The 72,089-nt window shown below is 38.1% G+C and overlaps 3 protein-coding genes across 7 annotated transcripts in view; 1 reads left to right on the plus strand and 2 right to left on the minus strand.

Moving 5' to 3' along the window:
- SMCO1 (single-pass membrane protein with coiled-coil domains 1) overlaps positions 1 to 3,486 on the minus strand; it is a 14,774-nt gene extending 11,288 nt beyond the window's left edge. Inside the window, exon 1 of the mRNA XM_001374056.3 lies at positions 3,344 to 3,486. Coding sequence (XP_001374093.2) covers positions 3,344 to 3,399 — 56 coding nt within the window. The 5' untranslated portion in view covers positions 3,400 to 3,486. The remainder of the gene's footprint in view (positions 1 to 3,343) is intronic.
- A 25,964-nt stretch (positions 3,487 to 29,450) lies between these two features.
- WDR53 (WD repeat domain 53) lies at positions 29,451 to 42,015 on the minus strand. 4 transcript variants are annotated; one of them, XM_001364164.4, is made up of 3 exons: positions 41,878 to 42,015; positions 34,993 to 35,488; positions 29,451 to 30,072 (listed from the first exon to the last, which is right to left on the minus strand). In XM_001364164.4, exons 2-3 carry the CDS (start codon positions 35,470 to 35,472, stop codon positions 29,479 to 29,481), a joined length of 1,074 nt encoding a protein of 357 aa, XP_001364201.1. In that variant the 5' UTR covers positions 35,473 to 35,488; positions 41,878 to 42,015; the 3' UTR covers positions 29,451 to 29,478. The 4 variants fall into 4 exon arrangements, with proteins under 4 accessions (XP_001364201.1, XP_003341252.1, XP_007493930.1 ...); XM_003341204.4 differs by having other exon boundaries at positions 41,804 to 41,941; XM_007493868.3 differs by lacking the exon at positions 41,878 to 42,015 and adding an exon at positions 41,605 to 41,836.
- A 173-nt stretch (positions 42,016 to 42,188) lies between these two features.
- FBXO45 (F-box protein 45) lies at positions 42,189 to 56,069 on the plus strand. 2 transcript variants are annotated; one of them, XM_056797181.1, is made up of 3 exons: positions 42,189 to 42,624; positions 49,175 to 49,626; positions 53,454 to 56,069. In XM_056797181.1, exons 1-3 carry the CDS (start codon positions 42,313 to 42,315, stop codon positions 53,455 to 53,457), a joined length of 768 nt encoding a protein of 255 aa, XP_056653159.1. In that variant the 5' UTR covers positions 42,189 to 42,312; the 3' UTR covers positions 53,458 to 56,069. The 2 variants fall into 2 exon arrangements, with proteins under 2 accessions (XP_056653159.1, XP_001374111.2); XM_001374074.5 differs by having other exon boundaries at positions 49,175 to 49,531.
- The last annotated feature ends 16,020 nt before the right edge of the window (positions 56,070 to 72,089 follow it).

Below are 72,089 nucleotides of genomic sequence, written 5' to 3' on the forward strand. Positions count from 1 at the left end.
AGATATACACAAAAGAGCCACTGCATAGTGCCAATAGAGCATAAGGTCAAAGAGACCAACCAATCCTGGAGAAATTGACGTCACTTTGAGCCTAGACAAAGAGGACTTGAACGCGTTTGGGGTTCGAGGTTGCGGCTGTTTAACATGTGTTAAAAGCAGGTCTTCCTTGTTCCACATTCTACCAAGTACCTCAAACTTGGCTCCCGGAACCTTGGCTTCTATAATCTGGTCCCCTTTTCTGCCTCTCATAGTGTGGTAACTTTCTGTAGTCCTGGCACTGACTGGGTAAATGCATCATTACTTAGATCATTTTGATTGGGCCCTGATTGAAGGACCTGTTATAGATTTATTTTTCTTCTACTTGGAATTTTTACACATAAGACTTTGATAGTCTATATTTTCATCCAGAAATTTTTCTTTTCTTTTGGATTTTCTGGTGTCTTTTTAATATCTCTTGCCAATTGATTCATATACCTCATACCTCAGCCATGCATCCCTAACTGATTCTGAACCTTTCAATCACCCACAACACGGGGGAATGTAAAAAATATCATTATTCAAATTGCAAAGTTTAAATTCTTTTTGAGGAGAATTTTAGGTAAAGAAGATGCTACTTCCCTGAATTCAGAAACTGAACTGTTGGAGAAGCCATCATGAAGAAGCCTCCAGACCACAAGTTGCACAAAATTGAACTTTGGGTGTGGTTGATTGAACATTTATTTGTATGTATACTTTTATGCCAAAGGGGACTGCCCCCTAACGGCTTTTTGTCAATGTGTTCAGAAATTATTGGTTTTATTCTTTTTTCTCTTATCCTCACACTATTGTAATCTTTTAAGTTTATTATGTTTTTATGATCCTTTTGGGGAAAAATTAATTTTTCCACAAATGATCACACGGGGGGATGTAAAAAATAGACTCGAATACAGGACTACAATCCCCATGAGCCTTTGCTCCACTTCCCCAGAATGCCTTGTAATCTCACCTGGGCCGAGATCGAGAAGATATTTAAGCAAAGGCTTTTGAAGGGCTCGGCCCTTTTGGACTTCCGTTTTTGGAGCAGAGGCGTCTCTTCCATGATGTGAGGTTATTTTGTCTAGGCCTCTGGCCTAGGCACATGTTTCTTACTTGTATATTCTTAATCTTTAACCTTTAATAAACCTCTAAAAAATATATATTCCTTGCAGAGAGAAACTAATTTCTACCTGCCTCAGTCTCCCCTTTCCCCTAAATTTTAATCTTTACAGTTTCACTGTCGTAAATCTATAAACTTAATATTTTGTGCTTATCTGGCACAGATGTTATGTTAGTGTAGTCAAAATAGATTAAGAAGGAAAAACTTAGAAGCTACTAGAATGAAAGGAAAACTAGCTAGCAATTACATAGGACTTTCAAGGTTTACAAAACACTTTACAAACATGAACTAATTCTTTCTTTTTTAAAAAAATTCTTAATGTTAATATTAGACTCAATTCTATGTATTGGTTTTAAGGCAGAAGAGTAATAAAGGCTAGGCAATAGGGATTAAGTGACTTGCCCAGGGTCACACAGCTAGGAAGTGTCTGAGGCCAGATTTGAAACCAGGACCTTCTATCTCTAGAGCTGGATCTCAGTCCACTGAGCCACTCAGCAGTCCTCAACTTATTTTATCTTCACAACTCTAGGAAGTAGATGCTATTATTATTAACATTATTTACAGATGAGGAAACTGAGACAAAGGATAAGTGACTTGCTTAGGGTCACATAGCTAGTAAGTACTGTCTGAGGCTGAATTAAACTCAAATCTTCCTGACCACAAATCTGGGACTCCGTCAAGTGTGCCACCTACCTTTCTCTGCCTTAAAGCTATAAAGTTATAGTGTTATTATATGTGAAATAATGTGGATTTTTATAGGATTTTTCATCATCTTTCCTCATCAGCTGAGAAAGGCTGCAGCAGAATTCGAGCTGCCCTTAAATCTTAAGAAACAGTTGCAGCAAGTTCAGTGAATAGAACTAGATCATAATACCCAGTAACAGCAGTGTTATAAGAAAAATTAACTGTGAAAGACAGCAATTCTGATTAAGCCAATGAGGAGACAATTCAAAGGACCTTTGAAGAGAAATGCTATCTACCTCCAGAGCAAGAATTGATGGACTCTGAGTGCAGATTGAAGCAGATTTATTTTACTCTCTTTTATTGCTTTGTTTTCTTTTGGTTTGAATGAGTTCACATGTATAACTGAAATCAAATTGTTTGCTATCTCAAGGAGAGGGGAAGAGATGAAAGAGAGAGAATTTAGAACTCAAAATTTTAACAAATGGTTACACATTTTTACATGTAATTGGGAAATATTTAGTGAAATAAATAAAATTAAACTTAAAAAAGCTAATGATGACAACATTAGGATGAGCTCTATAGATCTTAGCCAAGTTGGATAGCTCCTTTGAGCCAGGATGGAGAGCCAATGGTAGATGGCTGTTCATAAGGATCTATGCCCCTGAAGCCAATTCTGGGGCAAAAGTCTCTCAGGAATAGCTGGGTTGCACAGTGGATAGAGTCCTGGATTTGGAGTCAGGAAGATCCGAGTTCAATTTAGCCTCAGACATTTATTAGTTATGTGACCCTGAGCAAGTCACTTATCCTCGGTTTCAGTTTCCTCATCTGTAAATGATGGGGAAAAGTTATGTATGAGTGTATTCTTATAACAGTGAACAATATGGAAGTATGTTTTGCATGAAGAGAAAAATAAAGTTAAAAAAGACTATGGGGACAATAATTGCACCTACCTCCCACAGTTGCTGTGAAGATAAAATGAGTTTGGGACAGGTAGGTGACTCAGTGGACTGAGAGCCAGGCCTAGAGCCAGGAGGTCCTGGGTTCAAATATGGCCCCATACAGGGGAGGATTGATCTTTTTTTTTTTATGATGACCTTAATAAACATCAGCAAAATAAATGAATTACAAAAAGAGGCATGTACATGAAATGCCAAGTTGAAAAAATGTGTACATTAAATTTGCTAAGAGATTGACAAGAAAAAGAAGCAGGTACAGCACAGAATAGGCTATTCATGATTCTGTGCCTGAAGCCCCTGTCTTGCCCTTTATAAAGGAACTGGATTACACATACACATGCACATACTTTCTTTGATGACAGGACAAGTAGATTTTTTTTTCTCTGAATACCTGATGAGGCTAGAAGATTTATATGTTCTAGCCTGCTTGCCACTTTAACAAGAACAGACCCCATACTCCCAGCACAATTTCACTGCCTCTCTACCTTTGTGCCGTCACCGTCCGCCTTCCCAGAAAAGTTCAGCCTGCTCCCCCCCCCCCCCACAACCCCCACTAGTCGTAAGTGACCTTTTCATTGCTTCTTTCAGGGGCTGGAGGGATGAGGCCTCACTGGTCATCTTCATGAAAGGAAAAAAGATGATAAATAAGAAGAAACTGATGTAGATTTCAGTCCAGTCTTCCTATCCGGGAATAGTGAGCAACAGCATGAATATAGGATATAAATTCACCCTGAGGTCACTCGGCCCTGAAAGCTTTTAATAGCCAGGACACCTAAATATAGTTTCAAAGAACAGACATGCAAACTTAGATGGCCAGGAACAAGCCACAATATTTGCCCTGATTAGTGTAATCTGTCTTAATAGACTAATATACTGTTCAGAACTGGGTATAGTTGTAGCAGCGTGTTTGTCTGCATATACATGTACACACGCAAAATTCTGTAGTGCCTCTCATAAAAGGAGAGGTGAACCTGGGGCAAAGAAATTATTCTGAAATTTTAACATCTTTATGAGTTGTATACTACAAAGCATTTGGTTATTTATTTATTTATTTATTTATTTATTTATTTATTTAAAATCCTCACCTTCTGTCTTAGAATCAATACTATGTATTGTTTCCAAGGCAGAAAAGTGGTAAGGGCTAGGCAATGGGGTTAAGTGACTTGCCCAGAATCACACAGCTGGGAAGTGATTGAGGCTAGACTTGAACCCAGGACCTCCTATCTGTGGGCCTGGCCCCCAGCATTAGGTTTTTTAAAATCATGTTTTGTTTTTTCCCTCAATTACATGTAAGAACAATTTTTAATGTTCTTTTTATTTTATTTTTTATTGCCATACAAAACACACTTGCATATTGGTCATTGTTGTATGAGCAAATTCATATATAACCAACACTCCAAAATAAAACCAAAAATACACCGATGTGAAAGATGATTTCCAACAGTTTTTTTCTCTGGAGATGGATAGCATTCCCCAGCGTAAGTCTTTCAGGATTATACCAGATCTTAACATTCTTTTAAAAATATTTTTGAATTCCAAATTTTCTCCCTCCTTTCTCCCTTCTGAGACAGCAAGCAATCTGATATAGGTTACACATGTCATGTAAAACATATTTTCATATTAGTCATTTTATGTAAGAAAATTCAAACAAGACAAACAAATAAGAAAGTGAAAATAGTATGCTTCTGTCTGCATTCAGATTTCGATCAGTTCTTTCTCTGCAGGCAGATGGAATTTTTCATAATATATTTCTTTGGGATTGTGTTAGATCATTGAATTGCTGAGAATAATTAAGTCATTCACAGTTGATCATCATACAATATTGTTGTTAATTATATACAATGTGCTCCTGGTTCTGCTCACTTCACTCTATATCAGTTTATGTAAGTCTTTACGGTTTTTTTCTGGAATCATCCTGCTCATTATTTCTTATGGGACAATTATATTCCATTAAAATAATATACCACAACTAGTTCAGCCATCCCCAAATTGAAGGACATCTTCTCAGTTTCCAGTTCTTTGCCTTCACAAAAAGCTGCTATAAGTATTTTTGAATGAATAATCCTTTCCCCATTTTTTGAGTCTTTTAGGGATACAGATTTAGTGGTGTTTCTGAATCAAAGGATAGATATACAGTCTTATAGCCTTTTGAGAACAGTTCCAAATTATTCTCCAGAAAGGTTAATTCAGTTCACAATTCCACCAACAATGTATTAGTGTCCCAATTTTCCCATATCCCTTCCAACTTTTATCATTTTCCTTTTCTGTCATATTAGTCAATCTGTTAAATATGAGGTGCTACCTCAGAATTATTTTTATTTGCATTTCTCTAATCAATAGTGATAGTATTTTTTCATATGATTATCTATAGCTTTGATTTTTTTATCTAAAAACTGCCTGTTCATATTCTTTGACCATTAATCAAGTGGGGAATGATTTGTGTTCTTATAAATTTGACTTAGTTCTCTCTATATTTGAGAAATGAGGCCTTTATTAGAAAGATTTGCTATAAAATCTACCCCACCCCAGTTTTCTGCTTTCCTTCTAATCTTGTTTGTATTGTTTTTGTTTGTATAAAGCCTTTTAAATTTAATATAATCAATTATCCATTTTATATCTTATAATATTCCCTATCTCTTATATGGTCATAAATTCTTCCCTTATTCATAGATCTAACAGGTAGACTTTTCCATGCTCCCCTAATTTGCTTATGGTATTACCCTTTATGTCTAAATCATGTATCAATTTTGACCTTATCTTGGTATATACTGTGAATGTTGATCTATACTTAGTTTCTGTCTATTTTTTTCCAGTTTTCTTAGCAGTTTTTGTCAAATAGTGCTATATTACCCATTTCTTCTTCTTGTCATCATCATTATAGCTAGCATTTATATAACTTTTTAAAGTTTGCAAAATGCTTTCTCTCATTTGATCTTTACAACATTGTGAGATAGGGAATAACATTACTCCCATTTTACAGATGCAGAAACTGAGGCACAGCAAGGTTAAGTGACTTAGCCAGAGTGACACAGCTAGTAAGTGTCTGAGGAGGAATTTGATTTTAGATCTTCCTGACTTCATATCCAATGCTCCGTCCACAGTGCCAGTATCTGCAATATAGATGTGTGGCCTGGGGCAAGCCATAAAGTTGCTTTTGTTTCAGTTTCCTCTTCTGTAAAATGAGGATTAGAATGGCATCTACTTTTTTTGTAAAGATATTTTATTTCATCAATTATATGTAATAATAATTTTCCACAAAAGTTTTGTGAAAGTTATAAGATCCAGATTGTCTACTTCCCTCCCTTCCCAGAGCTGGGAAATAATTTGATCTGGGTTATACATGTATTATCATACAAAACATATCTCTATATTATTTGTTTTTGTAAGAGGATACTGCTAGAAAACCAAAATTCCAAAATAAAAACCCAAATAAACTAAAGTGAAAAATGGCATGCTTTGATCTGTATTCTGATTCCAACTGTTTTTTTCTGAGGTGGATAGCATTCTTTGTCATCAGTTCCTGAGAATTGTCCTGGATTATGGAAAAATTAAAATTAATGCATAATACTTAAAAATATTATATTTTAAGAGACTTATTAATGATCATTAGAAATAAAGGAATACAAAGGTAACAAAATTAAAAACCATGTGCCCATGGCTAATCTACTTGTTCAAAAACCTGTTTACCACCACAGTTGCAACCCAGGAAGCAAAGAGGGTGAGACCAGGAACCCCACTGAATTTATCCCTCGGTCTACAGGAAGTATGTAACAACAGGAAGTCAGTGGGCTCCTGGAAAATGCAGTTTTTAGGACAACAGATTTCCAATTACACAATTATTATATTGCAGTTGACCATTCCACAATATTGCTGTTACTGTATATAATGCTCTCCTCCCAGGATTATTTTGAAGACAAAATGAGATAATATACACCAATTGCTTTTCAACCCTTAAAGTTTTATTTAAATTCTACTCTTATTATGTTGACCCCTGATGTCTTTTATAGTAATTCTAGCAAGTCATTGTTGTTAACATGTTACATCTTGCTTATGTTCATTATCAGTCTTGCCCTGGTCCTCTGAGATATTTTTAATTTTAATTCTCCTAAGGTTGTGACATTCCATAATTTTCAGCCATATAAGATTATTGGAAGGATAATGGTTGTTGTGGAAGAAATGAGTTTTTGCTGCAGAAAGCATTTGGGGATCATTGAAAACATTAGGAAATTTCTCAAATATAATTTAGTCCTAGTTCCTCCTACTCAATTCTGGGTGCAGCTTGTTTTCCATCTGCAGTTCTTGCCTTACATTCCTCCCTTTTATGTACTCTCTGTTCTAACTAAACTAGACTCCTGGATTTTCCCTGATCTCATCCTGTACCATTCTGTCTCTTATGCTTAGAATATATTTTATTCATACTTCTGCCCACTGATATACCCATGATATGATATACCCATTTAACACAAACCCCATGTATGTCAAGTGCTTTTAAAACCATATATTATTTCTTATTATTGTTATTCTTTACCTTCAAGGGCCAATTCAGGGGCCAACATCTCCATGAAGCTTTCTGTGAGTCTCACATTGCACTTTGTATTTCTCATTTGCTCCTCTTATATTCTTATATTCAACTTCCTTTTGTACATGCCATATTTCCTGTAATAGACATAAGCTTTCCGAAGCCAGAGAATATGTTGTTTTCCATCTCTAACAATGCCTGGCAAAGAGTAAAAATACCTAAAACTATAGGACTTAGTGTGAGGCCTAGGACATAGAAAGTGATTAATAAATGATTAATAAATAAATAAATAACTTTGTTGAATTGAATTGAACTAAGATGCACATGTCAGTGGATCAATCCAACAGGTAAACTGTCTAGCTGGTTGCCATGATCTGGATAGCACCCATTTATCTTTTTCTCTCTACACAGAAGGCCTCTAGTTCAGACCCTCACCTCTCTCACCTGGATTACTGCAAGAGCTTTCTTACTGCTTCCAGTCTTTTTTCCCCTCTCCAATTCTTCCTCCACAGAGTTGGCAAATTGACCGTTCTAAAGTTTGGCCCTGTCACTCTCCTGCTCAAGAAACTTTAGTGGTTTCCTCTTTCCTTCCTTCTTTCCTTCCTTCCTTCCTTCTTTCTTTCTTTCTTTCTTTCTTTCTTTCTTTCTTTCTTTCTTTCTTTCTTTCTTTCTTTCTTTCTTTCTTTCTTTCTTTCTTTCTTTCTTTCTTTCTTTCTTTCTTTCTTTCTTTCTTTCTTTCTTTCTTTCTTTCTTTCTTTCTTTCTTTCTCTCTCTCTCTCTCTCTCTCTCTCTCTTTCTTTCTTTCTTCCTTCCTTTTTCTTTCTTCCTTCCTTCCTTCCTTCCTTCCTTCCTTCCTTCCTTCCTTCCTTCCTTCCTTCCTTCCTTCCTTCCTTCCTTCCCTTGGTCTTCTGGGTAATCCTGGGTATTGGTTCTATGGCAGAAAAGTGTGTTTGGGCTAGGTAAAATGGGGGTTGTGACTTGCTTCAGGGTCACAGAGCTCAGAGATATTTGAGACTAGATTTGAACAAAGGACCTCAGTCTATAGACCTGCCTCTCAATCCACTGAGTTATTCAGCTGCCCCACTTCTCTATTGTTTTTAGGAAAACATACTTTTAGTCACTTAAAGCCCATCAAAATATGGCTCTAATCTGTATTTTCAATTATTTGCTGTCCTCTTTCCATATCTATGACATTCTATCTCTCACCTCTCTTTGCATAAGTTTTCCTCTACCCCTGGAATGCTCTCTTTCTTCATATCTACCTCATGAAATCACTCATCCTTTTCAAGGATCAGCTAAAGAGCCAAACAAGCCTTTTAAAAATTCCTCATTTATTAGTGATCCCTTTCCCAGACTATTTTGTCTTTACTTATCTGTTTTCATGTTGTATTCTCCTAGGAAGTATAATGTCCTTTAGCATAGGGAATATTTTCATCTTCATCTTTGCATCCTCATTGCCAAACATAGTGCCCCCTCACACATAGATATTTAATAAAATGCTTGTTGGATGAAATAGAATTTAAAATACCCAGTATGGTTGTTGGACTAATCTCTTTTCTAGAACAAGGTTTTGAGGAGGATGATTTTCAAGTGTCTTTCAGATTTCTGTGAAATGACTGAATGAGTGTATGATAGATATAATTTAAAATAACTAAAGCAATTAAAAACCTCTGGGGATACCTATTATTTGAGGGATGGCTAAATAAATTGTGATATATGCCTGTGATTAAATATTATTGTGCTAAAAAATTAGGAAGGTATAGATTCAGAGACACCTGTGAAGACTTGTATGAATTGATGCTGACTGAAGTGGATAGAACCAGGACAAAAGTTTATACAGTGACAATAACATAAAGAACAATCTTGAAAGACTTCAGAACTTTGATAATGTAATGACAAACTATGATTCCAGAGGAAGAATGATGAAATATGTTACTCATCTTTTGATAGAGAACTGAAGGATTCAGGATACTGAATGAGCCTTTTTTGCGGGGGGGGGGGGGGATGATGGTTTTGTTTCATTCTACTTCTTTGTAGCAGGAATTTTGTTTTTCACTTTCTTTTTCTCAAACAGGGGTTGAGGGAAAGGAGAAAAGGCATGTTTTTGTTGATTAAAAAATTAAGAAGTAAAACACAAATACATAAAACAAAATAAAATAAATGAGGAAACAAAAGTACAAGTTTCTGAACATATCATCAAGCTATGCATACCAATTATATAACCAATTGGGACCAGACTTCCTCAGTTCGACACTGAACCCTGAATACAGGAGAAGACAGATTTTTATGCGTTAAAAGAAAACAATTAACAAGATATCAACTAGGTAAAACTGCTTTTTAATTAGAGAAAATATTAGGAGCTTTCCAAGTTGGGAAGGGGAGAGAGCAGGTACAATTACCTGAAATTAGAAAAAGGTGTCACGCTCCCCCTCAATGGTCTAGTCAAAGTAACTGATTGATCACTAAGGGGCCAGTTTTCAGATAAGACATATGAGTTGCTTGAGATGTGTAATTGTAAGTAGACTTTCTGCATCAATCTTTGGATCTGACTGGGTTTCTGGTTAGCATAAGCTAGTTCTATAGTTAAGGGTCTCTAAGCAACAATTGTAGTGGTCTAGTTTCCTAGCCACACAGGTCTAGGTTCAAACAATGCAATAAAGTTTTCTCATAATTCCCATGATTGAATAAAGTTTTCTCAACAGACAGAAATTGTACTAGACCCATAACTGAATAGAAAGGGAACTGAACTAGATCTAGAATTGAGGCAAAAGATGGAGTCAGTGGAGTTCTCTGTTTCCACAATTCTCTTAATTGGGAAGTTAGGAAAATGTGCTGTAAATTTTAAAGCAGTATGTAAATGTGGGCTAATTGATATAATTCAGTATCATGTCATTTCACGTACAATGTCATTTTTCAGTAGGTGTAGGCCTTGCTGTCAGTAGGAAGTCATTCTTTTGCCTGGAACTTTAACAAAATACTAGACAACAACGTTGGTGACCATGTATTTCCCTACACATATATTAAGTCTAATCAATATAGTCTTGGCATTTTTCATATTCGAATCTCTAGTTATGCCCAGCCAGTACATGAAAAAGATACCGCAGGTCAAAAAAAATTTGTAGTTTTCTTAATAGGCAGTATACTAGGGTCTTTTGATATTGAGGCTGGGGTACATACATTAATTTTACTTCCTTATCCAGGCAGCTAGAGCCAGTGCAATGCAAATTACTTTTAACCTTTATTAAGCCTCAAAGAGATGCTTAGTAGCACTAGAAGGGCAAAGTGGATGTTGTGAACATCCTCTGACTTGCCTTCCTACCACTACATCCAGGTTCATGAACTCCTTAAGCAAAGTAACATCCTAAATTAGTGGAAGATGTGATAAGTATTATGAGAGTACAATAGAGAATCTCTCACTTGGGGCTGGGGCAACTGATGTCTTACAGAAGAAGTAAAACTTGATTTTGGCTTTGTAAGACGAGTGGGATTATAGGAGCATACTGTAGAAAAGGAAGGGAATTTAGAGATTATCTTTTCTAACTTCCTCATCCTAATGTTCCTCAGAGAAATCAAATTATTTGCCCAAGGACATATGGGGACTTGATAGGGACTTAAAGAAATGAGCAGATGGTAGATGGTATTCTAAGCAGAAGGAACAGAATGTGTATTGTCTACTTAGGAAATAATAAGCAGATATATCTGACTATAGCTAAAAGACAATGTATAGGATTAGAAGAAAATTTGTTTGGATAAGTACAAAACAGATTTAAGAGAATGTAATTCCTAGGTTAAAACATTTAGACTGCTTTAGTTTCCTCACAAAGTAATATTTTATTATATTTATTTATTATAAATAATTGAAAAAATTGAATTTGTTTAGCTGGTCTTCAATTAATGGGCATTTAATTTGTTTCCATTTCTTTGCTATGACAAAAAAATGCATTAGTATTTAATTTAAAATGAGAAGGGGGAATGAAGCCAAGATTGTAGAGAAAGTACATAGATCCATCTGATCACTAACAAATTACCCTCCATAAAACTATGGTATAACCCTCAAAACTAATTCTGGAGCAGCATAATCCACACACACAAAAAACAGGGTGAAAGAATTTTTTAGTGCAAAACAACTGAGAAGGCTTACACAAAAGACCTCTAGCATTGAGATGAAAGTGGAATCCAAAATCATCATGCCAAATAAGGCCCCACCTTGGCAATAGGACTTGGGAGAAGCTGAATCAGATGCAAAGGCTGTCAGAGCTCACCTAAGGAGAATTCAGAAAGGTCCCTTTGCCGTCTCCAAGTGCAAGATTTTTGTCACATTAAAGATCTAGGTCACAGTACTGGATTGCTGTCTCAGGTCAAGAAAGAGCCCTAGTAAACACCAGCACTTGTGGGCCACAGGGGATCGAGTTCCAACTGGTCATAGTTCCAAGGCAGAAAAGAATGCTTGTGGTTACTCACAGACCAGAACACAGGCTGGGGGATTATTAAACACATCTTTCCTTATATCATACCACTCTGAAAGAACTGAAAAGCAGATAAATCCCCAGAGCTATCTCTGAAAGCAGTTCACAAAGAACTTGAAGCTTGGAAGAATACCCCATTCACCACAGTTACAGAACCCAAATTTAACAGTCTTTTAAAAATTAAAATAAGAGAAAGAGACTGGGAGATGAGTAAACAACAACAACAAAAAAGAAACTCAACATAGAAAGATATTTTGGTGACAGGGAAGATCAAAATACAAACTCAGAAGAAGACAACAAAGTTAGTACTGCTGTATCCAAAACCTCTAAGAAAAAATAGGAATTGCTTTCAAGTCCAGAAAAGAATTAATTGAGGAGTTCAAGAAAGATTTTTAAAAAATCAAATAAGGGAGTTAGAAGAAAAATTTGGAAGAAAACTGAGGGTATTACAGGAAAATCATGAAAAAAGAGTCAGCAGCTTGGTAAAGAAGGCACAAAAAATGGTAAAGAAATTAATACTTTAAAAAACATAATAGGCCAATTGATAAAAGAGGCACAAAAATTCAATGAAAAGAACACTTTGGGAAGCAGAATTGGCCAAATGGAAAAAGATAAACAAAAATGCATTGAAGAAAGGAACTTCTTTAAAGAAAAAAATTAGCCATATGGAAAAAGAGGTACAAAAATTCACTTTGGTAAAGAATTTAAAAAAAAATGGAACTGGCCAAGTGGAAAAGGAGTACAAAATCTCATGTGATAAAATCATGTCTTAAAAATTAGAATTGGGCAAGTGGAAGCTAATTACTCCATGAGATATCAAAAAACAATCAAATAAAATCAAAGTAATGAAAAAAAATGATGAAAATGTAAAATATGTCATGGAAAAAACAATTGACTTGGAAAATAAATCCCAGAGAAATAATGAGAATTATCAGACTGCCTGAAAACCATAATCAGAAAAGAGCTAAGCATCATCTTTCAAGAAATTATCAAGGAAAACTGTCCTGATATTGTAGAATGAGAAGATAAAATAGAAATGGAAAATATCTACTAGTTACTCCTGAAAGAGATCTCAAAAAGATAACTCCCAGGAATTTTATAATTAAAATGTAGAACTTCCAAAGTCAAGGAGAAAATATTGCAAACATCTAAAAAGAAACAACTCAAATATTGTGGACCCACATTCAGGGTAATAAAACATTTATCAGTTTGTTTTTTTTTTTACATTAAAGGATTTGAAGTCCTGGAATATGATATTCCAGAAGATAAAAGAGCTAGGACTTCAACAAAGAATTACTTTCCCAGAAAACCTGAGCATAGTCCTCCGGGGCGGGGGGGAGGGGGGATGGGTATTCCTTGAAATAGAGGACTTTCAAACCTGATGGAAAGACCAGAGCTAAATGGAAAAGGTGACTCTTAAATACAAGTCTCAACAGTAGAAAGGTAAACTGGAAAGAGAAATCAAAAGGCATTCAATAAGGTTAAACTATTTACATCTCTATTTGGGAAGAAGATTCTTGTATCTCCTAAGAACTTTATCATTATTAGGACAGTTAGAAGGAGTATAGATGGACAGAAGGCAAAGGTGTTAGTTGAATATGATGGGATGCTATCTAAAAAAAAATAAAATTAAGGCATGAGAAAGAGGAATGCATTGGGAGAAGGGGAAAGGGAAAAATAGAAAAAGGTAACTTATTTCACATAAAAAAGGTGTGAAAGCTTTCTATAGTGGAGGGGAAGATGAAGGGAATGATGGAGGGAGGAACACATGAACCTTACTCACATCAGAAATGGCTCAATGAGGGAAGAGCAAACACAATCAATTGGGTATAGAAATATGTCTTACCCTATAACAGTGTAGGCAAATTGGCATGCATGTTCACTCCCTTCACTCCCACCCCAGCCAGAGGATCTTTTTTTCATATCCCACCCCTTTGTCCAGCTTCCTAAAGCATGCTCTTCTTCCCTCAGCACTCTCTTGTAAGAGGGAGGGGCATCACAGACAGCTTGAATTTGTCCTGTGGGCACTCAAACTCTAAAACCTTTGCCAACACTGCCCTATAGGAAAGTAAGAGGGGAAGGGGAAAGAGAAAGGGGGGTGGGGCTGATAGTAAAGAAGGCAAATTGGGGGAAGGTAGAGGTCAGAAATTTAACTAAGGGAGAATAGGATAGAGTAGGGGTCCCCAAACTATGGCCTGCAGACCACATGTGGCCCCCTGAGGCCATTTATCCAGCCCCCACTGCACTTCATTGGTGGTCAGTGAGAGGAGCACAGTATGTATCTGCATCCTGTGCTACTGGAGTACTGTATGTGGTGGCACGGCAAAGCGCCATGCACAGTACTACTTCCAGTGATGTAATCTTTGAATGGCGCCTTGCTCTGAGAGTAACTGAATGAGAACGAGGCGCCATGAAAAGGATTATGTGACTGCACAATGGAAGACATCAGCATGGTGAGGGGCGATCTGGGGGAGGGGATTCCGCACTGTGTTTACTGCTGCCCAGTATAGTGGTGGTGGTAATGGGCCTGTGCAAGGTGTGACAGGCCCATCACAACCAGCACTGCAGCCTCCGCTATCTCAGACAGTGGTATACAGTGTCACAGGTCCAGTACTGCCTCCAGTAGTGTGCATAGGAATTTGTTCATAGTTTTTTTATAGTCCAGCCCTCCAACGGTCTGAGGGACAGTGAACTGGCCCTCTGTGTAAAAATTTTGGGGACCCCTGGGATAGAGAGTAATATTCAGTAATTATAATGTTGCAAAATCTTTTTACAAGTCTTATTAATAAAGGCCTCATTTCTCTTGTTCAAGAATATATGGGCAGTTTTCTTTGATAATTCTTGCATTTTGATGTCCAGGCTTTTTTTTTTTCATCATGGCGTTCAGATAGACCAAAATTTATTTTTTTTAAAGGAAAATATGCATTTTATTTATAGCCATCTTATTTACAATTAAATTATGTCACTGTTTTTACAATCTGTTTTGCTGGAAAATAAAATAAGTTGTCTATAAAATGACATAATAATTTCAAAAATTAGCCTCTGTGTTTGAGAGTCAGAAGAATTCTGCAACCCCTTCCTCCCTCCGTCTTCCCCAGGACTCTCCTTTCGTACTTCAAAACTTATTTGTTTAGGTGGAGTAGTGAGGAGAACATGGATTTTTTTTAAATTATTAATTGCACAAAGACTTAGACTGAATTGCTCATCTTTAAACAAAAATGGGTTATATTTCTCCCCCCCCCCCACTGTCTTATCCAGGCTTTTTCTGAGACTGCCTTTGCCCTAATTGTCAGTAATGTAGTTATCATAATGGCTGATCTACTTACCAGAACATCACTAGCTTTCAATAGTATAATGCATGTTCAGGTTTCCTTTTCTTTTTCTTTTTCTAAAATTGGTGACTTTTTATTACTGTAATTAGGAGTCTTTCCCAGGCATGTGATATTTTGTATTAACATTATTATCCAAACTGTAAAATGATGGATCAGGTTTTCATTTTGGAGACTTACATTAACTTTATCTAATTGAATCTAATGCTTTTCAAGGAAATCAGACTGTTAGTGAATTTGCAACATATTTTTATTAACATGTATGCCCTTCATTGCAATGATTTCCCTCCTGGTTCTTCAGCACCATGCAAGTTAGCATGTTAAAGATTGATGGCATATCAAGGTTTGGGATAACTGTAATATCCTAATAATTTACATTCACATATAACCTGCTATACAAAACCAAATGACCTAGACTATTTCACTAACTGTGACTAATAATTCTTAAATTGTCTCTCCTGGATTTATTTTCCAGATCTGCATTGTCTCTTCCCAACAAGATGTCATGTTATTTTCAGTTTTTTAATTCTCTTGATTTTTTTTTTGTTGGTTTGTTTCTTGATGTCTCAGGAAGTCATTAGCTTCTAGTTGCCCAATTCTAATTTTTAAGGAAAATTTGATTTTCTTCTGTCTGCTTTTGAGCCTTCTTTTTCATTTGGCCCATTTTTCTTGCATTGCTTTCATTTCTTTTTCTCATTTTTCCTCTGTCTCTCTTAATTGATTTTTCAAATCTTCTTTGTGCTCTTCCAGAATCTGAGTCCAGTTCATATTTTTCTTTTGTACTTTGTGTATGTTTGCTTTGCTTTCATTGTTCCCTTCTGTGTCCGTGCCTTGCTCTTTGTCTCCATAAAAATTCTCTATAGTTAGATGTTGTTTTTAAAAAAAAATTATGTCTGCTCATTTCCCCAGCTTTTTCAAAGATAGGCTCTGTTCTCTAGGCAGTTAGGGCAACCTCTTAAACTTCCATCCTTCCTTGAAGTTACCCTTAGCCTTATTACTGAGTTTCTACAAGTTTTAGTTCTTCCAAGAAGGTATGATGGCCTGTGGGCTGGGAGTTCTGAGAGCCACCTCCCAGTGCTGATTCAGTTATCTCCTGAGACTGCTGATAGTTCAAATTTTAGCCTCAGATTTGGGATCAGGTTTTTGGTCTCACTCTGGGATTGATCAGATTGAGCACACAGCACATAGCAGACTTTCCTGTCAGGGGACTCCACTTTGAGCTTTTTGCAAGGGTCAGCCAGCAGCATCAGCTTCTTGGGGATTGTCCCTGCCAGGGATCAGTTGCAGGTCTACCAAACTGGGATCTATGTCCTCATCACAAGCTGGGCTGAGACTTCTGGGACTCCACTCTGGAGCCACACAAATTAGGCTGCTCAGCACAGATTGACTGCTCTAGGCTGGAATTCCAGACTTTGCTGCAGGTTTGCTTAGGACTTTAAGGGATGTGTGTTGGGTTGGACTGCTATTGGCCCAGGCAGTGGATGTTGCCTTGAGCTCAAGTTCAGAACCTGGCTATAGATTGGAGGGTGGGGGGTGGGGGGAGCTTGCTCTTGGCTCACTCCTTACTCCTTGCTGTAGCTTCCTGCTAGTTGTGCTCCCCTGTTAACCCAGTGCCCCAGATGTTCTCTGCCTATCTTTCAGGTTGTTCTCTTCCTGAAAGTTGCTTTATTTTGTCTCCTTGTTCGTTCTTTCACTCTTATATTCATTTCGTGGTGTTATTTTAAGATTGGCTAGAGAGGATTCTCATGGTGGTTTTGAGATTCCCTGCTTCTACTCTGCCATCTTGGCTCTGGAACCCATTTCTCAAATACATAGAGAAATCTGTCGAATGTATAAGAATACAAGTCATTCCTCAATTGATAAATGATCAAAAGAAATGAACAGGCAGTTCTCAGATAAAATAATCAAATTGTATAATTAGAATTTGCTTCCCAGAAACTCTTTTCCCCAGCTTCCTTGGGCTCTCTTCTCCTGGAAACAGAACTGTGGAGGTGGGGTGAGGAGAACCCAAGGGCAGAGCTACACAAAACTTATATCCTCCCTACATTAGCACATAGCATGAGAAGGAACATGGGAAGCTGAGAGAGTTTCTGGGGATTAAAATCTGATTTTACAATAGCTCTCTGTGGTCATGCAAAAAATGCTCTAAATCACTATTGATTAGAGAAATGTAAATCAAAACAACTCTGAGGTAGCACTCCACCCTTTAAGGGGGAAAGGGGTTTAATTTTTAAAGGGTTGGACTTGATTATTTAAGAGTTTGGTCGCCAGGAATTTTAATTATTTCCAAAGAGATTTTATTTACAATTTATTTACAAAATGTAGAAAGAGTGAAGCAAGAAATCAGAGAGAGGATAAGGTCAGATATCTAGCCTGAGCATTAAGTAATTTACTCCCGGCTCCTCCAGGCAAGGAGAATTAGTTTTAGCCAGCCTCGGCAAATCTGAGGACCTGGGAAGTCTCTTCAGAAAATCCAGCAGTTGGGTTTGTACCCCAAAGAGATAATAAGGAAAAAGACTTGTACAAGAATATTCATAGCTGCACTCTTTGTGGTGGCCAAAAATTGGAAAATGTCACAGACCTCCCATTTCATGATTAAGTGGGATATTTGTACTTTTGGTGATTAGATCTAAAAATAGATCTTCATACTTAACTTTTAAGCACTGTGTTTACACTTATGGAGATTAAATCTAAAAATAGACAAGAGTTACAATTTAATCTTCACAATCAGGGAAGAGCTAAGTACCTTCATTGTTACAATCAGGGGAGAGCCAAATCCAATCTTCACAACACCTATCAGATTGGCTATTATGATAGAACAGAGAACTTGGGGGTTGTTGTAAAATTAAGACACTAATGAATTGTAGGGGGAGTTGTGAATTGATTCAATCATTCTGGAAATCAACTTGGGCCTATGCCTAAAGGGCTATTAAATAGTATGTAAAGTATATAAAATAGTGTAATAATAATAAATAAAATAGTATAAAAGTATATAATGCTATAAAATGAAATATGAAATAGTCCCTTTGATCCAGCATTACTAAGTTTGTATCTCAAAAAGAGAAAAAAAAAACACAGGAAAAGGGCCCAAATGTACAAAAATATTTAAAGCATTTCTTTTTTTGTGGGACCAAAGAATTGAAAAGTGAGGGGATACCCATCAATTGGGGAATGGCTGAGTAAATTACAATATGTGGGGGTGTATGGGGTGCTCAGGGAGGAGTAGTATCTCTGGTATGGAGGGCTTGTTGTGCCCTCCTAGGGCAGCTCTCCAGCCTCTGACACCCACCTGGCACCCAGCTCTCACTTGTGGCTCCCAGTAGCTGCTAGCATGCGGCAGCAGCCACACCCTGGGCAACGGCTTTGACAGGCTGGCTAAACCTTGTGAGGGTAGCCATTGGGTCGTCATCGACCCCTGGTGAACCAGGGCTTTGCTCACCCAGCATGTGAAGACTGCTTCGGCTAAACAGATGGAAGAAACCAATAAGAAGGTTCAATGGCTGAAAGGGCGATGCAGCAAAGCACTGTGGAGTGCTTAGGGCGTGTTGGAGCACAAAAGACAACACGGCCACCCAATGCAGCTGAGGAAGTCTCCAGGTGTAACGACTTTTCGTGCCAATGGACCCAGGCTTCCAATGCCAAGAGAGTGGGACTGTCTCTGTGCATCGACTCTTCTACTTAAATCTCCTTCACGCACAAGTGTTTTTGTGCACACTCATCTAGCATAGATGAAAGCGCACAAAGACAATCGTCATCCTCGGTTAGCGAGAGACTACTACTAATAGTGTACTGTAAGAAATGATGAGCAGGGGTCTGTACCCCAAAGAGATAATGGAGAAAAAGACTTGTACAAGAATATTCATAGCTGTGCTCTTTGTGGTGGCCAAAAATTGGAAAACGAGGGGATGCCCATCAATTAGGGAATGGCTGAACAAATTGTGGTATATGTTAGTGATGGAATACTATTGTGCTAAAAGGAATAATAAAGTGGAGGAGTTCTATGGAGACTGGAATGACCTCCAGGAAGTGATGCAGAGCGAGAGGAGCAGAACCAGGAGAACACTGTACACAGAGACTGATACACTGTGGTACAATCGAATGTAATGGACTTCTCCATTAGTGGCAGTTTAATGTCCCTGAACAATCTGCAGGGATCTAGGAGAAAAAACACTATTCATAAGCAGAGGACAAACTGTGGGAGTAGAAACACTGAGGAAAAGCAACTGCCTGACTACAGCAGTTGAGGGGACATGACAGAGGAGAGACTCTAAACCAACACTCTAATACAAATATTAACAATGTGGCAATGGGTCGAATCAAGAACACATGTGATACCCAGTGGAATCACGCATTGGCTACAGGGGGGTGGGGGAGAGGAAAAGAAAATGATCTTTGTCTTTAATGAATAATGCTTGGAAATGATCAAATAAAATATTATAAATTTAAAAAAGAAAAAAAAAGAAATGATGAGCAGGAGGAGCTCAGAACCTGGAAAGACTTACATGAATTGAACCAGAATAAAATGAGCAAAACCAGGAGAACATTGTACACAGTGACAGCAATACTGTACAATGAACAAATGTGAATAACAGCTCTTCTCAGCAATACAATTATCCAAAGGACTCATGATAAAAATATATGCTTTCAGAGAAAGAAATGATGCATTCTGAATCTAGACCAAAGCAAACTTTTTTCACCTTCTTTCTTAATATTTTTTGTTTCCTTTCACAAAAGAATAAATATGGAAAAATGTTGTATATGATTGCACATGTAAAATCTATATAAGGTTGCTTACCATCTTAGTGCGAAAGGGGGATGGAACAGGTGGGAGGGAGGGAGAGAATTTGAGACTCAAAATTCTTTAAAAATGTTGTTTTTTATAAGTAAAAATATAAAATGAGAAGACCCTGCCTTACTAACAGTACAGCTGCAGCTCCCCTTATATACTAAATTATAGCTTTAAAATAGATGACTCCTTCCTTATCTGATTATATCCTGGAAGCTGGGGATGTAAACAGCTTTTTTTTTTGTACTTATCTAAAACAAAATTATAGGAAAGATATGAGAAATTGATCTTGAAGAGAGAGGAAAGAAAAGATGAAGGACAGATGCATTATTTTCCAAGAAAAGAAAATTTCAAAGGATGCTCAGGTTCTGCCCAACCTAAACAGGATGATAACCTATGTGAAAAATGTCTCCCTGTAGTGATGACAAAATCAATGATTCTATAGATCAAAAAGATCCTCTACTTTTTCTATAAAGCAAAACATGATTTGTTTGAGGGAGGAGAGAAGCTTGCACTAAGCAAGGATAGGCCACTTACAAGGTAGCAGGGATTCAATTTTAGCAATATCTTCCCTCTCAATGTACTTTGTTCACCATTGTATACAGTAATAATATTGTCTCAGTGCTCAAATGGGATAGATATAGCTACTCTAAACAATATAATTATCTGGGACAGTTCCAAAGGACCTGTGATAAAAAATGCTATCCATCTCTAGAGAGAGAACCGATGAGCTGAGTGCAGAATGACACATAATTGTTAAACTTTCTTGTTTTTTTCTCCTTTAAAATTTTTTTTGCAACATGATTAATATGAAATATTTTGCATGATTTCACATGTATAATTGATATTGTATTGCTTGCCTTAATGGTTGGGAAAGGAGTAGAAAGAAGAGAATTTGGAACTCAAAAGTTTTTTCAAATGAATGTTTAAAATAGATTTTAAAAACCTTACTGTATTTTGTTTACTGAAAACTGTCTATAGCAAAGGGGATGTGGTAGCATTTGCTGATGCTAGGATGAACTGTGTCAGCCTTAAATAACTGGTTAGTTGCAATCAACTAGTTGGAGACCAATCCCCTAATAAAAAAGAATGAGATGGTTAGCTCTAGGAGAACTGTTAATCTTAAGATGGCAAAGTCTAAATATTTAAATACAGATTCATTGGGCCATTTTTGTGTTGCCTTTCCCTTAGTAGCTGTGCCAAGGCACATGGTGATGGGGGTGGGATAGGGAGATGCTTTGCCTGGTATCAATTTGTGGGAGCCAGCAGGGAGGGAGGAGCAGCAAAGATCTGATTGAGCAAAGGGCAGATATGACTTGAGCTGCTGATATAGTTGAGGTGTTTGTCTTTTTCTTTTTTTGGCTGGGGAATGGGAAGATGCCAATTGTGATATATGATAAATGAGTCCACGAATATTGGTGCCACCAGTATCAGGTTCCTAGACTCTACTAACTTGAAGAAGGGAAGTAGGGTTAAAGATACCTATGAGATTTAGTTTATCTCAAGCATAAAGGAACCCAAATCATCATATAACAAATCTGTTGCTCAGAGTAAATCTGCCCAAATGAAGGGCAGGCAGTTTGGTAACATGACCCCAAACTTATAATTCAAGGGTAGGGACACATGTATATCATACATACCCCCCCCCCCCTTCTCAGCCCCCATGTCAGTCCCCTCCAGCTAGTTGGTGAAGTGGATAGAGGATTGGGTCTGAAGTCAAGAAGGCCCGAGTTTAAATCTGGCCACAAATATTTATTAGATGTGTGATTCTAGGCAAGTTACTTAACCTCTGCCTCAGTTTATGTAAATGGAAAATGGTATCCCCAGGGTTGTTGTGAGGTTCAAATAATATTTATAAAGTGTTTATACAGTGTTTAGTATATCAAATATACTTAATAAATGATTGTTTCCTTCCATCCTCCTGGAAACTGCCTTGAAAAGGATAACATAGCAATAGGATATACGGAGAAGGAAAAACACCTTGAGGACCTCAAAGCACCTTCTCACTGACTTGCTGCAATGACATTTTATTTAAAACTTTTTATTTTTATTCTTTTTATTTTATTTTTATTATCATGCAAAACATAATTCCATGTTGATGCAGAGCAAAATGAGAGCAGAATCAGGAGACCATCGTACACAGAAACTGATAAATTGTGAAACAATCAAATAAATGTAATTGCAGCATAATCCAGAGGAACTCATAAGAAAGAATGTTATACATATCCAGAGAAAGAACTGTGAGAACAGAACTGCAGATGAAAAACATGATCAATTACATGGTTCAATGGGGATGTGATTGGGGTTTTGGAATTAAAAAAACACTCTATTGCAAATATAAATAATGTAGAAATAGATCTTGAACAATGATACATGTAAAACCCAGTGGAATTGCTCATTAGCTCTAGGAGGGGGGAGGGAAGAGGGGTGGGAAAAATCATGATTCCTATCACCACAGGAAAATATTCTTAATTAATTAATTAATTAAAAAACACCAAAAACAAAAAGAACCCACACTTCCATATTGGCTATTGTTGTAAGAGCACACTCATATGTATAACCAAAACCTCAAAATAAAACCATAGACATGACTTAGTTTAAAGATAAAGCGAACTGAGGCCCAGAGAAGTGGTACTCAGATTCCCTGAGCTCTGACTTTGGATCTGGTGGTCTTCTCATTATGGGAGAAGGGGACCACATTGCCTTTCAGAGCACCTTCCCACCTTTCTTTCCTTTTAGTGTCCTTGAGGTTAATTTTAATCTGATACAAAAAATGTTCACAACACATAATTTTTGTGTTGGTGAAAATGTGGCATGCATCCCTCTGTGGCATGGAGGGGGCTGCTCCATTACTCTCTCCACAGGGCCTGAGGACATTTTTTGCATGCCCTGGCCCTCTACCTAGCCGCCCAAAGCAAGCACTTTCTCCATCTGCTCTCTGGGTTAATTCGTGGAGCCTCACAGGTGGTCTGAAGGTGTAGTTTCTGTACATGATCTCTAAAAGGTTCGCCAACACTGCATAATTTGCTTTGGATTCCTCTATCAGTTTCTACATGCTTCTTGAACTGTACTCTCCAGCCCTTAGGAATAGCGTATGCTGAATGAAATATAGAGTTTGAGGTTGCTGAAATCAGTAATATGAAGCCCTTGACCTCTCATGCTGTATACAGTCTTAATGTTGGCCTATTGATTTGGGGACACTAAATATTTTTCAGATGTTTTGAGCTGCCTTGCGATCAAACTCTCTTCTTATACCTAAAGTACCAAACCTTTCATTAATTCCTCTGGCAATAATTTATATTTCCATTTATTATTATTATTATTTTTAGTTTTGGCTCTGTAGACATCCAATTTCTTGGTTTTAAGTTGGATTCTGGTAACAATCTTCCTGTAGTCATCTTCATACTCTGAGATTGATCCTGTCAATTTAAAGCAGAGCCATGTGAACAATTTCTTTCACATACACCTATGAACAAAGGAATTTATCTGTCTCATTTATATCAATTTAGACAATGATGAGTAGCAACCTCTTTTCTCATTTTACATTTTTCTTTTCCTCTGACTTGGCATAATATAATTATCCAGATGATCTGAATTAAATGTCTTGTGATGATGGGATAATCTCCTTAGACATAATAAGCAAAGAGGGAGTTCTACCAAATTCCTTTTATGACACAAATATGGTACTGATTCCAAAGCCAGGCAGGTCAAAAATGGAGAAAGAAAACTACAGACCTTAATGAACATAGATGCAAAAATCTTAAATAGGATACTAGCAAAAAGACTCCAGCAAGTGATCAGGAGGGTTATTCACTATGATCAGGTGGGATTTATACCAGGAATGTAAGGATGGTTCAATATTAGAAAAACCATCCACATAATTGACCACATCAACAAAAAACCCAACAAAAATCACATGATTATCTCAATAGATGCAGAAAAAGCCTTTGATAAAATACAACACCCATTCCTATTGAAAACACTAGAAAGTATAGGAATAGAAGGGTCTTTCCTAAAAATAATAAACAGTATCTATCTAAAACCATCAGCTAACATCATCTGCAATGGGGATAAACTAGATGCATTCCCAATAATATCAGGAGTGAAACAAGGATGCCCATTATCACCTCTACTATTTGACATTGTACTAGAAACACTAGCAGTAGCAATTAGAGAAGAAAAAGAAATTGAAGTTATTAAAATTGGCTATGAAGAGACCAAATTATCACTCTTTGTGGATGATATGATGGTCTACTTAAAGAATCCTAGAGAATCAACTAAAAAGCTAGTGGAAATAATCAACAACTTTAGCAAAGTTGCAGGATACAAAATAAACCCACATAAGTCATCAGCATTTCTATATATCTCCAACCCAGTTCAGCAGCAAGAATTAGAAAGAGAAATTCCATTCAAAATCACCCTAGACAATATAAAATACATAGGAATCTTATCTGCCGAGACAAACACAGGAACTATATGAACACAACTACAAAACACTCTCCACACAACTAAAACTAGATCTGAGCAATTGGAAAAACACTAACTGCTCATGGGTAGGATGAGCTAACATAATAAAAATGACCATCCTACCCAAAATTATCTATTTATTTAGTTCCATACCCATCAAACTTCCAAAAAACTTTTTTACTGAATTAGAAAAAAAACATAGCAAAGTTCATTTGGAAGAATAAAAGATCAAGGATATCCAGGGAAATAATGAAGAAAAAAAATACAAAAGAAGGTGGCCTTATAGTACCAGATCTCAAACTATACTATAAAACAGTGGTCATCAAAACAATTTGGTACTGGCTAAGAGACAGAAAGGAGGATCAATGGAGTAGACTTGGGGTAAGTGACCTCAGCAAGACAGTCTATGATAAACCCAAAGATCCCAGCTTTTGGGACCAAAATCCACTTTTTGATAAAAACTGCTGGGAAAAATTGGAAGACAGTGTGGGGGAGATTAGGCTTGCATCAACACCTCACACCCTACACCAAGATAAACTCAGAATGGGTGACCTGAACATAAAGAAGGAAACTATAAGTAAATTATGTGAACACTGAATAGCATACATGTCAGACCTTTGGGAAGGGAAAAAATTTAAAACCAAGCAAGACTTAGAAAGAGTCATGAAATGTAAAATAAATAATTTTGACATCAAATTAAAAAGTGTTTCTACAAACAAAACCAATGCAACCAAAATCAGAAGGGAAATAACAAACTGGGAAACAATCTTCATAACAAAAACCTCTGATAAAGGTCTAATTACTCAAATGTACAAAGAGCTAAATCAACTGTACAAAAAATCAAGCCATTCTCCAATTGATAAATGGGCAAAGGACATGACTAGGCAATTTTCAGTCAAAGAAATAAAAACCATTAATAAGCACATGAAAAAGTGCTTATTATAATAGTGCTTTTTATAATATTATTATATAAATGTATATATATATGTATATTATATATATATGTATATTATATATATGTATATTATATATAAATGTATATATAATAATATTATAAAAATATTATAAAAAGCTTTTATAATGAGAGAGATGCAAATCAAAACAGCTCTGAGGTATCACCTCACACCTAGCAGATTGGCTAACATGACAGCAGCAGAAAGTAATGAATGCTCAAGGGGATGTGGCAAAGTTGGGACATCAATGCATTGCTGGTGGAGTTGTGAATTGATTCAACCATTCTGGAGGGCAATTTGGAACTATGCCCAACGGGCCCTAAAAGACTGTCTGTCCTTTGATCCAGCTGCTGGGTTTGTACCCCAAAGAGATAAGGAAAAAAGACATGTACAAAAATACTCATAGTTGCGCTCTTTGTGGTGGCCAAAAATTGGAAAATGAGGGGATGCCCTTCGATTGGGGAATGGCTGAACAAATTGTGGTATATGTTGGTGATGGAATACTATTGTGCTCAAAGGAATAATAAACTGGAGGAATTCCATGGGAACTGGAACAACCTACAGGAAGTGATGCAGAGTGAAAGGAGCAGAACCAGAAACTGATTGTACACAGAAACTGATACACTGTGGTACAATAGAATGTAATGGACTTCTCCATAGTGGCAATGCAGTGATCCTGAACAACTTGGAGGGATGTATGAGAAAGAACACTATCCACATTCAGAGGAAAAACTGTGGGAGTAGAAACACCAAAGAAAAACAACTGCTTGATTGCATGCTTCGAGGGGGATTTGGCTGGGGATATAGACTCTGAATGAACATCCTAGTGCAAATACCAACAATATGGAAATGAATTCTGATCAAAGACACATGTAATGCCCAGTGGAATTATACCTTGGCTACGGGAGGGGAGGGGATGGGGGAGAGGAAGGAGGAATAGAAAGTGATTTTTGTAACCAGGGAATAATGTTTGAAATTGACCAAATTAATAAAAAAATAATAAAAGTAAAAAGATTTTATATTTTTATTTTTTAAATAAAAATAAACTGTTCATATCCTTTGATCATTTATCAAATGAGGAATTGCTCATAGTCTTATAAATTTGACAAAGTTCTCTACATATTTGAGATCAGACCTCTATCTGAGAACTTGTCTATAAACTTTTCCTCTAATTTTCTATTTTTCTTCTAATCTTGTTTTTATTAGTTTTATGATTTAATGAAAATTATCCATTTTACATCTCACAATCTCTATCTTATTTATTTATAAATTCATCTCCTATACATAAATCTGAGAGATATGTTCCCTGTTCTAATTTGCTTATGATATATTCTTTTATGTCTTAGGTCACATCTCCATTTTGAGTTTATCTTGGTAAATGGTGTAAGAATGATATTGATCTGAATTTAGTTTTTTCTAAACTGCTTTCCATTTTTCTGAACAATTTTTACCAGTAAATGCTTATCCCCCCAAACTGGATTTTTACTTTTGTCAAATAACAGTTAATATAATCTTTTATTTCTGTTTGTTATATGTCTATTCTCTTTCACTGATGTTTCTCAATTAGTTCCAGATAGTTTAAAAATCTTTCTTTAACAGTCTTGAACTTTTATTTTTCCAAATGAATTTAATTCTTTTTCTAGCTCAATATTTTTTTTTTGTAATTTAATTGGGTTAACATTGAATAAGATTAGTTTAGGCAGAATTGTCATCTTAATTATATTGGCTGGACTTGTTTTTGATTTTGATAATGTAACCTTACTTCTGACCAAGCTTGGGGAGTGATAACTATTCAATGAATCATGCTGTGCGCTGCAGATGCAGAGGGATAGGTGAATGGTGATTGGCTGAGAGACCTTTAAGGATGCTGGGCATTGCCTGCAGAGGGGCCAGATACTTTAGTTTTGAGAAAGGCAGTTATGAGAAGCAAGCAAAGATTTTTGAGTGATGGATAGGACATATCCCTGAAACTACAGAAATGTGGAAAGCTGACTCCCTAACATGTCTTTTGAATTCTAGTACTCTGTAACTCCTAGAGACTAGTAAGAGGGTTTTTCCCATTCCCCACCAAGACTGGTCGCTCTTAGGTTGTGTTCAGGTGCTTTTATCTTTGTCCTCAAGCTCATCTGTCCTAATCTGCATCACTGATACAATTTCTATTTATTGCTTATTTTGATGAAGTGGTTTATTTGTGATAGTCTTTTTTGCAACCAGCATTTGAAGCCTGGCTAGCTAATTAGCACCCTTCCTTTGAGAGGTTTCATGGTAAGAGACAATTTTTCAGTGTCCCAAAGTGTTGTATACATAGACTGAAAATATCTGATGTGTGATATACTAGTTCAATGCATCTTGAAGTTAACAGAACAAAAGAGCAGATATCTGACCAATGTACTCTCCTTCCCCAAAACGGTGGAAATGGCCTTCTCCCCTTGGATGCAGATGGGTTAGATTTCAGATCAGATATTTATTCATATCCACAGAATGCTGGGAGCTGTCAGGCCACGATGTCTTGACCCTGTCACTCGTGGAAGCCAGGAGGTCACAAAGTGACTCCTTGGCAGGATGGAATTGCCCACTCAGCCCCCTCTGTATGACTTTTCTTGTCAACATCCCTTACTAATGGAATTGATATGATTATTGTCCTCTCCCTAGTCTCTGCAAAAGTATTGTAAGAGCAAAATACTTGCACACTATTCTCCCAAAATATCAGCAAAAGACCAGACTCACAAAACCAAACCCAAAAGACTATCATGGGTTAACTTTTGCTTAAGTACATAATTCCCAGCAAAAGCTGTGCCAACAAGCTGTGCCCATATATCCCCTACTCCCATGCTCTGAAACGTATTCTCCTAGGCCAGTACATAAATCATTCATAAGGAGAGGCCTATACAAAATGCTTTGGTACACCATGCTTCATCCTGCCTCAGTGACTTGATTTTACCAACCAAAACCCTCCTTGAAAAACTAACAAATCCTGAAAAATGAACAACCTAATATTAAATCTGAATTGTTTTCAGTACCCCTTTGATCTCTCAATTTCACTGTTATGATTGTTAATTGTCTTCAGGATTTCTGACTGATTTATCTATTTTTATTAAAGGTAATAAGTGTTCCTTGATTGTCTGTAAGCTCAAAGCTCTTCACAGGTTAATGAGAAAATTAAGTCACCTATGATGAAATAATTTATCTTGTATAAAACCTTTGTGTATCCCTGTCAGAATCAATAGTTACAATATATGTATAGAATGATCTCAGAATGTTAATCAAATGATTTGTTAAAAGTTAATGTGTCACTTATCCAATTATCTTTACTCAAACATGTTGAATAATGTAGCTGTGTGCCAAGAAAATAGGTATAAAAATAAAGGCTAAACCTGGGCATGGTGAAGTGGCCATTTCATGCAGAGCATTGCTGCAGGCAGATACACACATACAGCTGCTTTCCGGCTCTCATTTCTGCCTAGCTACTCCACCTGCCGAGGACCCCCTGGAGCTGTGGGCTCAGCTGGATCTGAGACTGTGGCAACAGAAGTCAGATGTATCATTTTTTTGGGTATAGCTCAACTATACAACTCCTAGAATACTTGATGTTAAACTAGCCTTGTATATTTCATCATTTATTTTTTTTGAACATGATGAATATAATCTATTTTATTTGATAGTTTTATATAGTATCATTACACCTTTGTTATAGAGCCTGTTCTATAATTTTATGTCTTATTGTTTAAAAATGAATACTTTATTTGCCTTAAAAAAAGCATTCAGTAATGTCCTATCTTTCTCTAGTTGTATTTATGAATAATTTGTGTAACAAAGAGGTTATTTGTTCCTGGGAAGTTTGAAAGAATTCTGCTGTTTAGTTTGGGAATATAAAGGGATGGGGAGTGGAGCCAGAGGGCAACGGACATACCATCTAAGGTATGTTGTGCTGACTATTATTCCCAGAAAAGGGTAGAGGGGAGGGGTCTCATGAAAATGCCAGCAAAGTGTGCTGTGTCTGGCTTGGGCTAGATATAGAGTCTTCACAGGTCAGGAGTACAAGGCCCCAGGGTGGGGAACTTAAGTGCTGCTGGCTGGTGTCAGAAGCAAAGGGTGGAGTAAAATGTTTCAAAATATTGATGAACCAATGATGACAGTTTCTTCTACCCAGAGAAATGGAGTTTAAATGGTTTCTTTATTGAATTTAGAAGTCACTTAGGGGATACACAGATATACAACTACTTTGATCAGCAACAAGTATGTTTCTAGACCCCTTTATCTTGGTATATGAAATCCAGTTCACTTTTTCCCCATGTTCCACAATCAGCTTTGGTAAGAGTTCCGTACATGTTGCTTCATCTGTTTCTAAAGCATTATCATTTCCTTTTTGTTTGGCATAGGCTGATGTTTTAGTTTTTTTCCTATGGGTGAATTTTACAGGACTCTTCTGTTTTTTTCCAACTTGATTGCTCACATCCCATAACATTACCTTCCCATCATTCCCTCCTGTGAGAAGCAAATAAGAATCTGGAAGGAAGTGCACTTGTGACACCCCCAGTGTGTGGCCCTTAAACCCTAGCTCCTGTTCACATTTGACCCCCAACACTCTAAAAATTCTGACTTTACCATCTTCAGCACCACAACTAAAAACATTCCCACAAGTTGCCACGGAGAGACAGTGAGCTAGGGCAGGATTAAAGAGCTGACTGGTTGCCTGTTCTCCCATCTCTTCTGTTTCATTCTCTTGCAAGTTTGTCATCCAGAGTGGCCGAGCTTTCTGTAGGTTCCACAGCATTACCTTCAAATAAAAGTCAAAAGTCACGTATAACAACAATTCACATTACTTATAGCCCTTTAAGGACTACAACAACTCAACAACTCTAGTACAAGTATTATTCCAATTTTATGGGTGAGGAAATGAACTTTAAGAAATTCAGAGACCAGTCTGTGAGCAGAGACTTCCTGCTCCAAGACTAGCACTCTATTCATTATGTTAAGACTGCTGCTAGTCATTCCCTACATACAACAAATAGTTCTAGACATTTTGTTCAGCAATCAAATGTAGTCACTTAGTCTACTTAAATTAGCTCTCATATCTGACTAGAATTTGAGGATGCTAGCAGATCCCATTCTGGGATGAGAGAAAGGTCCCCTGAGAGAGAAGAGTAGAGCCCTGGGAGTGGTTGTACCTCAACACAAGAGCATTGAGAGAGGTTGGAACCCATCCGCCCCCCCAAGTCATCAGCCCTGCTTCTAGTCCAGTCCTCATAGCCTTCATCTGTGGAAACAACTCCTGTGCAGAAGGACCAGTCATCCCTACCAGTTACTAATTACCTATCACTTTTAGGGCAGGCAAGCCAGCCTAAGCTGAAGCAGTAAGGCACCTTGAAGGAGAGACAGGAGATAGCATGTACCAACCAAGTCAGATCACCACTATCATCATGATCTGTATCTTCCCTCAACCTCTCATGGAGATGGCCCAGTGCTCTGAATGTAAGAGCCTTGGGAATAGCAATGCTTCCAGCTCAGTGCCCTCAGCTATCATCTTGGGAAGGACGCAGCCTGGTCACTGCTCCTTGAAGACCTTAGCTACTGACGAGAAAATTAAGTTCTTCTTATTAAAGTCCTTGCACCGTCAAATGGTTCCACATCAGAAACTGATATGTTATCAATGAAATAACATTAAAGAAGAAGCAGATTGTTTGCTTTACTTCTGTACTCTAAGGATCATAGAGCTTTTCTATCTGACTTGCAGCTTGAACCTTCCCCATTAGAATGTGAGCTCTTTGAGAGCAGGGACTGTCTTACATTTCTATGTGTGTCCCCAGTTCTCAGTATAGTGCTTTGCACATAATAAGACTTATTAAATGCTTCACTCATTCATTCATTTGCGCTATGGGCTAAAAATGTTGACCACTACCACATAAGCCAGTGTGATGTTATCTTGGCCCTCTTATAAGAACACTGGGATACTTAATGTTTCCAGTGTCGGTATTTCCTGTACCAATGAAGACTACACTGTCCATCTCTTCTTGGGAATCCTCCACAAAGGATTCATACAATTCATACTGAAAGCTTTCTTCTTTTAATTAGGATTTAATTAAAATCCTTAGGGAAAATTGAATATAATATTTCAAGGAGAAACTGAATGATTTCCAATTACTTATCCCATTAATATTTTAACTTTCCAAAGAATATTTTCAGGTAGCATTTCTTCAAGATGACTGTACATATTGAAATGGCATAAAAATGTCTTTTGAATTCTACATTGGTCCCCCTTTTGCTATGGTTGCCTTATCTTGTATATGGTAAGATCCTTTAGGGCAGGGACTATTTCTGCTTTTCACTATATAGCACAGTGCCTGGCACATAATAAGTGCTTAACAAAAACAATTTGGGACAACTAGGTGACTCAGTGAATGGAGACTCTAACAAGCTGGAGATGGGAAGTTCTGGGCTCAAATCTGGCCTCAGATACTTCCTGTGTGACCCTAGACAAGTCACTTAACCTCCATTGCCTCACCCTTACTTCTCTTCTGTCTGGGAACTGATACTCAGTATTGATGCTAGGACAGAAGATTAGGGTTAAAAAAAAAAAAAAACAACTTAATTTGATTTCTCTCCAATCTGGCATTTTGTAACTTATTAACATGGACAGTATGTTATACTAGGAATAAATAGACTAATATCCAAATAATCATGGTCTTAGACACTCTTGTAGTCCAGGAGAAACTTTGATTTTTCTAGCCTAGTCTTTTTTTTTTTAAATCCCTAACTGTCTTCCTCTATCTTTGCCCTGATCTGGAAATTTCTATACTTGGAACAATCTAGGCTATATATGTCTAGCTTACTAGCTGGTTGGCAGTTACTTGTCTTTGACCTCAGAAGAAAACTAAGCAGACACATCAAAGCAGGGCTCTTTTCCCTAATAAAAATATTTGAGGATCTTTGATCTAAGAGTTGCCAAAATCTAGAGTTGGTTCCATTAGTCATGACACCCAAACTGATCTAAGAGTTTCCCAAAAGCATGGGCTCTGAGTCCTAGACCACTGTCAGTTCCTTTTTACTGCTATGGCCTGAGGTTTCCTGGTGATATCCCTGGTTGTGTCTCTTCCCTGCTTTTTTCCAAGCTGATTTTATAGGTGTCAACTAAAATCTATAAAACCAGTTTAAGCCCATTTAAAAATAAAGTTACTAAGCTTTTGGCAAGAATTTTGCATTTGAATCATTTATTTCCTCTCCTCTGTCTAAAGGGAAAACATATTAAAATGAGTTTTTTCCCCCTCCTCAAACAGGGTAAAGTATGACTAAAGTTTTATTCAAAAAATTTAATATTTTCCATTAATTACACTGTATACCTGGACATGCATGACTTTGTTTAGAGTCAAAAGTGAACCACTGCATAGATGGGCCTGATACCATTGATGCTATTAGCAATCAGATTTTATAATTCAAGAAGTCTGCTCTCACCTTATGAAAAGGCAATTTTCATAAACTCATTCTTAAAAGAATTGCGACATCTAGTAGCTATCTAATGTCTCTCCTGAACTTGTGCTTCTGCTTGCAAGGCATTATCCTGAAAATCCTCTTAGGTGGAGAATGTTATATTTTTAAACAGCAGGCAAGCATGAAGCAAAAAACACATTAAGATCAAAGAAATATAAAGGAATCTAAAATAAGAGATTAAACACTTAAACTAAGTGAAGTTAAAAGTAACTGGGAAATAAAAGGAAATTCTGAAACTGCTGGAAAGCATTTGGATATAACTTAGATCTTTTCAATACTACCCAAGATTCTGCATTACCTTTTATATTTGCCACCCTAATATCCCGATTACTTCTTCCCCTTATCAGACACTCCAAAAATACACTGTACCCACAAAACATTTTCAATTGCTCGATCAAATTCATGCTTCCCTTAAATTACCCAAAAGCATTTTTTCAAGTCTTCAACAATGGTTGGCCTGAAACTCCACTGTAATTACCAATGATTTTGGATTCTCAAACCATTTTTGCCTTAGCTGAAAACTCTCTTTTAGTTGCCACACCTTCCCAAATGTTGAAAAGCTGGTACATTCAAATTCCTAAACAAACTACTTGGCCATATTTTGTCAATATCTAAAACTGGGACTTGGGACTCTTTTTGGGTGGGAGGGAGAAAAGAAGACAAGTAGCACAAAAAAGAGCATCTCTAGTCAAGATGAAAATAATTTAGGGAATTTTACTAGATATAAAGAAAGGGAGAAAATGCCAAAAGAGTAGACCAAGAGAGCTACAGTAGACGAAGAGAATATAAGATTACAGTTTCCATAGTTCAAATATGATAACAGATTTAGGGTTTTGTAAACCTTAAAGCACTATATGAATATTAGGTGTTATTATTCACACTCTACCTAAAATGAGGAGGAATAATTCAGAATGGCTGGGAAAACTAGTAGATTAGGGGTGGGGGTTGAAAAAGAATAGCATCTAACCTTCACAATAAAATTCAAGGATTTTGGAGGCAGCTAAGTGGACTGAAAGTGAAGACCAGAGATAGGAGGTCCTGGGTCCAAATCTGGCCTCAGTCACATCCTAGCTATGTGACCCTGGGCACTTAAGTCACTTAACCCACCCCCCCTCCCTTGCCTAGCCCTTATTTCTCTTCTATCTTAGACTCAATGCACAGTATTGATTCTGAGATTTAAGGTAAGGGTTTATTTAAAAAAAAAAAATTAAAAAACCTCAAGGGGTTTAAAGGTACCATAAGGATAAAAGAGATTATAGAAATCACCAGAATCAGAATTGAAGAGACTTTGTTATCATTCACAGAATTAAGAGTTGGATGAACCTTGGAGATCATCTAGTCCAGTGGTGTCAAACTCAAATAGAAAGAGTTCCCTCCAGACTTCATACTGACTTAAAATGTCACAAATTAACCCTATCTATGTTGCATTGTATTTCTATTTATATTGTTAAGTATTTCCTAATTGCATTTTAACCTGGTTTACATGGGCCTTAAATTTGACACCTTTAACTAGTCCAACTTCCCACTCTATTGGAAAACTTGATAAGCTGGGTCACCTAGCCTTTACTTAAATATCACCAAGGAAGGGTTTCACAAGGTATCCATTTGTCTTATACAGAATTAAAACCTTCAAGTGACTTCCATCTATTACTTCTGAAGTACCCAATATAAGTATATTGTGACAGCTCTTCAAAAAATCTGGAGATAGTCATCATATCTCCCTTAATTACCTTTTCTCCAGGTTCATTATCTCTAATTTTTTGCATTAGATTTTTTTTTTAAACTCTCATTCTCCTGGTTATCCTTAAAATGTGCCCAGGAAAAAGCATAGTATTCAAGCTGTAAACTAACCAATAGATTACATTAGAATTATTACTTTCCATAAATTTATAGCAAAACATGGTGCTAAAAATAAGTGATTCAGCCCACTTTTAGCTTCTGGTTCTTTGGGTTAAAAGGGGCATGTGGTAATGCTGTTTTCAGTCCCCTTTCCCACTGGTATAAACTCAAGAGTCAAAAAATTAAATCCTTACATCTGAGGGAATGATTCTTTACCAGTATACTGACAAGAAGGAAAAGTCCATAGTTCATAAATAGGTAAGGAAAGTTGAAGTAGGGTAGAATGGAAAGATCTTTAGCTCAAATCACTAATTTGATGTGGTAAGCAATAACTGATTTAGCAATTACCCACATACTGATTTGCAAAAATCACCTGCATGTCTAGTCCACATGACAACAGGCTCTGAGGTCTTTGAGGCCGAAAAGCAACAGACGAACAGATGTTTGAATGCTTCCTCAGGGACCGGCTAACCCTTTTATTTTCCAAGTCTAAGATTTTGATTGATCCAGAGTCATCTGCAGATGCTAGGAGGTTTTCAGTTTCATTCAATGAAAGACAATTGATTTCTTCTTCATTCACGTGAAAATCATCAATGGAATCTTTGAGGGATCTGACATCCAGAATGCTAATGACTTCACCATGTGATGCATACAGTTTGTTAGGATAGGTAGGGGAGAATCTGACACAGGTAACATCATCAGTCCCTTGGAATTGTATCTGTCCTATTGGAATCCCTTCTGGGCTCCAAGTTGTGAGGTCACCATTCTCTGCTCCTGAAGCCACCAATCCTTCTTTATTTGCATCCAAGCACAGAATAGAAGAAGAATGTCCACCAGTCCATTTAACTGCCATAATAGTTCAGAAGAGTCTATGAAGGAAAAAAATAGAAATCTTACTTTTTCTTTAAGAACTTAATTATGGTGGATGAATATAATATTGTAGTTTCTAACCCTAACCCAAATGTTAAAAGGGGGGAGGGAGTCTAAAAAGTCAAGTTTAAAATGCAATAATTGTTAATTAGATAACATTTGATACAGAAGTACCTGATTGAGTTGGACAAAAAACAACCCACTTGTAATTCTTTACTTTTGCATCATACTTCATGCTTTTCAAAATGTTTTTACCTAATCTAATCTTCAAAACAACACTGAGGGAGCAGCTGGGTAGCTCAGTGGTTAAGAGCCAGGTCTAGAGACAGGAGGTCCTAGGTTCAAATCTGGCTTCAGACACTTCCCAGCTGTGTGACCTTGGGCAAGTCACTTGACCCCCATTGCCTAGCCCTTACCACTTTCTGCCTTGGAACCAATTCACAGTATTGATTCCAAGGTAGAAGGTAAAGGTTTAAAAAAAATAAGACTGAGGTGAGTTGTTTAATTGTTTTAGTCATGTCTGACTCTTTGTGAACTCATTTGGGGTTTTCTTGGCAAAAATACTAGAGTATTTTGCCATTTATCTAGCTCATTTAAAGATGGGGAAATTGAGGCAAATGAGGTTAAATGACTTGCCTAGCTAGTAAGTGTCTGAGATTAGATTTGAACTCAGAAAGATGAATCTTCCTGACTCCAGGCCTGGCACTCTAGCCACTGCACCACCTACCTGTCCATATTTGTAAAATAAAGAGAGGGCCTTGCGAGGTATATAGGCATCTCCTTTCCTTATTTTACAAATGAAGTAATGGGAACAAGAACACAGAGTTACTTGCTCAAGGTAATTTAAACAGCATTGGATTGGAAGAGTTAAAATTCTGGGGCTGCCACTTATCTACCTATGTACCTTTGAGCATCTTGTGTAAATCTCCATACCTCAGTTTCTTCATTTCTAAAATGAAGCTAGACCAGATGACCTCTAAGGTAATTTTCAACTTTAAAAGGAAAGACATTAAGTAACAGAGACAGGATTAGAACATAGGTCTCCTTTTCACTTTACTATGTTACTTTTGCCTAAATGACACAGTGTAACTTTTCAGAATGTTTTGGCTACTTAACTCTTGGCTTTTTAGAAGTTAAGTCAATCAGGATCAGGACCCAAGTGGCCTTGCCTTTAGTGTATATTGGAATGAGGCAGTGATGACAAACCTAAGGTATGGGTACCAAAGATGGCATGCAGAGCATTCTCTGTGGGCACACAGCTGCGCCCTCCTCCCCAGTTGGTTACTAGAAAGGCAGAAGGACTTGAGTGGAATTGTTCCCCTTCCCCTCTCTACCATGCCTGATGATATTTTTTCACATCACCTGCCCCTCTGTCCAGTAGCCCAGTGGAAGTGCTTCCTCCCTCCCCTGTGTGGAGTAAGGGCAGGGGCAGGGTATACCCAACACTCCATAGAGATGAGGAACAGGGAATGCCATCTGGGGGAGGGGTGGCATGTCTGGAGGGTGGGACCCAGCATTCTGTCTCTGAAAGGTTCACCATTACTGGAATAAGGTAATGCAACACTGCCAAAGGTATTCCTGCTTAAGACAATACATTTGAATTAAATCCAGGGTCATACACTATTTTGTAAACTTAATAAAAGAATCTAGCAGCTGACCAAAGTTTCTTTTTTGGTCTTGGGTTTTGATATAATGAAAACAAAAGACGAACTAACAATTCATGAACGTGGAGGCAGGACAGGATGATTTTAGAATCATAGGATGTTAGTTCTAGAAGGGCCTGAACCATAGCAGTGTAGTAGGAAGATTTATTTTGTGGAATAAAAGATAAACTGGAAAGAGCATTGAACTAAGGTAGGAAAATGAGGCAAGTTATTACAATAAGTCTAGCTGAGAACAGATGAGGGCTAGGATGTCTTTATAACAGAAGCTGAAAGGAGGGTACAGATGTGAAATATATTGTCGAGGTAGAAATGATAGGACCTATCAACTAATTGAATATGGGGATGCTGAAAGTTAAATTATCAAAGCAAGCTTAAAACTAGCAACCCCAATGTGGCAAAATTGGGACACTAATGCATTGCTGGTGGAGTTGTGAATTAAGTCAGCCATTCTGGAAGGCAATTTGGAATTATATGCAAAGGGATTTAAAAGAATGCATACCCTTTGATACAGCAATAGCACTACTGGGTTTATACCCTAAAGAGATAATAAAGAAAAGTACTTGTACAAAAATATTCATAGCCACATTCTTTGTGGTGGCAAAAAAAAAAAGGAAAACGAGGGGATGCCCTTCAATTGGGGAATGGCCGAACAACTTGTGGTCTATGTTGGTGATGGAATACTATTATGCTGTAAGGATTGATGGTCTAGAGGCTTTCCATATGAACTGGGAAAACCTCAATGAACTGATGCAAAGTGAAATGAGCAGAACCAGAAGAACACTGTACACAGAAAGCAAAACATTGTGGAAAAATGCAATGTAATAGATCTTGCTACTAGTAGCAATGTAACAAGCCAGGACTCTCCTGAAGGACTTATGTAAAAAAATGCTATCCAAATTGAGATAAAGACTATGGGAGTAGAAATGCAAAAGCAAAATGTATGATATTACTTATCATATATATGTACATATATGTATAAGTTTATGATATGGGGTCTAGGCTTTTAAAAAATTGCTCTATAGCAAAAATGAATAATATGGAAATAAGTATCAAGTGACAACATTTGTACAACCCAATGGAATTACTTGTTGGCTCTGGGAATTGGGGAGGCAAAGAAAATGAATCATGTAAACATGGAAAAATATTCCAAAAAATAAATAAAATAAAAATAAAAAATAGCAACCCCAGTGCTTTTCTACATAATCAGATACAGCAATTTTTATAACATCAACAAAGTGTAAGAAAAAAAGGCTGCAAAAGTGCAATTTATTATTAGAAGAGGTCATGGACCAATTAGGGGCTGAAGCAAATAAAATCAAGGAGAACTCAAGAAATCAAATGACTTAAAGGAAAAAAAAGATTTCCATTTCTTTGATTTTTGGTGCCAAATACTCAGAAGTATAGCTAAAAAAATCTGCTACTAAGAACCAGAGAAACACACCAAATAAATACTTTCAGCAGCTAAGGTCTTTTTATTTTTCTGGTCTTTTCCCAGCTAGAATAATGGTCTTGAAGTCAAGAAATCTTTCATCTTCCACCTCAGACATTTACAAGCTGTGTGATCAAAGGCAAGTCACTGATCATCTCAAAACCTCAGTTTCTTCATCTGTAAAGTGAGGATAACATATCAAAGGGTTTTGGGGAAAACACTTGACAAACCTCAAGTGCATTATAAAAGCGAGTGTTATTGCTATAAATCTTGAAGACCATCCATCAAAAACTGCCACTTTTACTTGCTTTGATAATTCATCTAAGGTATGAACTAGATCTTTTATTAGTATTGTATAAAGAAGGTACTTAACAAATGTTTGCTAAATACAATTCTAGTTTTTTGGAATCTCTGTCATAGTGTAATGCTGACAGGCTGATAAAGAATTCTAGCAATTCACTTTACAAATGAGGACGTGGAAGACCAGAGAGGTTAAATGAACTGCCGAAAGTCTCAAAGGAGAATGCTGTATTTGGGCCCAAAGCTTGGTTTTTCCACATGTTCCCAGAGTGATCTTGGGCAAGGCACTTAGCCTTTCTGTGCAGGTTTCCTTATTTATAAAATGAAGAAGTAGGTCTAGAGCCCTTCTAATGTCCTTCCCAGCCCCAGAGCTATTAGGAGTATGGCAATTAAAGAATAAAGAATGTCTGGCTTTAAATTCTGCTTCTGACACTTAATAGCTATGACTGTCAGCAAGTTATTGAAAATCTTTGAGCCTGTTTCATTTGTAAAATGAATACAACAAGAATGTTATGAGGATCAAACAGGATAACATATATAAAGGGTTTGCAATTGTTAAAGCAATCTAAATGGGAACTATTATTATCCTGTTAAGTGGGGCTTGGTCCTGGGTCTTTTGATGCCAAATCCAGCATACTTTCTACTAAGCCATGTTGCCTAAAATATTCTCTGAAATGGATTAAGTTTTGTGAAACTGCAGTTCTTAATTATCAATTTTAGAAAGTTAATAAGCTGTCATTCTAGTTTTAACAAATTATCCTAACCAAAAACAAATGAATTTCCTGTAAATATTTCCTGACAGGAATAGCATTAATAATTTGGTGCCCTATAATAGGAATATCTAGTGAAAGCCTCCCTTAAACTTTTTAAGTCCTAGAAGAAAAACAGGTTTCATAGCTAATTCTGTGAATCATAGAGGTGAAGTTAGCAGCCCCTGCATGATAGAATAAAGAGGAGACTTTCAATGGGTGACTTCAAATGGGCAAATTGATTGCCAAGCAAGAAAGGCATGAATCTCCCTACTTATTATGGGTAGATCTGAATTTATTGAGTCAATCAGTATTTATTGGACAGGGACTTTTCCTGAACTAATAGTTTATCTCTGTGTTCCTGAAATTTGTCTTCAGTAGAATCAAGGGGAAGTATTCATTAGTTTGTGAAGCCCTCAAATGCCAACCTCCACCAATGTTAATAAACTAATTAGAATTTGGGAGGAAAGAGTGAGAAAAGAAAAACTATTAGAGTGTCTTGTACACAAGCATTCAATAAATGTTTGTTTAATGTTATTCTATCTGAATTAAATTAGACCTTGACAGCACTTCAGAAATAAAGTACAACCATGATGATTCTTGTTCTTATATAATAGAGGGTGAGGATTTCTGAAAATGGGGCCACCTTCTACCCAGCTTTTCATACTTCCATTGGGGAAATTTTTTTGTAGAGTGGGGAAAAAGTTGTCTCTGGCATCATTTCCCTTTCTTAGAACCCTTTGGGGGAAAATACTTCCCTGCCTTTCCCTGCTATATCAAGATTAATAAGTCAATGTTGAAAACAATTCAAACAACTGCTGATAGGTTAAAAATATTAGAAATGATCACCCCTTAATACCTGAGATCTTATCTCACAAAGGCAAAGGAAGTCTGGAGAAGAAATAGTTGCATTTGGATTCTGGGCATTTCTCAGTAAAGAATGCCTATGGAGAGTGTTCCAGTAAAGACCCATGGACCACTAGGTTTCATTTAAATCCTTAGGGAATTCTAGTTCTAAAGAAAGGGAGGTGATATTTATGCTGTTCTTTCCACAGAAAAGCATTGCTCCGAGAGATGGTCAATTCCTACATTCAAATAACATTAGAATAGTTTCCTTGGTATGGGTACAGGATCACCCTATGTTTATAATGTTGGAAGAGTAAATTCTTCATGTGGTAATCAAACACTGGTCAATCCTTTGCTAATGGTGCTCTTCAGTCTTTTCTAGAGGAGGGAAAAAGGAACCAGCCCTATATGGCCCCAAATTATCATAATACTTTACCCAGAAAAGTAGAGAAATCTAGTTATTTAATGTGGGGGAAGAGGCTTGGAGGAAAAACAACTAAAGTAATATTCAAAGACTGCATGTCAAACTACTTTGGCAAAGAAGTTGCTGGTTCTTTCCTCCTTTCAGATTATAGATAATATAATTACAGTATCCCATCTGGATTATAGAGATACTATATTTGTATGTAATGTCTATATGTATACAGTATCTATTTGACTTTATATAGGATATTATAATTTATAGCTACAAAGCGCACCAGGAAGATATCTAGAAAATTTTATTTATAAGCGTTTTAAGGTACCTAGTTGGTTTATTAAAAGGAACTTGTGTGTAACTGAAGAAAATTCCTTAATTACTAAAGTGGCCTTAAAAAAAGTAATTACACAGTCCGCGCCCGCTCTCCCTGCCCCAGATTCTCTGCAGCCCAAGCCAAATCATCTAATTGTATTTCTTGGCATGTGTCCCTATGTCGTTCTTTATACTGCAAAACACTTAAAAGGCCCGACCAAAAAGGCATTCTTTCAATGCCCATGAAATTAGTATCGAGTAGGGGGCAATTCGCCCATATAGAAACTAACTAATCTCCAAGATCCTCCCAAAAATCAGTGTCTTTTACTCTATGATCCCACAAAACCATCTGCTGGTCAAACAACATATCCCTAGCGGGGATCCGGCCTTCACCTACCGGCAGGGAAGGGGCAGGCTTAAGAGCGGCAGGACTTAAGGCTAGACTGAGGAGCTCAGGCCCAGGCGGCTCCAAGGGCAACACCAAGCAGCCCTGGACTTGGAAGAAATAATCCCCAACAAGAAAAGAGGCCGCCAATAGAGCCAGCGAAGCCAGAAAACCCCAAAAGCGGCGAGACCCGAGCAGCCAAAGCCGTTACCTGTCCGAACACCTGGACTTCACGGCGCCTGATGATGATCTCATGGCCCAGCGCCCAATCCTCAACCGACTCACCAGGGCTGGGCTCCTCGCTGTCCGTTGTCTTCGGATCAGTCACATCCGGGCCCAAAAGGAGCCTAGCGAAGGGCCAACGTCCTCGCCTCGTGCCCTCAACCAGCATGGCGGAGCCGCAGGCGCGCTGCTGGGCGGCCGCGCAAGTCAGCCGATTACTGCGCCTGCGTTCGGCCGCGAGTAATCTGAGAAAAGACACGGGCAGAGGGAAGGAAAAGGAGGGACGGTGCCGCTGAGGCGACCGCGCGGACGCAGCGTCTCTTGCCCATAGTGGGGCGGGGCTGGCGGACGCCCCAGTGCGGGCGGGGGCGGGGGTTCGGCGCGGCGGTTGGTGGGGCCAAAGAGGGAGCCGCTCCTGCCTCTGAGCCGGACTCGGCCTCCGGGGTAGAGACGGCGGGAGGCGGTCGTGGCGTTCCCCGGGCGCCTGGAGGAGCGGCGATGGCGGCTCCGGCGGCGCCCCCGGCGGCGGTGGCGGCGGCGGCTCCGGGCGGCAGCGGAGGCGGTGCCGGCGGCGGAGGCTCGGGGTCGCCGGGGGCCGGCGGCCGGTTGCCGAGCCGGGTGCTGGAGCTGGTGTTCTCGTACTTGGAGCTGGCCGAGCTGCGGAGCTGCGCGCTCGTGTGCAAGCACTGGTACCGCTGCCTGCACGGCGACGAGAACAGCGAGGTGTGGCGGAGCCTCTGCGCCCGCAGCCTGGCTGAGGAGGCGCTGCGCACCGACATCCTCTGCAACCTGCCCAGCTACAAGGCCAAGGTGAGTGAGTCCGGGGACCTGCCACTGCAGCCGTCTCCCTCGGCGGCCCTCCCGCCCGCCCGAGCAGGGGCCCCTGCCCGTCTCTGTCCCCAGCCTCTCTTTGACCAGCCCAGCCCATAGCTGATTAAATTCTTGGAGACAGCCCTGCCCCAAAGAGCATCGGCTTCTCTGGAGCTCCACACCTCCATCCCTTGTTCTTTCACCTGAGCACTTGCAGTCGTCGTCCCCCCCCCCCCCCCTCTACATTTCTTGTTCTCTCACTGGGGCACTTGCAGTCGCATCCCCTCCCTCTTCCCCCCACCCCCCACCCCCCATTCCTATCTCTTGTTCTTTCACTGGGGCACTTGCTGTCACTACACCGTTCCCCCGCCCTTCCTCCCCCATCTCTTTTGGAGCATTTGCCGTCACTTCCCGCTCTTCTCCAAAGCTTGGTTTCTCCAGTCACCCTGTCATAAATACAAGCCTTTATTGCCCTGGCCTAAGAACTTGTTATGCCTTAGGCTCCCAACTGTGCCCAAGCATCATCTAAACTTTCAAGGGGTAGGAACCCTGTTAAGCCCCACCCGGCAGCACTTCTTCAGCTCTCATATTCTCTCTTCTTTTGAGCCCCACTTTGATAGTTGTAGCTGCTGAATTCTCTTTTTCCTCATACCTGCACCGCTCGCTCTGTTTGTTCAAGGATCTCACCTATGCATCTTAGTCATAGAGGGAAATAACAATTCTCAAGTGATGATTCCTGGGTTCTGTGTGGTGAAGCCACCAAGGAAATACTCCCAGTACCATGTAAACAATTGGGAGGAGCTAGGAATGGGTTCAGTTAGAGCAAAGAATAGATGCCCAGAGTTGCACCTGATGTGTATTAAAAAGAGTGGAGGGCTATGACTTAAGTTTCAAAAATGTCAGTCGTGTCAATGGGACTTGGGTACAAAACTATCTTTATGTGAAGAAGCTATGAAATATCTTTAAAACCACAACTTCAATTTAATAAATTAGGAAACAATTTTGTGAAGCTACATTGTGATCTCTTTAGTTAAAATTCAGTTCAGTTCAAATCTCAGTTCAACAAATTGGAAAACAATTCAGTGAAGCTACCACTGTCTAAGTCTCTTTACCTAAGATCTAAATGATACTCCAAAATCCACCATCATTTATAGCTTTAAAATGTAAAAGAAGTATTTGCAGTTTCCCCCAGTAACTCAGACGTGATTTCTTTTGCTTTAAATGTGACTTGTTATGAGTTTATATTTGATGTACCTTAGGTATTATAGACTTTTTCTAAGTAAAAAATTAGTGTTTGTTGGCATAACAACAATTCAAGAACTTGAATTCAGGGGAAAACTTTTGGAAGTAGACTTTTGAAAATTAAGCTTTTACATCTGACCAAGGAGTTTGGCCAAATGAGTTTCTCCCAAACATCTATAATTATAATTCCCTAATTTTATTGTTTTTGCTTTTTTATATTAAAGAAAGTAGATATGTACAACTAATATTTAGGGTGTCTAGCTTTTGTGGTATTATCAAATATAACCAATCCCTGAATATTTAACAAATATGTCCTTAGTGTGTTATATTCTGTTCAGGTGTTCAGGATCAGTCTTTATGTCAGTCTAATGGGGCCACCACTAAGGGATCCTTTCCTCAGATAGCAGGAGTGTATGGCACAGAAATAGAATTACACTTTTTCTGTTTAAAACTTTTTACCTTTAGTGCTTCTAAGAATGAAGGAGATTGGGAAAATACATTGTTAATCATTTGATTAATCATTTAACAATTATTAACCACGTTTTGGGTACAAGGAAGTATACAAAAGTGAAAAAGAGGAATTCTGTTTTGTGGAAGCTTATAATTTCCTAAGGGACATAATAGGATATTGGAGAGAAGAAGGAAATAAATCTATGTGGGAATAGTTGGACTTTGTGATGATGTAACTTTAGCTGCTTTCTTTAAAGACAGGTAAGATTTGAATGTATTAATAGAAGAGAAGACATTCCAAGCAGAATACTATGAGAGAAGATACTCAGGTGCCTCTCTGCATATAATTTATATAGAACCTGAATGAAACTTTATGTGACAAAATTTGTAGGCATATTTGGGAGTTTAATAATAATAAAAGCTAGTATTGCCACAACACCTTCTATTTGTCAGGCAGTGTGCTGGTTGCTTTACATTATCCTATTTGATCCTCCAATCAACCCTGGGAAGTCGGTGCTGTTATTATCTCTCCTGTTTTATAGTTGAGAAGACTGAGGCAAATGGGTCAATTGACTTGCCAAGGGTCACACAGTAGTAAGTGTTTGAGGCTGGATTTGATTTTAGATCTTCTGACTCCAGGTTCCATCTCTATTTACTTTCCCATCTAGTCGCCCAAAAAAGGGCATTAAGTGAATATGTGTGATGGGGATGGACTTTAGGAGATGTTAACACCTAGGCAAAGAAGCTTAAATTTAGTACAGGAAAAATAGGCAGAATGAGAGTTTTTGAGTGAGGAAATGATTTGAAGAAAGTAGTGGTAAAGATAGTTTAGTTTGGCAGGAATTGGGGAGATCCAAGAGTCAGGGAAGTTTGCTTTGAGTGTTGTGGTGACCTGGTATGTAGTGATGAAGTAGTACTCTTACTGAGGATGGAAGGGATAGCATGGGCATGAGAAGAAGATAGCTTACCATAACAAATCACTGAGTTTTAGTCTTTGGCTCTACATATAACTAATTATATGACCCTTGGCATGCTACTTTGCTTTTTTGGACCTTCTTCTCCTTTAGTAATAAATAGTTTAGATTTGTTTTACTTTATAGGTCCATTCCCCAGCCCGTTTTTAGGACTTTTGGGGGGCTCGTCATTGTTGACAAATCACTCCAGTATCTTTGCTAAGAAATCCCACATAGAGTTATTAAGAGTCAAATAAAATTGAAATAACTGAACAAGAGCATCAATATAGGCCTTGGTGCTTGAATAGGGAACATGAAGTAGAAAGAGTCAAGATGGTGCCAAGATTTTGTGCCTAAATACTAGGCATAAAAAGCTGGAACCACTGATTGTGAAAGACAGAATTTGGCAGGAGGAGCTGTTTTTGGGGGGAATATAATGAGTTTGGGCAGGGGCATATTGAATTTGAAGTGACAAGACATCAAATTAAAATGGATAAATGAGGGGAGAAGAGAGTAAAGGGAAAAAAAACAAAGGATTAAGTACCAAGATTTGAAGATGTCTCATAAAATGGGGAGTTCAGAACAAAGAAGAGGAAGCAGAGAAGAACTGTGCAAAATGAATGAAAAGCAATGTCAAATGCAGTACAAAGAGCAACAAGCATTTATTAAGGCCATTGGATTTGACAAGAAATAAGTTATTAATGACCTTGGGGAGAGAAGTTTTTGTATAGGAAAGCTTTCAAAAAATTAATTGGGGGTGGGGGGTAGTTGGGTGGCTCAGTGGATTGAGAGCTAGGCCTAGAGATGGGAGGTTCTGGGTTCAAATCATGCCTCAGACACTTCCAAGCAATGTGATCCTGGGCAAGTCATTTGACCCCATTGCCTAGCCCTTACCACTCTTCTGCCTTGGAACCAATACATAGTATTTATTGCCTTATAGTATTGATTCCAAGATAGAAGGTAAGGATTAAAAAAAAAAAGGAAATGGGAAAGAGTATTTAAGGATTATCTTCCTATTGGTGATCTTTGAAGTCATTTAGTAAAAGACTGAAAATAGTTTGGGTATTTCTTCCCCTAATTTTAACTCTTTTTGTTCTGATGCTAGTTGCAGTCCTAGGGCCATAGATTTTCAAGTGGAAGAGACCATAGAGGCCAGGTTAGTTTAATTTTCTTCATTCTATAGATGAGAAATTTGGGCCATTAAGATTAAATGACTTGCCTATGGTCACATAGGCATGAGAGCTGGATTCCTAACTTGAACTTTCCACTATACTGTGCTGTCTTATGGTTGAGCATTTTTGTCAATGAGAGATGAAAGCATGCTTATAAAATTTGTATGGAACAGATGATTTTTTAAATAGTAAAACTTCATTGATAAAGACTCCCTGGGAAGAACTGCTTCTAAAAATAGATGTGGATTATTTAATCTATGTTGTATATAATAGAACACAGAAAAACAATAAGGTAGTGTTAGTTAGATGGCACACTCTTCAGGTTTATTATTATTTTTAAAATTATTAAAAGTAATGAGGATTAACCGTATAAGGAGGTGCCACTCACAGCTCTATTCATTTTAATATTTTGGTATCCTGTTCTAAATGTAGGTTGACTTGCACATTTTTTTAAACCCAAAGACCAAAAAGTGGAATTTATTAAAGGAAGATAAATGATTACAGCTTATGTAAAATGGTTACTTTTTTTTAAAGTTGCTATGAGGTAAAATGGTAAGGCTAACTGACCTGGTATATAGTCTCCCCTGGAGCTTTAATTTACAAGTTCTAACAGTTGCATTTAGATGCTATCTATCTGGAGGATGAATTACTTCAAAAGATGTTTGTCATTATGGCTCATTCTGTGAATAATATCGGGCAAGAAGGTGGAGGACCCAGGACAATGCTGCTGAGTTTGCATTTATTAAAATTTTTTCATAAATTTTAGAGTCACTTGAAGGTCTGTGTTGTCTAAAAATATTATAATTCATAACAGAGACAATGTTGCCAAGAGGAAGACAGCACACAGCTATTGATGTTTTAAGAAGTTCTAACAATGGGAACAAGTCACATATGAAAGACTAGAAGCCAGCTGACTGGGTTGGAGTTGAGGATCTGTACAGAAGTAATATGAAATGAGATGTGATGGTAGAAGGTGTTGAATATGTTAGCCTAAATCAGTGATTGTGAACCCTTTAGAGATCATGTGCCATTTCCTCCCCTCCCCCCACTAAGGACTTTTGCTGTGCCCTCCCCCTTACTCCATACAGGGGAGAGAGAAAGTGCTCCCATTGGGCTACTGGTTGGAGAGGTAGGTAAAGTGGAAAAAAATGTCAGGCATTGTGGAGAGGGAAAGGGAGCAGCTCTACCTAAGTCCCTCTTCCTTTCTAGTAATGAACTGGTGGGGTGGGGGTGGACGTGGCGTGTGTGCCTGCAGAGAGTGCTCTGTATGCCATCTTTGGTATGAATGTCATAGGTTTGCCAGCACAAGCCTAGAGAAGTAGTGAGATATAGTAGGCAGTACTGAGTTTCAGAGAATTTCATGATGATAATGAAACAAGAAAAGTGACAAAGAACTTACTACTTGGTAGTGGATGGTATATCTTAATAGATAACAGAAAGTATAACTATTCAACTCACATTTTCTTCAAAGAGATTGATATCTGACTAGAAAAGACAGAATTAGCATTCATAAGGGCAATTTAAAGTTCCAAATAAGTAGGGAGGTAGTGAGAGAAACAACCATATAATTTAAATTACTACATCAGGCAAATTCCTTCCATTCTAGAAGGAGCTAAAAAACTTACACATGTAGTTGTAAAGTTATTGTTAATATTTGTGAATCATGAAGTGTGAAAGACTGACTGGAAATGGGGAAATATACCTGTTTTCAAAAAAGGCAAAAAAAATTTAGAAACTAGAGATTGGTAAGTTTGCAGTGCATGCTCTGTAACATAATAGAATTTATCATTAGCCTAGTAATTTCTGAGCTTTCTTTTCAAATTGTTTACCATTTCTAAGAGAAGAGGGAGGGAGGAGACATTTTAGTTCTTATAATTTCAGAAATTGTTTGTTGAAGATTATTATTACACATAATTGAGAAAATAAAATATCTTAAAAAAGAAGAAAAAGAAAGCAGCGATGGATAGGAACCAGCATGGATTTACTGAGGACAAGTCAAGCTAAATTTAACTTTATTTCCTTCCCTTTGAAAGGTTCATTGGGAAACATTTTAGACATTGTATATCTTGATTTCAACAAATCATTTGATAGTGTTTCTTGTTGGTTTTTTTCTTATGTAAAAGATGGAGAAATGTGATAGTTTAGATAAATGATAATATAGATCTGTAGACAGCTAATTAATCAACTCATGTTTGATTATTCATTGTGAGTGTGGAGCTTTTATGGCATACCCTCTGCCTCTGTCCTGTATCCTGGTATATTGAACTTTCATTTTTGTCAGTGATAGGTGAAGGGATGATTATTAAATTTGCTGATGGGATAAAACTGCATAGCTAGCATGTTAAGTGACAAAACTTGTGTTTTAAAAGTAGATAGATGGAGATGAATGAGAAGACATTTAAAAGCTTGTACTTATATTCAGAAAGTTCACAGAACTATAGTATGAGGAGACCCAATTCAAACATAAATCATAGGACTTTTAGGTTCAGTATGAGCCAATTTGTATAACTTACTTGGAAATTTTGCTCAAATAATGCTAAAGACTGGCTGTAATTTTTTAAAAGATGGTTTAATGTCTTGTTTTATCTAGAAACTTTAGCTTTTTAAAAAAAATTCCTATTTTTAATGTATTATGTATAGATGTATATAGAACTTGAGGTTCAGGTGATTTTTAATATATAAGGAGTGCTAATTTTCTTTTTTTTTTTTGGACTTCTGTCTCACCATTTATAGGTACGTGCCTTCCAACATGCCTTCAGCACCAATGACTGTTCCAGGAATGTCTACATTAAGAAGAATGGATTTACTTTACATCGGAATCCCATCGCCCAGAGCACTGATGGTGCAAGGACCAAGATTGGTTTCAGTGAGGGCCGTCATGCTTGGGAGGTCTGGTGGGAGGGCCCCCTGGGCACTGTGGCTGTGATTGGAATTGCCACAAAACGGGCCCCAATGCAATGTCAGGGTTATGTGGCATTGCTGGGCAGTGACGACCAGAGCTGGGGCTGGAACCTAGTGGACAATAACCTACTGCATAATGGGGAAGTCAATGGCAGTTTTCCACAGTGCAACAATGCACCAAAATATCAGGTGAGAAACTGGGCCTTGCCTGCTATTGGCACACCCTGGAATCACACAAGAAAAGTTTTGGATGACAAAAGCTGTGGGCCTAGCATATCCTTAAGGTGATCATATCTCCTTTTTACTTTATTACTGAATCCTAATATTCCCTAAGGATTTGTTCCAGATCTTCCTTAGCAACTTCACATAGAATTATACATCTGCAGGTAGAAGTGATTTTAGGAGTCATCATATCCATTTCTCTCTTTTAACATATTATAAGTCAGTCCCAGAGAGATAAGATGACTTATCTAACATTACAAAGTTAATGTACAAAGAACTAGGATTTGAACCCAGATTTTCTACTTCCAAATTTAGTGTTCTTTCCATTGCATTATTTTGTCTTCCTTGGAGGATATTGTGAAAGAATTTTGAAATGATTTCTATTAGTGGAGGGAATTTCTGAACTCCCTAAGAGATGATTTCTGGAAAAGGATTCATTTCCTTTCTATCTTCCTCAGTAGCATGGAGCTGCTCTCTAATAATGTGTATATAATCAATCCTATCTTGTCTTTGATTGCCATCTTTTCTAGCACAAAGAAAATTGTTCTTTTATTTTCCTATCAAAAATGTAATTTCTAATGCTTGATATCCTTTTCTGGGTTCACCTTATATTCTCAGGGCTTCAAAGATTTCTCTAAGAAAGGGTCCAGTAGATCACAGGCTTTGTTTAATTTTTATTATAGCCTTAAACTCTAAGCTGGTGATCCTCAAATTATGTAACTGGTCTCATATTTACTATTTCTGTTAACAGAAATAACTGCTACCATATATATATATATATATATATATATATACATACATATATATATATACACGTGTGTGTCTAATATAGGTGGGGAAAGTTGGATGTAACATCGTAGTTGGATTTCTAGCTTGATAACCATTATTATTGTTTTTCTAGTTATCTTTTGGCCTTTTTTTCCTTCCATGAATTTTTGACCTTCTGTCTTAGAATCACTACTTTTTAGTGGTTCTAAATCAGAAGAGCGATAAGGGCTAGGCAGTTAAGTGACTTGCCCAGGGTCACACAGCTAGGAAGTGTCTGAGGCCAGATATGAACCTAGGATCTCTCGTCTCTAGGTCTGGCTCTCAATCTACCGAGCCATCCAGCTGACCCCAAGAAATTTTTTAAAATCTAAAACTTATTATATTTTAAATTTTCCATTTTTGCCAAATTATAATATACTCCAGTGGTTGTTTCTTAGGAAAACACTCCTTCAAATAGAAGGCATATGGGTTGTAGGATTGAACTGGGCACATCATTCAATTCTTCCTTGATCAGCATGTTAATTTGTAATAAAAGTAAATGATATGGAAATTCCTAATTTTGGATGAAAAAATTAAATTAATTTCAATGAACACTGAGCACTTTATTTGGAATACAAAGGCAAAAAAGTCCTTTCCCAAGGAATTTATATCCTTTGTTGGGGGTATGAGAGAAAACTACATAGAGAGTAAGAAAAATTAAAGTTGTTTGAGTAAAGAAAGAACACTAATGAAACAAAACTAAGAGGATTCAAGAAAGACTTTCTAGGAGAAATGACATCTTTGTCAAGACTAAGGATACTAAGAGTCAGAGATAAGGAGGAGGGAGTGTTTTTACAGGTATACAAGATAGTCTATGAAGGTGTGGGGATGGGAAATGGAATGCAAGATTCAGGGAGTAGCTGGTAGTCTAATTTGGCTGGAATTATAGAGTGTATTAAGGGAGAATAATATGAAATAATTATGGATAAGTAGGGCAAATATTGGAGAGTGCTAAATGTCAGGTTCAAGAGTTTATTTTTCCTAAGTGTAGGAGAGAACTACTAGAAATTTTTTGAACAGGAGTGACATGATCATCCTGTGTCTTAAGAGACATTCTGATAACTCTATGGAGTATGGCTTCAGGAAGACCATTTGAGAGTCTCCTAGAGTAGTCTAGATGAGAGATGGTAAGGGCCTGAATGAGAGTGGTGGATATGAGAATGGAAAGAAGACAGATGCAAGAAATGTTGTGGAGGTAGAATTGACAAGGTGGGGCAACTGACTGGATAGTAAGATAATGAGGGAAAAGAAGAGTCAAAGATGACATTTAGTTTATGAACAAGGCTGATCAGGAGAGTTGTGGTGCCTTTAACAGAAATAAGGAAGTGCTGAGAAAGACCAGATGTAGGAGAAGAAAGATATTGAACTTTGTTTTGGATGTGTTGCATTTGAGTTTCTGATGAAATTTTCAGCAAGCAATTGGTGATTTGGGACGTGATTTCAGGAGAGAGATTTTAAGGCAGGATATTGTGAATTTTAAAAATTTCCATCTTGGTCTAGCACCCAAAAATTGTGCACACCCACACTACACGGGCATGTGCTAGTCAAGGACAAATAAGAAATAACTAACTGCCCACCTGGGCTGTCCTAAGCCATGCTTGAGCCACCATTGGCACTTGTGAGGCACAGGAAGTGACGGAGAGAACAGCCTCTGGAATTCTCTCACTTCCTGTGGACAGGGCTAGACGCCAGTTCATGCTAGAAGCTTGAGCAAGGTGGAGGCCTGCAGACAGCTTCCCTTCAGATCGGTCACGTGAGTCAAGGACTGTTTCCTTCTCTACCTTGGCCCCTTTGGGCCTAACTCCCTCTGGATCCCTGCTAGAGGTTGAGTAACCCCTTTCCCTTTTCTCCTCTCTCCTTCTCTCCCTCTCCTTTTTCTTACTTCCATTGTGATTAAACCCACAATAAATTCCATCCTGACCTGAGTGTTTCATTTTAGGAATTTCATAAGTAAATTCCTTGGCGGCCACAGTTTTAATATAACAATCTTAAAAGGTGAAATTTTCACTACAACAATATATAGATTGGGATTCTTCTAGGTAAAAAATATAATTGAACTCATAGGAGCTGATGAGATCCCTAAGGAAAACAATTGAATGGAAAGAAAGGAGAGAAGAGAATCTAAGATAGAAACTTAGGATACATCCATGCTTAATGGATGAAAAATGGATAATGCCAAAGGATCTTGAGGACAGGAGAATCTAGAGAGCAGTGTTGCAGAAGCCAAGGGAAGAGTTTACAGGAATAATGCTATCTGATAGTGTCAGGGTATGAGGATTGTGAAACAATAGGATTTAGCAATTGAGAGCTAAACCTTGGAGAGAACAATTTCAAGGGATAGAATCTAAGCTGTACAAAGGGTTAAGAAGTGAGAGAGGCGAGAAAATGGAGGCAATGAATATATATAGACTTATTTAGCTGTGAAGGGAAGAAGAGATATAGGACAATAACTTGAAGGGGTGTCAGGATCAAATAAATTTTTTTTAAAGATGAGGGGAACCCTACATGGTGAGGAAAGAGCCAGTAGATAAGCAAATTGAAGATGAAAGAGAGAAGAAATGATTGAAGGAGAGGAGATTAAGTTCACAAGTAGAGGGTTTGGCCTTGGCATGGAGTTTGAATGTGCAGTGTATAGAATGCTCAACTTGGATTCAGGAATACCTGGGTTCAGATCTCTTCTCTGACTAGTTATCTGGCATGAGCAAATCATTTAATTTCTCAGGTTCTCTCATTTGTAAAGTGAGGGCAATATAATACTTGTACTTATCATGCCAGTTTGTCATGGAGCTCCAAGGAGGAAAGTGATTTACAGATTTAAAAATGTTTAAATATCAGTTATTATTATTAGCCATAATAGTGGAATTGGTTCTGTGCATTTATTATCTATTTTGTACATCACACACATGTATTTTCCCAAATTTTAATATACATGCACACACACATTTTACAAAGAGACTTCTGATTTCTTAGGTTATTCACATTGTTATAGCCTTAGTTTTGTTGACAACTTCCTAGATTCTGTTTCATAGTCTTCTAGCTAGTGGTTTGTGACTTTTCTTCTAATTTTTCTTTTTGTTTGCAGATAGGAGAAAGGATTCGAGTCATCTTAGACATGGAAGATAAGACTTTAGCTTTTGAACGTGGCTATGAGTTCCTTGGGGTTGCCTTTAGAGGACTGCCAAAGGTCTGCTTATACCCAGCAGTATCTGCTGTGTATGGCAACACGGAGGTGACTTTGGTTTACCTAGGGAAACCATTGGATGGATGACGGTGGCTTTTTTGGGATCCAGGAATGGAGGAGAAATCTGCTTGTGGAGAGTGGAATCATGAGAGGACAACGCCATGCATGCTTGTCCAAGAAACATCCTGGGAAACACATGGAATTGTAAACTGGAGAAGCAATTCTACAGCAGGGATTGTCTTTCTGTTTCCTCTTTCAACCAGTCCAGAAAAATCCTCAGGGTTGCAGTTGGTTGAGTGGGCAGTTGATATGTGCATGTTGCAACAGATTTCATCTCAAAGCTAGCAATGTGTGATCTCAGATGTTTAAGGTGAGATTTCCAAGATGCTGTGACTGACAGGGATAAGATAAGGAGATAACTTTGAGATTTGTAAGTAGTGTGTTTGTGAAGAAAGACTTCCCATTTTACAACTGCCTGTTCTCCACTCCCTCACACTCTCAACTCCCCAATCCCTCTGCAGCCAGCCTGGCTATTAGAGAATGAAGCTGGTTGGGTTTTATTTAATATTTTTAATATACTGAGAAGCATGGTCTGCCTGGACTGCACTTCTCTAACAGAGAGAAAATTGTGCAGCTATTTTAAAAATTGTATATACAGTTCATGTAAAAAAAAACTGTAAAAAACAAAAAGGACAAAGAGTTACTTTGTTCTGATTTAATTTCTTAAAAGAAAAACCACTACATGGTACAAATTAGAACAACTTGGGACAACTAGATAGTTAATGTACTTAAAAAAAAAGTTTACAGAGAGGTGCTGTGTCGGTTCATTTTGTATTGTATTTGGCTTATGGTTTCCATAGCTATTGCATTCTGTTTTCATGGTCCAAAATGATGATGACAACACCCCAAATCTTTTAGCTGAAAATTTCCTTTCTGTTGAAGAGTGAAGGAAGGCAAATCTATTTTTGGTTACACATTAGTATCAATAAGGATGATCTAAAAATATTCTCAATATGTATTCATGTAATGTCTGACCCTACCTCTTGGCCTTCCAAGAAAAAAAAACTGTCTATATACACATAATTATATTTGCTCTTGAATATATTAAATTCAAGACCCATGTTAGGATAATAAATTGGCCTTAGGAAAAGAGTTATTGGATTATGTTTTCCTTTTGTTTTGTATCTTGTAATGCAGTAGATAGACTTGAGTTCCCCCCCCCCCCAAAAAAAAAAAATCTGCTGGTTGTACCATGCAAGCAGCTTAAGCTACTTGATGGGTTACCAAAATAATACTTTCTTAGTGGTGATATGAATTCTTACCATTTTGGTGTCAGCATAGAGTCTAAGAATGTTCCTATACTCATTGAAAATAATTGACTACCCAGAACTTGTCAAATATTTCCTGAAAACTTCAGGTTGGCAGTATTCTGAAGGCTTTTGTAAGTGATTCCAAGGTTTACCTCTATCTAAAATTTTGACTTCTAAAGAAGTAGCTTCTTATCTGATGTCACCTTGGAATTGATAATGTTCAACATATAGACTGAGATGTTGGAGGTCTAGTGATTGGAGCAAAAGCAATTACATCATCTTTCTGTGTTAAAACATATGAATTGTGTGATTTCAAACCTGTCTTTGTGTTAAGAACTTGCTTTAAGGGAGAAGTGGAATCTTTGTGCCTCTTAGGCTGTTGCCATGTGTATGTTTGTTTTTAGATCTAATAAAATCAGGGTATATGGTACAGCAGGCAGCTGGCTGGGATTCTTGGGTGTCTTCTGGAGAATTATGTTTATAATATTAGATAATCATCTGATTTAGAGTGGTAGAAATAAGCCCCAGAACAAAGATATATTACATGCTGCCATTTGCAAGATTTTAAAGTATTTATTTCATCTTTGGAATATTGCTTGAAGGAGGAAAACTGTTGAGGATCCTCTTTTCTTGTATATGTATCCATGGAAGAAACCTTGAAACACCATATTAAAATTGAATAGAGTGGGATTGTGAGTGTGAGTTTGTTAGATAAACATAGCTGCTACAGCAATATTGGAAAAAATAACTAATTCACACAAAGGAAAGAACTAGACTCAAATTCAAATTGATTCCAGTTTGAATAATTTAAATTCCCCTATTACTTGCCATTTCTTATTAAAGAATACAGCCAATTCCAAGAACTTTTCCTGAGTATTTTTTTTGGGTAAAATTTGATACCTTTATTAATGCTTTGTTTGCTTCTAAGTTTTATAGGTGCTATCTGGACAATAGAGACACATAGTTGGTGCACAACGAATTTATAATCCCTAATTGTCAAAATATGTCATGGTAGACCATATCTCTCTTGCAGGAGCTTTAAATATCCCAGTGTCCCATTTGCATTTTCCATAAAGTAAAGTTGAGGTAGTAGGGGGAGGGAAGCTAGGAAAAGTAAAGAGCCTTTACTTATAACTTGATATAATTTATTGGAGACCAATATTAGCTGTATAAAACATTAAAATAAACTATTACAATGTTCAAGGAATTGGCATCTTATTCTTTTTCATCATTGCCATGGTAGTATTGATATTCTAACAGATTATCTTTATATAAGATGTTAAGTGTTACTGAGCAATTTATATGACTTCTCATTCAAGAATTACAATTATGCAAGTATTAGACTTGTTTTACAGCTGAAGTAGGAAGCCATTATTGAAAGTTGAGTGAAAGTCATTTAAAGCATCCCTATTCTGCCTCAGATTTTATCTATAAAATGGAGAGACTTTTACCACCTAGCTCACTCCCATACTAGACTCTCCATGGATGAAAGCTAGATCTAAAGCAATTGGAGCTCGATGGTGGAGAGGCAACTGAAAAACAACTTGGTATTAGTTATGTTTAATTTTTTGTACCATTTGGAAAATTCGGAGCATCCTTCATTATGGAAAATCAAGACATTTTCATTATCTTTTTATTTGCTAGCATCTTGTTTTACTATAGCTATATCATCAATTATCTGGTATAGTTAGGGAAGAATAAGATGGTTTGAGGCTATGAAGTCCATAGTGGTAATTAAAAGTTACTTGACATTTCAGTAAAAAGGTTTCTTAAAGTTACTTTAAAAAAAAAACTGCTTATCTGATATATCCCAATTCAGTTTGGACAGAGTAACTTTGTGATACTATTTAACTGACAGTTGCAAATGGGGATGACTGCAACTGGTTTGGGACTCATTAGCACAGAGATTATAATTAAAGTCATGAGAGTAAAAGAGATGGTTAAGGGAGAAAGTAGAGAGATATCAGGATAAAGTCTTGGGACAATTTATAGGGCAGGAGGAGGAAGATGAATCGTGGGAAGGATTTGTCAGGTAAGGGGAGGGAAGAGAGAGAGAGAGAGACTAAGAAGGAAAAGATTAGTCTCTATTGTTAAATGCTATGTTTAGAATGGGCAAGGCTTTGGGCAGTTTCAGTAGATTGCTGGGGACAAAAGCCAGATAACAGGAGCAATGAGAAAATATATAGATAGAGAATTTAAATTAATCATTCTAGAAGCTTAGTAGTGAATAGTAAGAGCTAAAAGTTTGATAGTTAAGGAAGAAGTTTGGAGTTTGGGATACCCAAGCATTTTGGAGGCAAAAGGCCAAGGGAGCCAGTAGATAAAGAGAGGTAGAGGATAAGCAGGAGAGTAACGACTTCTGGGAGAAGGTGGGGAGGAATGAGTAAAAATGCTGTGAGGCATGGAAGAGATAATTCTCTATCAGTAGAAAGCTTCAGTCTTAGGGGACAAGATCCTTATGTTGAGAGCAGAAAAGGAATATAGGTTTTTGTTGACAAATGATCTTACCATCAGCTTTGAAATGGAATGGGGAAAGAAACAGTCTCCAAAGCCTCATACTCTTACCTCCTCTGCCCACCTGCAGAACAGCTGTTTGGCAGCACAGTTGATGGCCAGAAGTTGAGGAAAATGAGGCACAATTCTTCCCCAAACCACTTAGTCATTAGTCCCTGCTACTGTAGCAATGTGGTGGGGAATTAGTTTGATGCTACTGATACATTTAAGCATAGTCAAAGAATTTTCACTGTATTTAGTTTGTTCTTTTGAATTTATCTTGTTTAGCAGGAACAGGCACTAAAGGATGGTTTCACCAGTCTGTTGTCCTAATTTCCTTTTGGAGCCTCCTCCAAACAGTTTGTTTTTAATTAAATCAATTCATTAAAATAGCATTGGGAGCAATGTGTTCTCTAGGCTTCAGGACTTTTTCCTACTAAAAGTATTAAGCTCCTCCAGACTCAAGATTTGACAGTGAATCAGATTCTGTGCATAGACTTTAATAATGAGACTCCCAGAGGAGAGGAGACAATAAGGAAATGACCGTTGACCACTCCATTAATTAAGTTATATCTTTGTTCCTTAAATGACCGTTGACCACTCCATTAATTAAGTTATATCTTTGTTCCTTTTCAAACAGACCATGATTTATTCCAAAAGGAAAATAATTATTCTGACATTTTAAATATTATTTAATATTACTGTATGATTCAACAAGTTACCTTGTTAGGTTCTTAGTAAAAGGAAATTGTATGAATTGTTCAACTTCAAAACTACTTGATAAATTCAAGAATATTATTTTAATAATAATAATATTTCCTTTGAAGTCAGCTTCCTAAAATGATATATGAAATATGTGAGTTTGAAGAAGTCAAATTCATGTGATGGCATGAGGTCCAAAGCATTCTGTTTATTGATACAATTATCATTTGTGCTAAAGCTTTTCAAAACAAAACAAAATAAACACAACCCTTTTACCTTCTGTCTTAGAATGGATGTTGAGTATCAATTCCAAGGCAGAAGATGAGTGAGGGCTAGGCAGTCAAGATTAAATGACTTGTTCAGTGTCACACAGCTAGAAAGTGCTTGAGATTTGATTTGAACCTAGAACCTCCCATCTCCAGACCTCCTGGCTCTTCATTGTGCCATTCAGCTTTCTCTTGAAGCTTTAACTATAGATAGACATGAATTTCTTCTGAGAGTTGCAGTGAACAAATAAAGGAACAAGCATTCATAGAGCCTCTCTGGTGTACCAGGCATTGTGCTATGTGCTTTACACTTAGCTCATTTGATCTACATACTAACCCTCATAAGTAGGTGTTATGATCTCCATTTTATAGCTGAGGAAACTGAGGCAGAAGGTAAGTAACTTGCACAGGGTCACACAGCTAGGAAGTGACTGAGGTCTTATTTGAACTCCGGTCTTCTTGATTCTGAGCCCAGCTCTCCTTCTGCTTTGTTGTGTGAGTTTTAAAACTATTCCACCCTAATCAGACCATTCTTTAGAAAATCTGATTTAGCTATTTCCTGATCAGTAACAATAGAGACACTTGGAATAACAGAATCAGGTCTTGGAAACTCTACATTTCTCCTCCCTTCTTAGTTTAACAATAATCTGCATGATTTATATGCCACAGTTAGCTTCACTTAATGGGTACCAACTTTCTGTTTCTTTTGTGGAAATTTAACCCTCGCCAGTATCCCTGTCTTTGAAATCTAAGGCAACCTTTGGATTTTAAAAGAGAAGAAAGTTGATTTTTTTTAAACCCTTACCTTCTGTCTCAGAATCAGTACTCTGTATTAGTTCTAAAGCAGAAGAGCAGTAAAGACTAGGCAATAGGGGTTAAGTAATACAGGATCACACATATAGGAAGTGTCTGAGGTTAGATTTGAACTCAGGATCTCCCATCTCTAAGCTTGGCTCTCAATCCACTGAACCACCCAGCTACTCAGAAATAAGTCTGATCTTAAGATTGAAGTTACAGCTTTACTTCTTTTCCCACCCTCTGGTTGAATAAAAATGCAGACAAAGCCTTTCATTTATCTGTAAATAAGTCACTTAAGGTAGGAGGGTAGAGAAAAGTGGACACACATACCGTGTAGCCATTCTAAGGGTTTCTTGTTTTTGGAAGACCCTTGTTTTTTGCCTAGAGTAAGATTGGAGTCCTCTAATTGGGGGGTTTTGGAAAGGGATGCCATGAGGAGCATACTGGGAGGAAGTGGGGGTCTTTTTCCTGGAATCCTGAGCAAATAGGTGCACTTTTTGGCCTGGCTCTTTGCGGGGGAGGCTGCTAAGGGCACTGCTGGCTACACGTGGCTGGAGGCCTTTTTCTCTGACCTGTTTTTATTTATTTAATAAATAATTATAAAGTAAGATATAGTCTCCAGAGAATTTTAATCTTAACACTTTTCGGTTTCCTTTTCTAGTTTCTTGCCAAGAGTGACTGTCAGATCTAGTTAGAATAATTGTCATTACAACAAACCTCTGGATTTTGGGGAACCTGAATTCACATCCCAGCCTGCCACTACTATTTCCTCATCTGTAAAATGGTCATATCAATTGTTTTTTCAAATGTAAAATGAAAGGCTTAGACCAGATAATCTCTAAAGATCCTTTTCAGCTCAGGGATTAACCTGTGATCCCATGATTTGATTACAACAAAAAAATTTCTCAACTTCAAGGAATGACTAATGGCTGGAGGTAAATAAGGAGTTTTTCTCAGGGCTAATAAGATGCAGGACAGGTGACTAGTTGCAGTAGGTACAGGTGACTAACTCAAAAACCCCACAATATATAAGCCTTTTATTTCTGTATTTGTGTATTCCTGTCCACTGATGGAGTTGGCAGTTTTCTTTGAGTCCAGTACTACCTGTCTGACTTAAAACTTCATTTGTGTGTGATGAATAGGGGTGGAGATGACCCAGACTGTTAGTGATATTCGCCCTCCCCATCCTTGTGTTCAGAGTAGGACACAAGTAAGGGCAGCATTCATTTGCCTTGAGAACTGAATGGTAAGAAGAAAAAACTAGTTGTTGCTTTAAAAACAAGACAAAAGGGGCTCAGTGTATTGAGGGCCAGGCCTAGAGACTGGAGGTCCTGGGTTCAAATTTGGCCTCAGACACTTCCCAGCTATGTGACTCTGGACAAGTCACTTAACCCCATTGCCTAGCTCTTACCACTCTTCTGCCTTGGAGCCAATACACAGTATTGATTCCAAGACGAAAGGTAAGTATTAAAAAAAAAAATCTCATTGCAACTTGCCCCAGCCCCATTTCTTTTTCTTTTGTGAGAATTCTGATTGATGCTGAATTTTGAAGTTATTCTATGACTGTAGAAGATTGTAGCAATGATAAGGAATATTTATAGCCAGGAGTTGGCTGCTAGGTCACTGAAGGACATCTTTCACATCCCCAATGTTGTAAAGACTATCCCTGTTGACACAATGAGCTTGAAATTATAGTGCAACGATCTGCTATTGTTACTACTTTGCCTAAATTTCAGCCTACACCCCCTACCCTCGCCCCTTCTGGAGCAAGACAATCAGATTCTGAAGGATACTAGGAACTACCTGTCCTTAGAGAAAAAAAGGCTGCTAGTAATATTTTTTTTGTTTTTATTTTATTTTTCTCAATGAACAAAAATCCATCACACCATCCCATTTTTCTCTTTTCTCTTCTCTGGCTTCTTTCATTGAAAAAGAAAAACCCAATCCTTGTATGAGCACATATTTATAAACACAAATCTTTGAGTCTTCCTGTCTCTTGAACCTCAACAACTTTGTGAGCCAACTTTGGCTGCCATACTCATCAGAGAAATGGCTTAATTAAGGGTCACTTCTCTTCTGCATGCCCTCCCATCCTCCATTTTTCTCATAAACTATCTTAGTTAGATTCATATATACCATTGACCCTATATCTTATATGGCATAGTCAGGTCACCTAAAATAGGAGGGAGTCAGTACTCCAAGTGATCCAAAGATGAAGAGCTCAAGTGCTTGTTTTCCATGTGAAATAATCTGGGTGTGCCTCATCCTTGTTTCTTGGAATAGAACTAGGAATGAGCAAGAATTTAACCACCTTGGGAGCTTAAACCCCAGGTTTTGCTGACCCAGATTCCCAAACAACTTGCTGCCTACACCCTTCCTTGGCTATCAGCTACCTCCCTGTCCTGACTTCCTGCTTAATCATCACAGGTACCTGGAGGGTGTCCCCAAAACTATTTCCCTATGCCATAGCAGGCAGATTCTCAAACCCTATTCCCCTCATTCCAATAATTGAGTCTGCTGGAACAAAATCCTAATTTCCCTCAACTCATCCCTTATCTATCTCAGCCCTACTATTTTCCTTTTGCCATCCCATTTCCTTTGCCATCCCATTCTTTTGTGCTCTCTGGAGCTCCTATGGTTTGATTTTCTGTCATGTACATCTCTTCACATACCAATGAAAATCTGATCCCCTCCAAAGTATTCCTCGGGACCTGATACTTTTCTTCAACTGACACTTCAAACTTTTGCCACTCTTACACCTTAGAGGTTCACTTTATCAACTATCACCTAGGCCAGAGTCATACTCATCTGAGGGCTTCCTTGTTTTGTTCATCTATAAGTCATTCTCCCTTCTTTCTCTAGAAGTTTACTATGTGATTTATACTTTTCCTCTCCAAGTCAAACCTTGCCATTATAATTAAGTACTTAGATATGCACATTAATGACCCTTTGACCACTGGGGTCCCAGTTTGTCAACCATTTTTTCAACTCTTCTATACCTTTCCATTTTGTCCATCCCTGGGAGAATGGTGAGACCTTTGATCTTGTTATCACCCACAACCAGAGGCATGCATACAGGATATATCGGGTGTAATGTCTCAACAATTTAGGTGTTTCTTAACATTTCAAAAGTCTGTATCTTAAAGTCAGGTTTAGTTGTTAATTTAAGATGGCTAGTTTAAATAACATCCTTTATGATTGAGTAGTTAATGTTTGCCTTTAAAAAAAATGAAATTCCCTAGATACTCATGCCGATATCGATAATTATTATCTCTATGGTCTGGCACTCCAAAATTCTTTCTGATTGAAACCTTCCTTTTTATCTCTTTATTTGCTTTACTCCTCCTAAACTTATTCTCCATCTTCACTGTGATCTCAGATTCCTCTGGGCCTCCCCAGTCTTTCAGTCTGTCACTACTGCTCTGACCTCACTCTTGTCTTTTTTACTCTCTGGATCCTGTGGCTGATCATTTCAATTATACACAATCCACGGACTTGCCTAACTAATGGAAATGTGAACATTCCATATTGGATCAGGAGAAATGAGTGGATAAGCTTTCCTGGGGTCTCTTCCAGGAAGGTGTCCAGGGAGGACATGAAAAAAAAAGTAGGGGATGGTAGGGTGGGAGGGAGAAATGTATATGAGGAATACTAAATGATCAAGCCCATGCTTGCCTTCATCTTAGGGGAGCAGCTGGCTAGTTATCCTATCAAAGAATCAATGCCAGCATTTGGAATTGCTTTCTTCTGGCTCAAATAGGCAAACTAAAGGTCATCTTTGTAAAGTAGGAGCACCAGGACCTTCCTTACAAGTAACCTTAGTCCTTCCAGGACTTTGCTTTTCTTTGCCTTTATACCAGCATTTCCCACAAATTGCTCATTTCCAAACTATTGCTATAACTTCTGAAATTGTTTCTTTCCTGTTTAAAAAAACTTTAAATTGTCATGCAAAACATACTTCCATATTAGTCATTGCTTTAAGAGCAGTCCTACATAACCCAAACCCCCAAATAAAACCAAAAATACATTGATGTGAAAGACGACTCCAACAGTTCTTTCTCTGGAAGTGGAGAGCATTCCCCAGGCATGAGTCTTACAGAATTGTATTGCATGGGCTCAAAGTAGCCAAGTATTCACAGATGATCATCATACAATATTGCTGTTACTATGTATGATGTTCTCCCAGTTCTGCTTATTTTTCCCTGCATCAGTTTTCTGAAATCATCTTACAGCATGCTAGTATTCCATTACCAACATGTACCACAGTTTGTTCAGCCATTCCCCAACTGAAGGGCATCCCCTCAATTTCCAATTCTTTGCCACCACAAAGAGCGCAGCTATGAATATGTTTGTATAAGTAGGTCCTTTCTCCTTTTTCATTATCTCTTTGGGATACAGACCCAGCAGTGGCATTACTGGATCAAAGGGTATGTAGTTTTATAGCCCTTTGGGCATAGTTCCAAATTGCTCTCCAGAATGGATGGATCAGTTCACAACTCCACCAACAGCGCATTAGTGCCCCAACTTTGCCACATCCCCTCCAACATGTACCACTTTGCTTTACCGCCATATTGGCCAATCTGCTAGGATGCTAGTCCTAGGGTCAAATTTGGCCTCAGACATTTTCTAGCTGTGTGACCCTGGGGAAAATCATTTAACCCCAGTTGCCTAGCCCTTATGACTTTTCTTAGAACCCATACTTAGCATTGATTCCAAGATGGGAGGTAAGTGCTTAAAAAAAAGTCGGCTGAATTTAACGAGTGGAGCTGAGGCTGAAGAAAAGCAGCTTAAAAGTCAAACTTAAACCCTAAGGGTTCCTATGAATGTGGATCTGAAGCACAAATAGAAGGGCTGAGATGTCTTGGGAGGGAAAAGACCCTTTCAGGCCCAGAGATAGCACAGTGGAAGGCCAGCAGAAGACAGCTCAGCAGAGATGGCAGTGGGACATAGAGAATGATGATATTGGGGGCTTCGTGAGGAAGAAAGCAGTGTCACTGGTGACAGAGAAAGATTCCAGCAGGGAATGCAGCCCCAGGAGGGTGCTAGCTATATTTAGTCTCTGTGGCCCCTCAGTCACATACTTCCTGTGTATGTGTCTGCTCAATGCAGGTTTCCTCCAAGTGCCCTCTCATTGTGTTTCCTGGACCCACCTGTTCTCTGCATGGATTCTCTTTCCTACCAATGGTGTAGAAATCTGTGGGAGAGTGTACCTGCTGTGTATAACTGAGGGTAATTTCCTTGTCACTTATTTTGCTACATTATTTAATTAAATGCCTTTTGCTTTGAAATAGGGTGTTCTATGGTTGGTTGGGTAAAAGAACCATCAAGGAGAACTGATGACCCAGGGTTTTGGTAGATGTTGTGCTAATGCATGTCTTGAATGTGGAATTCAGGGAATCTACCACTGGAGAGGGCTGTGGTCTACATGTAAATAGGGTTTAAATTTTTTAAAAATAAATTTTAAGCCCTTACCTTCTGCATTAGACTTAGTACTAAGTGCCAATTCCAAGGCAGAAGAGGAATAAAGACTGGGCTATTGAGGATAAGTGACTTGCTCAGGGTCACACAGATAGGAAGTATCTAAGGCTAAATTTGAACTCAGAGCCTTCTGTTGCCTGGTTTGACTCTATCCACTGAGCCACCTAACAGCTTCTTATAAATTGTAATTTGAAACATCAAAAGGATCCTTGTTCTTTCCAGGAAAAATTTAGTGATTTTTGCATTTCTGGTCTGATGACATAAGTAATACAAATAGGCTTCAAACCAAATCTCAGATATTAAGTAACTAACCCATTTGTTTCAGGATCTCCAAGTTCAAATAGTTTGTCATACTCTAGAATCAGATGTGTTTTCCTCTCTGCAAAATGAAAAATTTAAGATAAACCTTTTATTCCAGTTAGGTCAGTTTAAGAAATATTTATTAAGCTCCTACTATGGTCCAGGCACTGTGCTAAGCTCTGAGATTACAATTAATAAAAAGATACGTTCCTGCCCTCAAGTAGCTCACAGTTGAATTGAGAGGAGATGGGGGAGAAAACACAAAGGAGAAAGGAAAATGAGAAGGGTGCCCAGCTAGGGGGCAACTTGTTCCATGGAGAGGAAACCAGGCAGGGCAGTAGATGCGGAGTGGAGTGAGGCTCGTCCAGTTCCTGCCCTCTATAAAGAAAGTCATCAGAAGGAGTCGGGTACGCCATTCTCCAGGCCTCCAATCAGAGGGAGAAGAGATGGAGTCAGAGGTGGTTTCAACCAAGGCTTGAGTGAGAAGTATGGTGGTGAAATTAGAAGCAATGTATGGGGCAGCTAAGTGATTGAGCACCAAGCCTGGAGACAGGAAGTCCTGGGTTCAAATCTAGCTTCAGACACTTCCTAGTCCTAGCTGTGTGACCCTGGGTAAGTCACTTAACCCTCATTGCCTAATCCTTGCCCTTCTGTGTTACTATTGTTACTAAGGCAGAAAGTAAGGGTAAAAAAAAGGAGAGACTGTGAAGAAATGGCCAGGTCTAGAGATGTCCTGGTCTCGGACATTTCCTAGCTGGTTGAATGTGGGCAAGTCACTGAACCCCAATTGCCTAGCCTTTACTGGTTTTTCTACCTTGGAACTGAGACTTAGAATTGATTCTAAGACAGACGGTAAGGGTTTAAAAAAAAGTGAAGAGCAGGGTGGAACGAACCGAGGTCATGCCAGTTAGATCTTAGGGGTCATTTAGTCCGACAGTTTCCTCCTCCATCTCCAAATCTCCATTTTACTAAAGGGGGAAATAAGTTGCAGAGACACTGAGTGATCTGTCCAAGGTCACATAGCTAGACGGTCGGTCAGTAAGCATCTCAATAAAAATAGAAAATGGGTCCCCTCCTGCCTGATTCTGCTACTATATTTATTCAGGTTGTTCTGATAATCTATTCATGCAGCTTGCTGCTGTCAGAGATGGCTAGATGATGGCAAGGGCTGGGCATAATTTTCACATTGATTTGGAAGGAATTCTCTTGTAAGGGTACATTTACTATCCCAGACTCACTAAATGGAACACTTGTTTTCCCACAGGAAGAAAAAAATCTATTAAGAACCAATTACAAATATAACTCCCAAGTCAATTGAGGACAAATGGATCAGGTTCAATCTTGGATACTTATCAATAATAACATGACTCATGCCTCCGTGGAGCTCATTGGATTGTATTGATTTGGGGACATCTTAATTTGGCTCATTTCTGGGGCGTGCAAGTGAGCTTACCTGCTCGCGACCTCTTAACCCTTTGAGCATTAACATTTTAAAAAAATTATAACGTGGATAAGGACCATTTCCAGATTTGGACCCCAGCAAGGGGAAGCAAGAACAAATTCCCAGTACCATTAGGTAGGTCCCTGAAGCATGAGTAGAGTCGGAGCTTCTTTGGTGAAGATGGCAACAGCCATTCCCTTGGAGCTCTGGTTTCTTAAAATTTAAAAACAATCCCTAACACTAAGGGCCAGGCAATGGGGGTTACTTGTCCAGGGTCACATAGCTTAGAGGTATCTGAGGCTGGACTAGAACACAGGTCCTGCCTCTTCATCCTCTGTGCCACCTAGCTGCCCCTTGAAACTTTAGCCAGATAGACATTAATTTCATCTGAGAATTGTAGTTGGTAAATAAAGGAGTAAGCATTCATAGAGCCCCTCCTGTGTGCCAGGCACTGTGCTAAGTGCTTTACACATATCTGATCCATACAATAGGGGAAGCTGTTATTATGATCTCTATCTTGTAGCTGAGGAAACTGAGGCAGACAGAAGGTAAGCCTGGCTCTCTTTCCACCTGGCTGCCCTTATAGCCCAGGTTTCTCACTTTTGACTTTACCTTGAAATCTCCCACTTTCTTTGTTCATTAGCTTTAGTCAAACAACCTGACTGGGTTGCTCCACCTTCCACAGATTCTGCCTCAGCTCTGGGTACCGCCTTACAATCACTGAGTCATTGCTTATGCCACTTGTTTCCCACTTGGCTACAAGCATCACTGGCTTCTTTCCTGCCCAGCTACATCCCTTTCCTCTACAGTCTCTTTCTGTTAAATGCCTTTAACTCAAAGAGCATAATTGTATAGAAAATACGTATTTTATCAGTATCACATAGAAATGTTGCATACAGTATAGAGCAGCCAGGGGTGCAGTGGATAGAGCTCTGGGCATGGAGTCAGGGAGACTTGAATTCAGACACTGAATTATCTGTGTGATCCTGGGCAAGTCTCTTAATCATTGTCTGCCTCAGTTTCCTCAATTGTTAAATGGGGATCATAATACCACCTACCTCAAAAGGTTGTTATGGAGATCAGATGAGGTAATATTTGTAAAGCACTTAATTAGCACATAGTAGGTGTTTAATAAATGTTTATTTCCTTTCCCAGTGGACCAAATAAGGTCACATGTTGATGCATGCTCCCTATCCCATGTAAGGACCTACTACATAGAATCATTTATTATTCAGCATATGTGTAGCTGCATACCATCTAATGGGTTAGAATCTTGCCTTCTGTACTCGTGTCTGAGGGATACCCATCTTCTAAAGGGAGCTCACAGGGCTGTGGCAAGTACTTCTTGATTCCATGATTATTATCTAGGGGTCATCATGTTAGTCCAGTCACTTATCAGATAATTTGGGTACTCCTGTGGTTGCCCATGTTTCCTTGCACTGCTTTCCTCAGCTCCAAAGGCCTAGAACTCAATTTTGTACTCATAAATGGTTCAGGATCTGCAAATGGCCCTTGAAGTTCTTTTGGAGTTTCCATAGTTGGGAATATTGAGAAAAAGATGAAAGTATCCTTTGGATTCAGGCCCCATAAGTTGGGGTAAGCTGGGTGTGCTTCCCTAAAAGCTAACAGAGTACCAGGCTCCAGTTTCTTCATGATATGGCTTATTCCCCTACTAACCATCAGCTGTCCACTTGCAACTGATGTAATTCTCTCTATTCATGCTACAAATCATCCTAGTTAGTTATTACTAGTTTTTACTATTTAACTATTACCTAGTTATTACTGTTTAAGTGGCACAGTGTATAGAGAGATGGGCTTGGAATCAGGAAGATTCATGTTCCTGAGTTCAAATCTGACCATTGGTACTTACTAGTTGGGGGATCCTGATCAAGCCACTTAACCTGGTTTGCCTCAGTTTTCTCATCTGTAAAATGAGCTGGAGAAGATGACAAACCCATCTAGTATCTGTGCCAAGAAAACTCCAAATGTGACTGAAAAATGATTGAACAACAAAATTTTATTTTACTTAGACTATTGCAAAAGCCTCTTAATTGCTTTTCTGGCATTGTCACTACTTTCCTCAATCTTGCTTTACACAGCTTCCAAAATAATTATTCCTAAATTAAAGATCTGATTATATCATTCTCCAGCTCATGAAGTTTCAGTGACTCCATATTACCTACAGGAGAAAGGAAGGAAGGAAAGAAATGAAGGAGGAAGGAAAGTAGGGAGGGGACAAAGGAAGGAAGGAAGAAGGGAGAGAGGGAGAAAGGAAGGAAAAAAGGAAGGAAAGAGGAGGGAGGAAGGAGAGGGAGAAAGGAAAGTGAAAGAAGAAAGAAAGGAAAGAAAGAAAAAAGAGAAAGAAAGGAAGGAAGAAAGAAAGGAAGGAAGGGAGAGAGGGAGGGAAGGAGGGAGAAGGAAGAAAGGAAGAAGGAAGGAAGGAAAGGAGGAAGGGAGGAAGGAAAAAAACCATTTACAAATATTTAATTTTATTTTTACAATAACCCTAGGGAACGCCTCTGGCATTTAAAGAACTTTCTAGTTTAAATAAACTTTCTGGTTCAATCCTGGGGAACAACTCCTCATATACTGTTTCAGTCTGGCCTACTTTTTGTTTGTTTTAATTTTTAAATTTTAATAAATTTTTCACATGAGTTTTCCAGTCATATGACTTATATTGTCTCCCTCTCTTTTTCCCGCCCCCATCCCAGAGCTGGCAAGCAATTCAGTCCAGGTTATACATGTATTATCATGTTGTATAATTTTCATAAAATTCAAGATTAAAAAAATTTTTTTGAGAGTAATTGAAGGAAAAGAAACTTGCTAACTCCCCATATCAAGAAAGTGAACTGTTTGGAGAGGTGCCATAAAGAAGCATGCAGAAACCATCAAAAGATCCAGAATGAACTTTGGGATGTAGTGAATTGAGCTGAAGGGGGTTGAATGCATTTATTTTGAATGTAAACTATTATGCCAAAGGGAAGCCTAATTGGCTTTTTGTCAATGAGCCTACCAATCATTTTTTTTCTCTTTTTTTGTTCTCTTTCATTTCTTATCTCCAATTATTGTAATTTTCCCTTAGATAGTACAATATTATGTGTACCTCTAGTAAGAGATTTTTAGAAATATGAGATGGTTATTTAAAATGATTCATTGAGGAGACTAGGCATGTAGACCTGAGAGATTTCAACATGCTTGTCTCCCAGTAGAATCACAGGGGGGATTGTGTAGATAGAATCCACTTTCCAGGCTCGTCCTCCCCAAGCTCCTCCTACCCTGCATCCCATTTTGAGTGTGTACGTTGTCGGACATGGAACACACTTGGGGCTGGCACTTCAGTGGAGGATGGTGGGGGGTGGGAGTGCTGGTGCCTGCTATGGGCTGGGTTTTTTTGCAGGGTTTGGGCATCTTGGTGGGCTGCGGATTTCGGCTTACTGATTTGGCTGAGGTTATTTTGGCTAGGTGATATTTTACTGTCTCCTTCCTACATTTCCCTCTTTTTACTTTTCTCCATTTTGATTAAAGCTTTTTAAAATCTACTAACAGACTTGTGACTTGAGAGTTAATTTTATAGGCAGTGACCACAATATTAATATTGCATTTAATATTTTACTTTCATTACTTTCATTATTACAATGTAAAATGTGTTTCCATATAATTTATTTTTGTAAGTGAATAATCTTATAAAACCAAAACCTGGAAACATATACCCAAATAAACAAGCAAGAAATCATATGCTTCCATCTGCATTCTTACTCCAACAGTTCTTTCTTTGGAGGTAGACAGCATTCTTTCTCTTAAGTCCCTCAGAATTATTCTGCATCATTGTATTGTATTGTTTACAACATTCCTATATATCTTTGGATTCCGTCATAATCTTTTAAAAACTGCACAATAATATTCCATTACGTGGCTGGAAGTCTTTCTAATGAATTTGAACTTTATTCCGTTGCTTATTACTCTGAATTTTTCTGAGCTGAGACTATTGCTAGGGGGTAGGCATCGCTCAAATGCTCTCTCAAGTGAGTGACATAATAGAATAATAGCTGTAAAGTGCTTAGCAAGGTGCCTGGCACATAGTAGGTACTATAAAAATGCTATTTCTCTCTCTCCTCTCTCCCTCCCCATAGGTTTCTACATCTTGTATGTCTTTAGGGGAGCTAAGTTTGATTTCTCCAGAAGTCTGCTTCTTTCTCAGGGTCTGGTTCCTTAAGAACCTCTGTCCAGTGGCTGAGCTTGATGCTGGTTATTCATGGCCAGTCTGGGGATCTGGCTCCCTATCTGAGCGAAACCCTGGGATCACACTGGCAGGATATAGCTTTTATACTAATCAGTGTATTGGGGCAGCTAGATGGCAGTGGAAAGCCTGAATTCAGGTCCTCTCCCTGCAATGGACCAGCTGTGGGACTCTGAGTAAATCACTAATCCTTCTAATCCCAAGCCTTTGCATTCTTTCTCCTGCCTCCCATTCCCTTATACATAATGTAGTAGAGTACTGGTTCTTGGAGATTTGTCTTAGGGATCAATCCTATGTGGTCCAGAGGATCTGAAAAATCAAAACTATTTTCATAATAATACTAAGATGTTTTAATTGCTAATACTGTAAATATCAATAGCTCTAACCCACACAAACTCTTTTGTTGGGGCATGGTGCCCTCAATATTTTTTTTTAAACCCTTACCTTCCATCTTGGAGTCAATACTGTGTATTGGCTCCAAGGCAGAAGAGTGGTAAGGGCTAGGCAATGGGGGTCAAGTGACTTGCCCAGGGTCACACAGCTGGGAAGTGTCTGAGGCCAGATTTGAACCTAGGACCTCCCGTCTCTAGGCCTGGCTCCCAATCCATTGAGCTATCCAGCTGCCCCCTCCCTCAATATTTTTAAAAAGCATAATGGGATCTTAGAACCCAAACATTTGAGAACCATTGGAGATCCTGTGACTTTAATAATTTAGAGAACTCCCTCTTTCAATGCACATTGGTACCTTCTCTGCACTGCCTAGAGTTTTAGAGCATTGCCTAAGGTACTAAGATTAAGTGACTTGGCCAGGATCACTCAGGCAGTGTGTTTATAAGACAGGTTTTAGGATCATAGGATTATGGACCTACATTGGGAAAGGACCTCAGAGACCATCCTGTTCAATCATGTGCGTCACTCTATGTGACCCCATGTGGGGTCTTCTTTTTTCAATAATATTTTATTTCCCCCCAATTATATGTAAAAACAATTTTTAACATTTGTTTTCTAAAATCTAAGTTCTAAGTAATAAGTTCTAAATTCTAAAATTTTTCCTTCACTCCTTTCCCCCTCCCAGTGAGGATAAATAATTTTATCTAGTTTTTACATGCGAGATCATGCAAAACATATTCCCACATTGGTCTTGTTGTAGAAGAAGACCCATATATTTAAAAAAAGACCCACAAAGAAAATAAAGTGAAAAATAGTATACTTTAACTTGCATTTAGCCTCCATTAGTTCTTTCTCTGGAGAGGGATAGTATTTTTCATCATGAGTCAGTCATTTGGAGTTTTCTTGGCAAAGATATAGGAGTGATTTGTCATTTTATTCTTCAGTTCATTTTACAGATGAGGAAACTAAGGCAAATAGGATTAAGTGACTTGCCCAGGGTCACCTAGCTAGTAAACGTCTGAAGCCATATTTGAACACTCTTATCCACTGCATCACCTTGTATGCTTCAATTAAAAATGTTTTTTTCCAATCACAATCATTTCTGGATATATCCCTTTTTAC

Source organism: Monodelphis domestica, chromosome 4 (assembly GCF_027887165.1).
Source record: "Monodelphis domestica isolate mMonDom1 chromosome 4, mMonDom1.pri, whole genome shotgun sequence".
Lineage (NCBI taxonomy): Eukaryota > Metazoa > Chordata > Mammalia > Didelphimorphia > Didelphidae > Monodelphis > Monodelphis domestica.

Excerpts from the sequence above, each read along its gene's own strand:
- WDR53 (XM_001364164.4), bottom strand. The coding sequence starts at position 35,472 with ATGGCAGTTAAATGGACTGGTGGACATTCTTCTTCTATTCTGTGCTTG. Across the intron at positions 30,073-34,992 it reads CATGTGGACTAGACATGCAG|GTAATGCTGTGGAACCTACA; the intron begins GTGATTTTTGCA and ends TTTTATTTGAAG.
- FBXO45 (XM_001374074.5), top strand. The coding sequence starts at position 42,313 with ATGGCGGCTCCGGCGGCGCCCCCGGCGGCGGTGGCGGCGGCGGCTCCG. Across the intron at positions 42,625-49,174 it reads TGCCCAGCTACAAGGCCAAG|GTACGTGCCTTCCAACATGC; the intron begins GTGAGTGAGTCC and ends CACCATTTATAG. Across the intron at positions 49,532-53,453 it reads ACAATGCACCAAAATATCAG|ATAGGAGAAAGGATTCGAGT; the intron begins GTGAGAAACTGG and ends TTTTGTTTGCAG.